This window comes from Sander lucioperca, chromosome 3 (genome assembly GCF_008315115.2).
Source record: "Sander lucioperca isolate FBNREF2018 chromosome 3, SLUC_FBN_1.2, whole genome shotgun sequence".
In the NCBI taxonomy this organism is placed as follows: Eukaryota; Metazoa; Chordata; class Actinopteri; order Perciformes; family Percidae; genus Sander; species Sander lucioperca.
In genome coordinates this window covers 16,898,473-16,969,583 of record NC_050175.1, presented here as the reverse complement: position 1 = coordinate 16,969,583, position 71,111 = coordinate 16,898,473, and the positions used below count along the sequence as shown (strand labels likewise).

Here is a 71,111-nt window from a genome sequence, read left to right as displayed (position 1 = left end):
TAGTGACAGTGGATAAACAGGAAAGGGGGAGAGAGATGGGGGATGACACGCAGCAAAGGTCCGCAGGTCGGATTCAAACCCGGGCCGCTGCAGGACTCAGCCAACATGGGGCACATACTCTTACTGGGTGAGCTAGAGGCCGCCCCTCAGTAGTACTAGTTAGCACTGACCGATGATCTCATGACTGCAGCAAAGTCTTATTCAGTTGTTGTTTATTATGGAATACAGTAATCCTTCCTCAGTGTAGAGGCCAGAAAAGAAGCCTTTTTCTGTTTGTGTCAGCAATAAAGACCTGAACATCAATGCAGGAAATAATGTTCTAAAATACGCTTTATCAAACAAACCTGATAATAAAAGTATCACAGGTTTTATGGAGTAATATTTGATTAAACATGGTATAAAAATGTCATTAATGTAATTAACCACTAAAGATGCAGTCTTTTGCACATGTGAAAATTGTATGTACGTATTAAAAGTTGAAGGGGGCCCACTGACAACAAATAGGGATGCACAGGACCAAAATTCTCTGCCGACACCTCTGTTTATATGTGACAGTATCCATGTATTCACACATTTAATATGTGATTTTTTTTTTTAAATATTTTTATCTTGAGACACTTGTCACATTGTGGGAAACTTGATGCTGAACATCTAGATTTGTCCTTCTGTTTCTGACTGACTGATGTGTTGTATTGGCTTTATTTAGGCTACTAAAGTTTAAAATTCTGATTTACTGTAAATGCCACTCGACCACAAAATAAAAAAAAACATAAACACAAAAGTCTTTTCTACAAGTAAATTGATTTGTTAAAACACATAGTACTTTTTATCCTTTTTCCTTCCTGCTGATATGCAGTTTCTGTCACTACAAAAGAGACAGCATCATAACACTGACTCACTGACTTTGCACCTCTTCTCCACTCTTGTCTTTTATTAGCATTTCAATTTGCAACTAGGACAAATCCCCACACACTGACTGGCGATTTTTTGGTCTAAATCTTATGGGGGAAACGGAGATTTCTCTCTCAGCCATTCTCCATTGTTTGAACAAACGAAGTGGCCACAGCAGCCTGAGTCACACAATGACAGACAGCTTATTCAGCTACTTCATCTGTCGCAGCTCCCCAGGGACCAGGCTCTGATCTTTTCCCAGAGCTCCATCTCTCTCTTTCACTTAGTATTTCTCCCCCTCTTTCTTCCTCTTTCCCTGATTGTCTCTCTCCTCTGACTGTTAATATCTGCACAACATGACTCTATTCAATTTCTTCTTCCTTTTCTAACATTAATGTAAATATATGCTTTATTTAAATCATAGTTTTGGGGGTTATAATTGGAAATCGAAGCACCTAAAACAGAACATGTTCCTCAGCTCTCTTTGAGTAAATGTTAGCTCATTGTTTTAGTTTTTATTTAGTTTATTGTCATTTCTCCCTAGGGGTTAAAGTGGTTGAACAGACAGAGTCATTCCTTCAGAGACACCAGCTCCCATCAGCACCTTCTGGTCATTACTGGTGCATCGTGGGAACAGCTTGGCGAGGACAATGATTGGCTAGAACAATGAAGCTGGGGGAGGGGGGGCAACACAAAGGACACACCCACTGCATGATGGGAAAGAGCAGCGGAGGAAGCAGATGTTGCCACATAGGACACACAGGAGGGGAGAGAGAGACAGCAGATATCTCTCTCTCTCTCTGCCACAAGGTTCCTGAAGTTGTCCTCAAAATTCCTCCTTAACCCTCTAAACGCTTCACTTCCCAATTAAACACCCTTCTCGACATGAGGAAAAACACGATTACTGCACCATGTGACAATATTACATAGAGACAGTTGCCAAATTAAAAGCAAAGTCTGAATAAATGAGTGGAGAAACATAACAATAAATGATGAGGATGCTTCCCTGCCAAACCAAACCAGCTGAACGCCTGTGGCAGATTCTGAAGCCGTGTGTTATCATCAAAACACCAAATGAGCTGACTCATGGAGGCCCATCATCTTACTAAGACACTTTATCTTGATTTTCAACTAATTTGCCATTCATCTGTTGCTATTCTGTTTCTTCATGTTCCAATACTTAATTGAAGCTATCGAGCTCCTCTCCTATGGAACCAGCTCCCAGTTTGGGTTCAAGAGGCAGACACTCTCTTCATTTTAGAGTAGGCCTAAAACTTTTCTCTTTGATAAAATGTATTAGTTAGGGCTGGCTCAGATTTGCCTTGGATCAGCACTTAGTTTATGCTGCTATAGGCTAAGCTTAGACTGCCGGGGGACTTACCATGATACACTGAGCTCCTCTCTCCCCCCCTTCCTCTCCACCTGTACACATTCATGTCAGATAAATGTGTGTTACTTTCCTAGCTACCGTTGCTCATGGGGGAATGTTGGGTCTTTAAAGCGTATGGTTATTGTCATGAGATAGCTTCTGTTGTGATGTGGGCTATATAAATAAAAACTGACTTGACTTGACTATATGGCCGAACCATCAAGTGGAAACCTGTAAATGTCTTGTGATTTAATACACATTTCCTTGCAGACTTACATATTTGGTATCTTTAAAAATGTTATTTCCAACATAAACTTGTTGATGAAGTTTGATTAACTTTTTCACACTGTGCAACTTTGACACATATAGTGTATTTATATTTTGCGAAGACTTAAGATCAAATAATAAGGTTCTCAGCTGGGAAACTATAAGAAACACTTCAACAGGTCAACAGGACGACTTGCTTGGTTCCACATCTCAGGTACAAAAACATAAATCTAACTGGTAGCTAAAGTAAAAATGTGATTTCTCCATTGATTTACCCAGAACGAGATTTAGTTGGGATGGCACTCCAACACCTCAGCCATGATAAAGAAAGCCAGTGAGACTTTAAATCAGGGATCTTCAACAGGGGCTCCTCAGAGTCAATGCAGAGGGACCTCCAAATTAGTCTTAATTTTTGAATTTTTTCAAAAATTAAAAAGTCTTAACATGAATCTAACATATTATTATTAGCAAATATAAATCCCCACTGATGATAGGTGTACTGGCCTATAGGTAAGGTAGTCTCTAAGGCCATCCACAGATACAGTTCATCCTAAGGATTAACTGTGCCACATATATGTTTCAACATTAAAACATGATTTATAAAAGCATGCCAACAATTATTAGGCTATTTTAATAGCTTAGTATTCTGTGCAAAAAAGGTACATATCAAGGTTTTGGGCTGCCCTATACGTTATTGTAGGCCCACTTAAATATGCAACTTAATTTTATACAATATATGTAGTAGGGGGACCCTGCTCCATCTCTCTTTCAGTTAAGGGGTCCTTGGCTTAAAAAACATTGAAGACCCCTGCTTTAAATAACTCTGCTGATAAACCACAGGAAACTCAATTGACATGCAGTCTTGATCTTCTCATTCCTTTTTCTGTGTTGCATCTGTTTTCAAATGTAACAATTATGACGTTCTTTATTTGAGGTGCCATCTCTGGCTCACAGTGTAATAGGGACCTGCACTGTCTTACTGTAGTGAGCTTCCTCTGTGTTCCTCTGTGTGAGCTGGTTGGACAGTAGAAATGTCTGCTAATAGTTTCTGCAGGAAGCACTGATGTTCGTTTGATATCACACAGGGAAAAGGCCACTTGACGTAAAAGTCATGAATCAGACTGAAACTCACAAGAGATGTTAACAGTGAAAATGACTTGAATCACTGTTTACACAACAAGTAAGGGAACTCATGCAGTCTTTTTCTAGAATGAAGCCATTTTTTGTATTGCATGTGTGCTTTTATTTCTTCTTGGTCAGGCTGCAGCAGCTCTGTCCCGTCCTGCTTCAAACTCAAATTCCCATCTTGAGCTCATTGTGCACAATGAGGATTGTCAAATGTATTATGAAATGTGCTCCCTGCTTTCATACCTTCCTCATATATTTGACTATTCTTGTTGTTACAACTTTCTGTAATGCACTACATCTACATTATGTTATTATATTCAGTACTTGTACTTGATAAAGAAAGCCAGTGAGACTTTAAATCATTCTGCTGATACCACTTGAATTGACATGCAGTATTGATGAATGAATCCTTCTTGTAATGCACTAAATCTACATTAACTTATTATATTAAATTCAGAGTCAGTACTTGTACTTCCAAATATGGAAGTAATTTTGTTTCTTCCCTGTCCGCAACAAGGTTTGCTAATTTGCCTTTACACACCACTCTCATTTACACAAGGTAGTCAGGTCATGGGAATACACTCTTCTCTTCAATGTGGCCATACATGATGGCTAGACAATATAATTAGACCACATATTCACACAATAATACCAGTACCAACAGTGCCAATTCATCCCATGAAGAGAACAGCTGATGGTAACAAATGCCCCTGTGTTCACTGACGGTGCCACAGGGGAACAGCCATCACTAACACTAAAAAGCAATTGAGACATCACTAGGTTGCCAGATTTGATAGACAAACATTTGGGATCTGATCCGCTGAGACGAGAGGTGTGGTCGAGACCTACTAAAGTGTGCTCTGGGATGTTTCTGTGATTAGGCGCTATGTCTGTGTGTGTATGGTCTTTGTTTTCATCTATGTGGTGTGTATGTGTGGGAATGGACCTTGGTCTGACTTGTTGATTAATGGCCAGTGTGTGTATGTGTGAAAACACTCCCGGTCCTGTTTCCATGCTAATGAGTAGCAGCAGATGGGAGAGAGGAGGGTGGACCAACAATGAACAAACACACCAGCAGCCGCACAACTTAAAAAAAAAAGAAAAAAAAAGACCCTCCTGTATGGTGTGTTTCTTCGACACAAACACTCTGATATCATGACTTTTCTTGTTGTTGGTTGGATCATGTAAACACTGAATACAGTCGACTCTATCCTGGATGTGATCATTGCACTTTGGGATATGTTGATAGCAGTGTTGTAATACTCAAGATCGGTCTTGGTCTCTCAAGACCGATCTCGAGAAAGTCTCTATCTCGTCTCAGAATCGACCGCATTCTGTCTCGGTCTCAGATAAAGAGGACTCGGGATTTTATTTCAAGACCGGTCAAGACCACAAATGCAGGGATTTCGCTAAGCTGCCTGTGCATTGTCTGATTTATGCCTATGTGTTAAAACTTGCAAATGCAACCAACAACTTGACTCATATCTAATTTGAAATTCGTTACCGTAAACCCCCCTCTCCCTGCCCCCTTAACACGCACTCCCAAAAAAGTGAATGCGGGAGACAGGAGAAGTAGCTCAGGATTTCTGGCAATGGTCTGGTCTTGGTCTTGACTCGGTCTCGCCTTGTCTTGATCTTGGTCTTGACTTGGTCTCAACCCCTCAAAGTCTTGGTCTTTTCTCGGTCTCAATACACTCTGGTCTTGGTGATGACTTCTTGGTTTAGGTGGTCTCGACTACAACACTGGTTGATAGCAAGCAGGACACTATAGCATATTATGGCTAATACACTTCACTATTAGCTTATGTGGAGTATACTGTAAATCAGAGAGCGAGGCAGATTGGGGAAACACACACAGGATGATTTCAATGTCTCTAAAAACATATTTACAGTCTTTTGGCATTTAATCAATGTCCTGTAGAAGTCTTGGCTTGTACAGTTTGTTTCACTTGATAAAAACAGGTTCATTTCCCTGTTTACATGCATGCAATTATTTTTCTAAGAGCAACACAAAAAACATATAGTGTGGCTTAGTCCTATATTCACAACATGTTTCTCCAAAGATATTTGGTGTTAATGTTAAGTGTTGTTTGGATTTATGGTTACCTAGCAAAATATTCAAGCTAAATTTGTCTTGTCACACTGCAATTGAATTGGTTATATTATATAACAACATGGGGGTAGTGTCTTCAAGAAGACTAGAATTAAGAATTTTCTCTTTATTGATCCCCAGTGGGGAAATTACAATTTACACTCTGTTTGTTAGAAATCACTACACACAGGCCTGAAATACATACACATGCTCAGGACCTATTCATGCACAAATGGAGAGATGTCAGAGTGAGTGGGCTGCCAGTGCTAGACCAGCACCCTGAGCGGTTGGGGGGGTACGGTGCCTTGCTCAAGAGCACCTGGCAGTGCCCAGGAGGTGAACTGGCATCTCTCCAGCTACCAATCCACACTCTGTACTTTGGTTCGTACTGGGACTTGAACCAGCGACCCTCCAGTTCCCAACCCAACTACGGACTGAGCTACTGCCACCCCCCCCTTAATGTCTGAATGGAACCCATTTAGGCTACCCATGAGCATTAATACATAGAGGCGGGAATAAGTACTTTAAACCAGCCTTTATTAATTATTATTGCAGAGATGGGATTTGGGGCTGGGTCCGTGGCGTTTCTGGGGGATGAGTCTGAGGGAAGAACAGGAGACAAGGGTAAGGAGAATGCAGAAGACAAAAGGTAGGTCCTGTTCCCCATCTCTGAAATAATGAAATTAGCACATACGTAATAAGATTATGCACCGTTTGCCCATGTTAACAAAAAATAAAAAAAAAACTTGTAATACATTTTTTGTTTGTCTTGATGTAAGTGATCAACTCAGTCATTTTCATGGTGATATCTAAAGGTTAAAATTGTTACCCTATTTATGTGAGAAAAAGAATGAATAGGCATATGAATAGGCTATATTTGGGTCTTTTCTAAACTTTCCCCTAATGGGATTCTTCTGGGCTTTTTTTTCCTTACTCAGGATATATTGAGGATACAAAATCAGTTGAGTTTGCTTCTGTTGCAATTTGTTCAAGGTCGACCCCCATTTTGGTTTAAAATGACTGGACTATATGACAGTGAGGGAGAACAATACTGTAGGAGACAGTTTCCTGTCTGTCCCTGTGCTTTAGCTGAGCTATAGATTCAAGCCTAAATATTTGTTTAGCTTTTTGTCCATCAAGGCCAATTAAATTAAAAAGCAGCTGTGGACATGTTTCTTTATCTATGCAACTCAGATGTGAGGTACCAAAATATAAATCGAGCACTCGTGTATGTGTGTGTGTGTGTGTGTGTGTGTGTGTGTGTGTGTGTGTGTGTGTGTGTGTGTTTGGTGCGTGTATGCATGCGTGCGTGCACGTACATGTTAATGGATGGTGGGTGGTTGAAAGAAAGGGGTAGGACAGGAAAGGGGAATACCTTGTGGAGAGGACCTGAGAAAGACATTGAGGACAAAAAATAGCAGCGAGATAAGGGAATGAGATGAAAAGATAAAGAGAAGAACAGTGTGAGGAAGACTGTGTGTTTTCATGACTGTGATTACTCTGTACATGCATTTACTGCATATTTTGAGTGTTTTTATAGAGTATGTCGCCATTTATGTGTATGTTATTGTGTGTGTGTGTGTGTGTGTGTGTGTGTGTGTCACTTCCAGAAGTGTATTGAGCTCCAAAACAAATATAAACACTTCCCTCCTGTAACACCAGATAATACTGCCACTGATTAGAAACAAGACCGTGTGTGTGTGTGTGTGTGTGTGATGGAGAGACTCCTGAGGAATGCTCTTAGTGCTGTTGTAATAGCTGCGAACAGGAAACGGATTCCCAGAGACAGGAAGTAACTTCGTGGAGAGAGGAAGCGTTTGCCAGCATCCGCCCTCTGTCTGCTGGATGAAGGAAGGAGAGAGGGGGATAGAAAAGGGTTGGGGGGGGGGGGGGGGGTGAAATAGAGAGTTGTTATAGGAAGAAGAGAAAGAGAGCAACATAGGGTGTTAGTAGGTGTGAGGAAGAGCCAGATGACGTCTGGACTGCCCTAAAAAAAAGTGCCAAAGCATTGCTTGTTGCTCTTGCTCTTTAAACTAGTTGACAAGGTTTTCTGTTACATGTTGTAATGAATCGGAAAATCTTAATTGAGGTAAATTTACCTCCTAAAGAAAATAATATAATGCACAATCATAACTATCAAAACCTACAAAGCAGAGGTCAACCACAAGAATAAGAGGGGAGCCTAATGATTGTGCTGTTGGAGTAGGACAATTCTCCACATTCTGCTCCGTTAGGTCTATATTATTGTGCTTCCAATTTTGTGGCAACAGTTTTGGGAATGCCCTTTGCTGTCAAGTCAATTTATATACTGTATATAGCCCAATATTACAAAATCTGTACATGTGACACCCTCTGTATTTACAGACCCTCGATATAGACTCGATATATAAATACAAGCCCCCGCCCAAAAAATAACTGAATGACATTATAGATTTCAAACATACAGTATGACAAAAAAGTAAGGTCCATAATTGAATGGTCCTCTTAGTTTGATTGAGAAGAACCTGACTGGTCTGCACAGAGCCCTGGCCTCAACCCTATTAAACACCTCTGGGATGAACTAGAACACAGACCGTGAGCCTGGCCAGATCAACCATCATCAGTGTTGGACCTCACTAATGCTCTTCAGAAGAGGAAAAGCAGCAGATTAATACTCATGGTTTGTGAATGATACATTCTACAGTCTGTTCAGGTTGTCTAAATACTTCTGGCCGTGTAGTGTAGTGAGTTAGACTACTGTGAACTATAATGCTGATGAAAAGTTGCTGCATGTATGAAGGTTTTAACGTGTGTCATCGCAGCGCTCCTCGCATTCTTAAAAACTCCCTAGAGAGAGATTGTTTGAGATGAAAGGTCAGCGGTCAGCAGTGTGTGTTCCTGTATGCATGCCTGCCTTGGTAAGTAGCTGAGGAACACACACACACACACACACACACACACACACACACACACACACACACACACAGTCCATCTCTGCCACATTGCCTATGTTTTGTCAGCATCAAAGTCTGACTCTGACAGGGTGGAGACCTGTGAAGCTAAAGCCAAACATTATACAAGACTGAAACTCAGAGCTTGTATTCTACTGTAAACAGCCAACTAACACTAACTGAGTCAGCCAATCACTCAGTATAAACTAATAAACTGGATTGTTTTTAACTAAGATTAAAAAAAAGAATAAGCAAAAAGACATGAGGGGAAATGAGCAGCTCTGTTGTTGTGAGCATGAAAGTTTATGTTGTTTATGTATGTGTGTGCGTGTGTGTGGAGATGGCACTCGATGGACAGATGGTCCTTTGTGACTCCTGACACCTGCCAGCTGCTGCTCTGCTCCTCTTTTTCCTTCTCCTCTCACCTCATCATCACTTTCCTTTTCTTCTCGTCTCCTTCCATGCTCTATTAGTCCTGCCTCTCGTTTTCTACTTTTAGCTGTTATTCACTGAAGACATTTAGAAGATCAAACAGTTGAACTAGGAGGAAGGGAGTGTGCTGTATTCGGGACATCTGAGGGTCAGTGAGGGTTGGATGTGGTACAGGGCAAAATCATATCTACAAATATTCTCCAGCTGGTATTGTTTATAAAGTGATTTGTTGCACTGACAATGTTTTTGAAACCTGCATCCTTTAAACATGTTTTTTCTGTGTTGTGAGGCTTATAAAGGTTTGCCTATATTCTAAACTTTGAATTAAAAAACTTCCTGTAGGGTTTCAAATTGAAGTTCAATAACATTTCATAGACATGCAGCATGCTAATTATAACCTTAATGTATTTAGCTGCAGAGTATTGTGCAATAAAATCAAGAGTGGGAGAAACTGTATGCTGTAGATATGTGGAGCAGCAGTTAGCTTGATTGCAACCACAAGGTTTCAGGTTCAGATTCCTCAACAGTCCTCTCTCAACATCTACCATTAAGATGCTGTTGAGCAAGCCATCATTTAACCACTTAGAAAGGCCACAGTGTCTGACAGCAAAGTCACTGTCTAGCATGTAATGTGAATACGGCACTTTCAGGCAGGTTGCACTCAGCCAATCCAAGACAGGCCATTTCCAGACTAATGTGGCTAAATCTGAAATGTTAAAAAATGTTAAGATGGTGTTTTCAACCACCAAAACAGATGTTTCTTTCTCTTCAAACAGTGGTCTGTGGCTACATTGTGGCAGTAACAAAATGGATGCTCATGTGATCACAGGCGTTTGACCTGTTTTTGAGAATTTGGACTCGCCAGCACATGGTTGGTCAGGTTTTTTTTTTTTAAATGTTGTTCTGTAAACAGCAAACAGTACCACCAAAACAGCAGAAAGCTTGACTGATTTGGCCTCCTGATCCGGATCTACAGTTGGAGGAAATGTTTGAAATGGAAAAAAAATGGTCTGCTGCTGCTGTGTTGGTTTCCCTGCTGGGGGACACGTGGGTTTAAAAAAGTCGGAGTGAATTCCACACTTACTTTCACAGCCTGAGAAAACAATCCTGTCTTCCCGCTTGACAGTCACTCTCACCTCCTCGGTCCTCTTTGACAGTCAGTCAGTGAGGACAGCTGGTTGGCTGAGTGTGGATGTATATCTACGTATATGTAGGTATCTGGGTTTATGTGTGTGTGTCGCTCTTTTGTGTGTGTGTGATCCTAGAGGTCAGAGGTCAAGCTGTGGTTCACAGAGAGCCACGTTGTTCCCCTCCCAACAGGAAGGGAGGGCACTGTCCATATGCTGTCTTCACTCACACTCACACACACAAATGCACACATACATAGATTCACACGCTCACGCACACCATATAGATTGGTACAGTAACAAATTCCAGCAGGTACACACATGAGCTCACACAAACACAATATACACACTCACACACTGACGTACGTAGGCTACAGATCTATTTATCCTCACACATGTAAATACTTTAACACAGTCATACACAAATGTAAACCACTTTACATCACTTGAATGTCTACACATGCACAAACCAGCATTTCTTTTAACCCTGCCTCCCAACTACTCGGTCTCAGGCTCATTCACATGAACTGAGGAAGAAAAATAACTCTGGATTTTACAACTTTTAGGACATAATGATTTATATAAGGGCTATTTAACAGGAAAGTTGGTGTACCTCAAAAGAAATTATCTGCTAATTTACCGACGGAAAAAGTATTTTTTGGCCCAATGGCATCACGTGACGGACCCAGAAGTTGTACAGTTTGACCTCCAGTATGTCATGGCTTCAAAACCCAGTGCCGTTCCTGGGGGCTTGGTTCACATGGATGCAAAGCTTTGCAAATGTTTTTTGAGGAAGGAAAAGCATTCAACACATGTATTAGACCGCAAAGATACAAACCATATGTTTTGGTGAGAAACAGTAAATGTTAACAAAACTTTTTTTTTGTTTTAGTTTGATGGAGAAAAAAAAAAAGGGATATTGGGAAAGAATAATGAAGTCCTCAATGTGTGTCAAACAAACCTAGTTTAAGTTGGCCAAAGTTTCATACTTCGATCACGTGGGGACCACTGAGCAAACTCAATTGGCTAAGAAACACAGTGAGAAGCACTTAAAATCTCTGAAAATAGGGCGTAGGTGGACCTTGAGTTAAGATTTTGTTGTCAGGCAAGTTTGTTTGACGCATACTGAGGCCTCCCGTCTGGTCATCGGTCATTTTAAATGTCATTATAGCCGATCACACAGCAACAAGTATTGTTTTTAACCTATATTCATGTTCATTTGTCAGGATGACTAAGAGCTGCAATCAGATCATTATTATAATCACTATTTATGCTCACTGAGATGTCTGACAACACAAACAGAAATCTTTATAAGAACAAACTGAAAGTACAAGTGCGGACACATGTGGTTTTCACATGTAAACAGCGACCACATCAAGTCTCAGTGCCAATGCTGTTTAGGACAGCAGTGTGAAAGTTTGAGACTCCGATGTAAAATGAAGACACTTTCCTCCTTAACCTCGTGTCTCTATTGTGTCTCCCCTCCCCTCAAACACAAACACTTTTCACTTTTTCAACACACTCACTGACACTTTTTTGGCTCTCTGTCTTACTGATAAGATGCTTTTTTCCCCTTCAGATTACTTTATTTTCTCTCTCCGCAAGCAGGATCCAGACATAGGCACAGAGTGTGTGCAGACAGCTGCTTCCTCATAGTATTTGACGACATGTTTTATAGGATTTAGAAGTTATTACACACACAAGGAAGGCAGCGTTTAAGATTTATTGTACCTTTGTAAACAAGCTGAGAAAAAACAGAGGACCGCTGTGTTCCCCCACACACTGTTCTGATCAGGAAATGACAAGATGCCAAGAGGTTTTTAAATCAAAGTGCCAAATATCCAAGATGAAGGCAAGAGAGTTATCTTCATGGTGTAATTCCTAAAAACATAATCCCAGACCAGAGGTTACAATCTCCTGTTGCTACTCTCCTGTCTGTCAGAGGACAAAAATTATGGTGTAATATCGTCCTTTTTGTCCTCATAACATCAATTTAAAAAGCAATCTACAAGGTCCCTCAGTTAAAGGGTCTCACTTTGGTTAAATCATAAGTAAACAGGCCGACCAAACAACCATCCAAACATTACAACACTGATCCAACTGGATACTCGTGAATGGTAGATATAAAGTTGTCAGTGATCAATTAAATATGTGCCCAGTGGAGAAAGTAAATACTGTATATCAACATAAAGTATATTGCCCAAACACTTCTTTATCAGGGATACAGTCAACTTTTTATATTTATGATACCTGCACACCTGCCAAACTGCGCCCTATGCACTCAAAATGTGTTGTGTTTGTTTCTTATGGTGTGGGGAATGGTTGCAGAGTTCTGGAGAGGGTTTCAGAAATACTATCAAACACCGTCCAAAGCAATTCCTTACTTGACAGAAGTCCTGTTGCTTAATGACAATAATAACTTGGAACTCTGTGTTAAGCGAAGACATCTCTGGCTAGTTAACCTTACAGCTGCCAAGCGACTAAAAGTGTGTAGGTGGAAGCTCCTCGTTCTGTCAATATACAAAGATGACTTCATAGATCCATTCAGACATTAAAGCATGACGTACGCAGACCATGTGGAAGCTGTCCATGTAAAACAACTCGATCATAGAAACCACTGACCAGTGCTTCTGCTATGGTTTTTTAAATAATATTACCAAGCCAAAGGAAAAATAAGAAATGTGATAGCTCTGCCTCAGTGTCCTTACACCGCTGAATATGGTGTTGTACATTTGGCTCATTTCAAACAGCATAGAGAAAACCCATTCTTTAAAACTGAACAAGACATTGGTTTGACAAGACTGTTAGGCAAATGGTTTGACAAGTGATCTTTGATTCCTTACTCTGCACAGATGTTTTTTGTCATTTTTATAGCAATAAACAAACAAAAATGCTCCAAGCTAAACGCAGTATTCTGCCACTAACAAACAGAAATAATGACTTGTTCTCACACCTCCCCATCTGGACTGATCATTTCTCAAGATTATCACAACAGGCACGCACGCACGCACGCACGCACGCACGCACGCACACACACACACACACACACACACACACACACACACACACACACACACACACACACACACACACACACACACACGGAATGTTAAAACAAATGTTTAGTGTTTACACTAGACCTCTTGTTGTTGTTTATGTACTTTCAGTTGCAATTGTTATTGTTGGGGCTGTAAATCTGACGTCAGCAATAACAATTACAGGTTCTGTCTCTAACTAGACTCTAAGTATTACACTTAAAAGGCTTCAAGTTATGGATCATTTTTAATCACAGGTATTCCATTATCACAGGGACAATGGATATCATGATTGCAGTTCTTTGCAGTATTTAAAATTATAGTTAAAAATATTAAAGATCTCTTTTCACTTGCCCATGTAAGTCTGTGGCTATAACAGCATCTTTCAACTCCACACCACCAAAACAAATGTTCTCTGGTTTAAATCCTGTTGACAGCTATATTAGTGAACCAGTCAAACTTTTTTATCAAAAAATCAGTGTTTCTCACACAGTGTTTCTGAAAATATGCTGTAGTTCCCCCTACCAATTAAAATAAGGTAGCAAGTAGATATTTAAGACACATTTTGAAACTGTGGTGAACTGGTGAGATGCATCATACTGCACAAGACAAGTAGATTATTACACTAGCGCCCCCAATGGTCTAATCCCTGTAGCTGTGAAGTACCAGAAACAGCTTTGCTTCCATCATTAGTGTAAAAGTGATGCTGTCCCCCACTGTTACAAAGCACAAAAGGTCAGTTTTTACATGGTACATTCATACATATTGAACTCAGTATGTTTAACAAAAAATAATAGTACTCAATTAAAGCAATATTAGTTAAAGTATAAAACTGATCACGTGCCATGTCTAAGAAATGGTACTGATAGAACAAGTCTCCAGTGAAGAAAAAAACAACTTATTAACTTATTCAATGGAATTAAGCCATTTCACTATTTACACGTGAAAATTTCACTGTACATTTTATAATCATTCTGACATTTCAGTTCATGACTCAGGTGACTATTGTTAAATTTGGGTTTAATATTAGTAGTCATAGGTGTCACGTATTAATGGTGTATTATTTTAGAGAAAAGGAATAAGAACTAGCTATTACACTGTTAAAAATGTGTACTCATTGCAAACCAAATTCCAACAATATTCTTAGCTGATGCATATCAAAAGTACCAATTATCAAAAGTATTGTTTGCTGTCTATTTCTATGCCCAATTATGCGGCATAAACCAATAGTTATAGCATTACTCCTAATTTCACATCAAACCCCAGTGATTTTGCACAATGTAAGGTTTAGTGTGTGAAGTAAACTAGTTAATTTTATTAGAATTAAAAAAAAATCAAAAGTATTAGACAGCATTTTTAAAGTAAAGGCTGAATAAAACAGTTTTGGATACTAATTTCTCCACTTTTCCACTATCTCCAACACAAACATACCTGGACAAACTGGCAACTAAGTGCCTGTTTCAGCCATATACTCTAATGGTTTGAGCTCACCTGAGTGCCTGTTTCAGCTCATTAAGACCACGTTCTCAACTGGCATTGACATCCATCCTGAGTGATCGGATCACAAGTGGACCGCTCTAAGTAGGCCTACAGGTGAAAACGCTCTCAGGACACATTGAGATCGGATCGCAAAAAACACATTTGGAGGTGGTTTGAGCCACATATGTCCAAATTCTAATAGCAATGAGAACGGGAATGTGTCCTGTGTCCACATTAAAGACCACCTACTCAATTGTAAATGGAACTATGCATGCTTACATATTCAAAGTAGTTCTCATGTCACAGAAACCACTGAGAGTGAATTTTGTGTTTTGGACGTTATTATCATATACTGTTAGGGAAGTGTCGGTGTTTCTGTTCCTGCATGCTGCCTGCTCTTATCTCCCAGACTGTCGCATGCTCTCTGCAGCGCTGTTACCTTGAAAATTACGTTATTTTTAGTTTCATAAAACGTTCCCGAATTTACCAATATGTAGGACATTACTTACTACAAAGCGTCCTGCTATTATGTCGTCTCATTCTTTTAATTATTAGTCTCGCATTACCAGAGCTACCTAGTGCTGTCTGGAGTTGACTGCGTAATTAGCAGTCAAAGCGGCGGCTGTGAAATGGTTTAATTTACTAGAAGATCTTCACAATAAAAGTCGTTATTTTGGTATTTGAATACTTTTATTATGAAGCAGCAAAATCAGGAGATGTTGGGTCTTCATCAGTAGCTAAGCGAACATGAAACGTAAAAAAAAGCAGTTATAATAGAAACTAAACTTCAAACAACAGAGATTCTGTTAGAAGCTACAAAAGCACTGAGACTTTTAAAGACCTCTTTTTTTCTCTTGCACAGGTCCTGCCGCCCGTCAGTAGATCACCTTATGTCAGCATCCCTTTTATATACAGTCTATGGTCGGCACACAGATAAACTGTGGGCAGCGCTTTTTCATTTTTCACTTGATTTATGTGAAAGTAACAACTGACATTATAAACACACACAACAAGCCTATATGCAAACAGAAATGATGTACGTTTTTATTTGTATATAGAGCAGGGAAGTGAGATCCGGTCACAAGTGGTCACTGAGGACGCATTTGGGGACAGATTCTACAGACAGGTGAAAACACACGTACCTAGAGCTGTCCACTTGTGATCAGGACAGATGTTAAAACCAGGTCAGAACAGGACCTGTGTCAATCACTTGAACAGCAAACCGGCTCACACTTCAAGAGTAGCTGGATTAAACAATAACAAGCAGAGAGTGCCCTCTGCTGGGCATCACTGCAGCTTAAAAATGTAACTCAAGAGGGTGGACACAATATCATAAACACCCCAACAATCCAATGCAATCCAGTTCAATGACAATCAAGCAAATACTACCACCCTCAAGTTACAAATAAAGTTGAGAAAATAGGAGGTGTAGGGAAATTGGAGTTGACATTTTGAGATATTGAAGATGAGGGTGACAGAAAACAACCTGGGTATTAGAAATACATCAGTTAAACTGACAGAGATCCATCAATCTGCTTTTTTATTTGCATTACATTGTGGAAAGGTAAAAGTAATGTTAGCTGTTGTTGCTGTTTTGTCTTTTCAAAGTGATTTGATGAACGCACATGCATGTTTTGGCCTCATTGTCTTTGTCTTCTTTTAACAGGGAGTGACCGTCTTCTTTATGACAAACCGCGACCAAAAATGACCAAGTTGACAAAACCACTTACTTGGCTAAAGGTCTCAACAAGAACCCTGTGCTTGAGGAAGAGTAATGTATGCTGTTTTACAACATTTGGAGCATTAATTCATTGGTGATTAATTATCTACAAACTACATAAACACTGGGCGAAATTGTTGAACTTCTTCTAAATGATCTCTATCGGATATAATTTTACAAATTTGAGTTCAGTTCAATGAGGCGCCTTGTTGCAGACCTCGCCGACGGCCTCCAGCAGCTTTTTAACGGACTCCATCGCCAGCCGGAAACTTTCATGAAAGCTGCCGTTACCTTCCTTTACCCAGGCAGCCTGGAGCTCTTGGACCCACTCCAGGATCTCATCCAGGTGCTTCTGCACCTCCCTCTGCTCCTCCAGCTCAGCTAGCAGGGCCTGTCTGGCACAGACTTCTGCTTCGTAGGCTCTCTGGAGGTCAACAATGGACGCCTCCAGCCTCAGCACCTCCTGGATGGAGCAGGACCACAGTCAAACCACAGACACATACATTAGTTCCCTGTTTTCAACAAGATATTCAGACATTATGATAAGTAGAAATAAACTGTACAATACTGATCAAACCCTCAAACAACTGGAGCAACAAACATGAATGGCTAACACATAAATTGTGTCATATTGTTAACAGACCATTGAATGTAATCAATAGGGGCACATTTGCTTTTTGAGGGCAACTACGAGGTTGACCTTGAGTTAAGATTATTTTGTCAAACGCCAAATGCATTTTTAGATTAATTCAAACATATCTTTGGGATTTCCTTCGTGTAACTTATCGTCTAAATACAAACTGATACAGTGCGACATATCTGTGACCTGGCCTGGCTCTATACAGTGTTTGACTGGGGTCTCGGTTTACTTGAGGCCATTTATACAGTCTATGAATCTGGCCCAAATATAGGAAGTGAACCAAAAACAGTGGATTTATTAGCCTGTAATTTTACACTTAAACACAATTTACGGAGTTAAATATGATTTGAAGGATGATACCTTTCAAATCCATTACCTATTATGATGACCATCCATCGCTCGTCGTCTGTGTGTGGGTGACAACACATAATATTTCCTTCATCAGGGCCCGCCCTCTCCTTCACTCGCTGTACCCCTGTCAGCTTTTTATATTGTTTGCCTTTTTCTAAAATATTAGAAACCAGAAATAATAGCCAGAACCAGCTCATAATAGTGAACTATATTTAAAAAACTAAAGTTACTTTCCCCACCTGTATGTCTTGGGGGTACTTCTTGTGTGACTCGTCCTCGGGGAGGAGGACATTAGGCGGCACGGAGAAGCAGCGGTTGACCAGCAGCGCTTCCATCCGCTCAGACTGCTGCTTGAACCGCTCTTCGAGGAACTGCTGCAACTTACGGCTACACTCCGTGGCCCGGGACCGGAGCAGCTCCTCGTCTGCCTCGCCTTTGCTTAGCTGCCTCACACACACCTTCTCCACGACGGGTAAAATGTCGTACAGGCAGTCCTGAAAGGCGCTGTAGACCCGCAACATACATGTCTGCGGAGTGAAACCAAAAAACTGTGTCTCGTACAGTTTTAAAGTCGACTGAGGGATACTGTCCGCCTCTTCATCGACTTCTCCGCGGGTATCTATCTCCATCTCTTCCCGGGTTTCCCGCGCCATGTTGAATGGTTGAACTATGTTTCTTCTTATTATTGTGATGTTTTTGGTGGCTGGCAAACAACGAGGTGGTGCTCTGCCGCCACTTACTGGTATGGAGTGGTACAGCGTACTATGGGAGCACTACAGCAGAGAATTTCTAATAAGGGGAGAAATCATGTATTATGAGAAATTCATGCAGTCCCGCCCTATACAGTCTATGGTCCCGCCCCTCCTCCGAGAGACCTTGGGTTCCGGAAGTAAATTTCCCATTCATTTCTCCTATTGACGTCTGGAAAAATCCGTACATGAAGAGTTTTAGACCATGCCTTAGGCTAACCAAACGTGACGTGACTCATAAGCATACAACATATCATTTCGAGTGAAAAAACGAAGAGAAAATCCCAAAAAAGTCAAAGGTACAACAAGACTGTGTACATATTTTCATTATCGAGCAAAGGAACTACTAATCCCATAAACCACTGCGCACAGTACATAAGTACTGTTCATTCAACTTTCGACCTATAATCCATGTTGAATTTGCAAAAACTACAATCAAATCTGAGATTTCTCAACGACAAGAGACAAATTTAGCCATCTAGCTCCATAAAGTCCCGGTGTCATTCTATGGTGTCACTACCCGATGTGAGTCGAGTGCAGATGTGAGTTGCGCATGCATCACTTTGCGAGTGTAGCCTACAAGAACCTGCTAATATAATGAGAGATTTCTGTAATGTCAATACAATAATAGACCTACATAACGAAGTTCGTTCACTGCTGGCTACAAGTAAGCAATCAAACACAACAAAGGCTGTCACTTGAATGGCGTTTTGAGCTAACGTTAGCAATCAAACAATCATAGATAGCTAAAACGTTTTTGAAATGATTTCCATCTTCTGTTATTGTTTGTAATGAGAAAAGTTTATTATTTTATGGATTTCACAAATTTCAGTATGACACGTTATGCCGTAAACCGTTCAAATCTGAGCATGCGCAACTCACATCTGCACTCCACTCACATCGGGTAGTGACACCATTCATTTTGCACTCACCTGCGATCACCCTCAGTGGAACTCTGGTGGAACTGCAACCAAATTCGGTACAATGGGGCTGAATAGAGAGTGAACAGGCTCTCCGTAGACGGGCTCTGACTACAGCTTTTGCATAATGAATTAGTATTTCAAAATAATGACTTAGTTTAGAGACGGTTTAGAGGATATTTGGTATATATATATATATATATATATATATAGCTAGGTCTTTAGCTTAGTTTCTTATTATTTTGAGATGTAGGTCATTATTTTGATATAGTCATTATTTTAAAGTTCCCATATTATGAAAAAAAACACTTTTTCTGGGATTTGGGGTGTTATTTTGTGTCTCTGGTGCTTCCACATGCATACAAACTTGGAAAAAAAAATAAACATCCATGCTGTTTTGAGTGAGATACGGTTTCTGAATGTATCCTGCCTTCAGTCTCCGGGTGAGCTGTTCAAAATCGACACGGCCATCTACCACATTCGCCGAAACATTTGAATATTCCCACCCACCACCCCCTCCCATCAGATCATACATACAATGTGTCTATGTTTCCACCCACCAGGTACAAGCACCGGTTTAGGAGACACCATGTCGAAGCACCAGGGAAAGTGTTCTGTTGTTGGCTGTAAAGATGACCACAAAACACTCCATCGTGTCCCAGCCGCAGACGACAGAAGAGCGGCATGGGTTGAATTCATTTTTGAAGGCAATGTCCCTGCTACAGTTGGCAAATGCTCGCTAATGCTAATGCTAATGCTGGCCTAGCTGCTAGCGTGGCGACCTCAACACACAGGGTGAAAAGAGGAGCTGCAGCAATGTGTAGTACAACAAAAATATGGTGCTTTTTGAAAATTAAACCATGTAAACCTATTCTGGTACAACCTCTAAATACAATTATGAACCTGAAAATGAGCATAATATGGGCACTTTAAGATAGTAACTCATATCGAGAAACGTTGTCATTATAATGACTTATTGTATGCACATTTTTTCAAACTCCTCTTAGGGGGTTTATCGGATTCGTCTCATTTTTGGTTGGTATAATCATCCTACAAAGCCTGGATGTCAACCAACCTACTCAAACTGAACAGCAATAAAACAGAGCTCTTGGTTGCGGCCCCCAAGGCACTGCTCCAGAAGGTTGGAGATCTCATCCTGGATGTTGATGGGTGCGCTATCTGCCCATCCTCTGAGGTCCACAACCTTATAGTGTAATACTGGACTCCACCCTCTCTTTCCATACTAACATAAAATCCATCACCAAATCAGTCTTTTTTCATCTCAAATACATCTCCAGACTCCGGCCATCACTCTCTGAATCCGTGGCAGAAACCCTTATTCATGATTTTTTATAACCTCCCATTTGGACTACTGCAATGGAGTCCTGTCTGGGGTCCCCAGCAAAACCTTAGACAGGTTCCAGTATGTCCAAAAATCTGCCGCCAGGATCCTCACACCAAGACCTGGCAGCACATTACCCCAACCCTCATCCACCTTCACTGGCTCCCAATTAAGTCCTGCATCACATATAAAATCCTCCTTCTCACCCACAAATCCCTCCATGCCCTGGCCCCACAGTACCTCTCCGACCTCCTACATACACCCCACCCCGAAACCTGCGGTCCTCAGACACTGGCCTGCTCTCCATTTCCCACCCCAGACTACCTTCACAGACAGAGCCTTTATTGCAGCCCCATCCCTCTGGAACACCCTCCCTGCAGATATCCGAAATGCTACATCTCTGGATATATTTAAAAAAAACTCCTGAAACACCACCTGTTTACCACAGCCTACAACCTCTAATTCTGTAAAGTGTTCTTGAAAGGCGCTATAAATAAAACTTATTATTATTATTATTATTATTATTATTATTATTATTATTACTGATGTGACCTTAAAATGTGAAGGAATTTTGGATAGCTTGAACGTTGATGTCATTGGTCATGTGACAACACGCCATTTCAGGTCCTTTACAGGTATGGAACTTTTTGAAACTCCTAGAGGATTCAACGGATCTTTCTCAAATTGGGTCAGCAGCATGTCAAGACTTTCACGATGCCAAATTGCAAAGCTTTTGTATTTTCGTAGAACGGCGTTGGCGTGGCGTGGATGGCCATTTTGTGCATTTCGCCATAACACAGGAAGCTGTTGTAATTTCACTTATACATTGTCCAATCTGCCTGAAACTTCACATGCATCATAAGAGTCCAGACCTGGAGATATTTACATGCCCATATTGAGTCATGGTCATAGCGCCACCAGCTGTTGACAGCAAGTCATCCTTATGTGACAAACATCATCTGATTTACTTGAAATGTTTATGGTGTGGTCTACACATGATTTGCATCAATATATATTAGTGTATGTTCTCTAGCGCCACATAGTGGATAGAGAAGGTGTTACAGGCAACCAGCACTCCCGACGTGCTGGGAGGGGCGAGGGCCCGTTCACCGCTGCAGCTTTAATTTGGCTTCTTTTTGAACCCACAAACCAAACCTCAAAGGCAAAGCATGTAACATTTGAGAGTAAGAATCAGTGCAACAAACTAGAAATATTCTAAATATTTGAATGTACAGTAGTACTTTATAACATCCCTGAAACAGAACGTAACACGAACATTAATCCCACAGTTTGAGATTTTATTTCAGTGCTTTAAGTGTGAAACACAAGAGGAACCTAAGGGCGTTTTCACACATACCTCATTTGGTTCGGACTTTCGGACTTTTCAGTTTGATCCGAACCAAAATTAGAGGTGTGAAACCTCCCCTGGACCACGGTCCGGATCAAAAGACCAAATTTTGGTCCGACCAAAAGAGATGGTCTGGTCCGGACCAAACTGAACCATGGTCCGGTTCGTTTACAGTGTGAAAGCATTTTTTGGATGGTTCGGACTTTCGGACCAAATAGAAGAAGCTCTGGCAGGCTCTCCTTGTGTTACAAGACCGGGGAATAGCTCCTTTAAGGAATAGCTCGGTGCTTAGTGTGTAGGCTACATGAGAGAGTGAGAGTGACGGTGAATGCGCTCAGAGCAGACAGCTGTCGGCTATCAGAGCAGAGAATACATCAGCAGTTTATTTGTTGTGGTAGTAAATGTACAGTGTAGGTTTCCGTTTGTCTCTGAATAAATTCTCCAGAAAGTTCCAGTGTCTTGCTTCTCAACATCACAACAAAACAAAAAGAGCCGCGGCAGTAAGGGAGAGCAGCAGTCAGCTGAAAAAACTCTGACACAGAGAGAGGAGACGAGAGGACGGGGAAGCCTGTCTACAAACCAATCAATTATAAGTATCTGGAGACGCAGCTCACGTATGTGATGACGGCAGGACGTAGTTTTGTCACGTATAGATCTTTAGTGCGCTTGCATAACTGCAGTGTGAAACCAAAACTTACCGGATCAAATGTATACAATGTAACAAAAACATGAACCTTGGTCCGGACTTTAATGTGTGAAAACGCCCTAACTGTTCATTGATTAAAAAAAGTGACATCATGACGTATGACGTACGTTTTGGGCACGCCCCCTTGTTCGAACGAAAGGGACATGCGCGCGCGCTCACTTCCTTCACAGCTCCTGCTTCTTTCTGCGGTCTGTCTGTCTGTGTTGATAGCATAGAGGTTGATAGCGGCTTTTGCTTCTACACGTGCAGTCTTTTCTATGTGAAGCTCTCTTTCTCTCTTGGAACCCGTGTACAAGCTCATCACCCCGCTCAGTCAGAATAGGTAAATTTACCGTCTGCGTTGATTGTTGATCTATCTATAACTGCGCAGCTGCTTGCATGGCGGGGGCAGAGGTTATGGCTGGAAGTTTAGCCGGGTTTGCTCCTTTTAGCATGGTGATGTTAGCTAGCTGATGCGTCTACTTTTTGTTGTGGTGTTGCTAACGTTAGCTAGCTAGCAACTACTAGCCAATCTGGTTAACGCAGTTGAAGTGTGACAAATGCAGAGGGTTTTACGTGTGTCTCTTTATGTGAAGCTAAAGTGTGATGTTTGTTTCCTCCGTATCGTCTTCTCTCCAGGTGTAAAGCCATAGAAACCGACAACCATGGGGGCTTATCTGTCGCAACCTAACACGACCAAGACCTCGTCCGATGGCGGCAACAGCAACATGAGCTACGGTTTCTCTGCCATGCAGGGCTGGCGCGTCTCCATGGAGGTGAGGCGGAAAATAAATGATCGGATCAAAGACAACCATGTTGCCGCTTCGTGAACACAACGAAGAGAAAAACGTATCTTGAGTTGTAAATGGCGGGACAAAGGGATGTGAGGCTTTTCTCGCTATAGGTTTGTTTGTGTGGGGCGGGTTGGTATCTTTCCACAGTACAAAGAGTTCGTCACACTCCTAAACTAGCTTTACCTGAGCATCAGCTGCAGTGGTGGATTTAATCCATAATTCATCCTCAGGGTGTTTTTGGTATGCTGGGTTACATTGTAATCACTCTCCCACAACATTCAAGATCATGCAATTGACGCTGTTGGACGGAATTGTCTGTTTGTCTAAGAAAGTACTTCACTGTAGCTGGCAGCATTTGGAGATCCGGTGTCTTTGACTCATTTTCTTCTGATGAGAAAACCAGCTAATTAGCAATACTATACCAGCTCTCAACAGAATAGCAGCCGGTAAATTATATGACAATCAATTAAGATAATGTGTAGAGGTCTCCCTTTTTTTGTCATCTTATCCCTTCTGACTCGCTTGTCCCAAAAGTACAGGTTGCTTTCTTTTACAAGAAGAGGAATTCTGATTGCTATGATTTGTACCAATTTGTAAAATATCACGTTGTCTGGATTGTAATGTGCATTTTTGTGTTTGTTGTGCCACAGGATGCTCACAATTGTATCCCAGAGTTTGATGAGGAGACAGCTATGTTTTCTGTGTATGATGGACATGGAGGTAACACACGTACACATGCTGTCTTCTATTTATATTGTTTTGCAGAATGCATTGTGGAGTTCACAGCATTTGAACACTAACTACTAGCTAACAGTATTTTCCTAATCCTAATATTGGCAGTGCACAACACACTACCCCCAAATATTTTTCTAAAAACAACAGTTTCTCTCAAACTTATGTGTAGCATCACACCCAGCAGTCAGAGACACAAATGATAATTCCCCTTTTGCTGTTTGGATCACAACACACCCATTTTTGTGACGTGTTTCCGAGGTTTTCCCCTTTTTATTGTTTGTTTTACATACCTCCTGTGAGTGCTATGGATACAACATGAATACTTTTCCATTTAGGTGAAGAGGTGGCGCTGTACTGTTCAAAGTACCTTCCTGACATCATCAAGGAGCAGAAGACCTACAAAGATGGCAAACTGCAAAAGGTGAGAAGCCGTAGAAGCCACGGCGTGACCTGTCTTAAATAAGTTTGACAGAGTAGACATCTTCATGGCCAGAGGCCGGCTGCTCGACTGTAGCATAGTTACAAATTAGGTGGGATTAGAGGCAATGTATTATACTTGTGGTCACCATTTTTCCTCGGTACAGTATTGACACATTTAAAACACTCTGAACAGACCCGCAACATGAATCTCATCAATCTTGAACCCAATATTACACTGTGTCGCTTGACTTTTACTGACAGACCCTTTTGCCTGATTTTTCCAGGCTCTGGAGGATGCCTTCTTGGCCATCGACCGTAGAATGATCAAAGAGGATGTCATTAAGGAGCTGATCCAGATTGCTGGACGGCCCACCGAGGAGCCGCCCGCTGAAAAGGTGGCAGAGGAGGACGATTGTGAGTACAGCCCTAACTATGAAAGTTATGTAGTCATTTTTGGTGTGGATGGTAGTTGTAAGGAACGCATAACAAAGCTCCTTCGTGTTGAATGGTAACGGAGGATTGAGAGAATTATGACCATAATTATTAAAGAAAAGTACCACAATCAAGGGCATGGATGATAAAACAGACCATGAGAATACGACAAATACAAGACATTAGGGATACAAATTTAGGTTGGTTTTTTTTCTGACCAAGAAGAAGACCCTCATTAACCGATCATTAACCATTAACCTACAAGCAGCCAACTGTGTCCCGGTTCACCCGGGAGAATTAGCAGCCACGATTTTGCGTACATTGTCACTTTCCCAGTCCCCAAGGCTCCATCGCATCAATTAGTTTAGCTGCGGGGTTGTCAGCTGTGTGTCTGCCTGCCATACTCCATGTTCGTAGGACAGCTGATTTACCCCACCAGTACTCCTCATGGCATGTCATTGTCACATAGCTCTCCGTTGTGAAAGCCACAAATTTAGCAGAAAAGAAGAGCTTCAAATGCAACTTAGCACAAGCAAGATGTTCCCACACAGTACTGTTTTTTGCTTGCTTCATTTTGCTCTGGCTCAGCGAAACATAGCCTTGTAGCGATGCACGGTCAGAGTTTTTTAATACCTGCACCAACCCGACCTGTAATGAGAAGGTGGAAGGTAAACAATTGCATGCAATTTTCTGTAAATTATGGTTTACTTACTCGGAACGCTGCTTTGTCACCTTTTGACCCACCCGACCGAACCCTTAATATTTTCTACTAGTAAACTTACCCGCATCGGGCCGACGGGCAGCATCACTAACGTAATGACAACATCTAAGTGGTTCAATGTTTTTGCCCTCCTTTCAGTGGACACAGAGGAGGCAAGTTTGCTCCATGAGGAAGCCACAATGACCATAGAGGAGCTACTGGTACGCTATGGTCAGAACCTTAATGCTGTCAAGCATGCAGCTGCCCTCAGGTAGGCTAACACACTTTTTATTTTGACTTTTCATACAAGGACTAACACTTATGTGGCAATGAAGAAGTATTTTGTGCTTTAAAGAGCCTGTGAAATGGGGACTTGAACTTCCTGGAGATGTTACTTCATGGAAAATGATGCAGGGGTGTCCTCATGCAAGTCCACCCATGCAGTAATCCCAGATTTTGTAACAGTCCTGTCTTTCTGGCGAGCCATAACTGATAGCCCATTTGCCGACACATAAAACTGATCACCTTGCTGTATGATGTCTCAACAATCTGTTTGAATAGGAATAATATCACATTATGGAAGTAATGATAGCATTACATGGCAACTTTGTTTTTATATTTTAAACTTTGTACAGGTTTGTATGTACTTTGGTTGTACTTTTGTATTACACATTTGTAGAACGTAATAAAAATCATTGAAGACTTCTTATGGGGACAGAGTCATCTATATTCAGTCAACCAGAAACCTCTATCTTGGTTTTAGTGACTCAGTGAGTCCAGGTTTCTTTAATTGTTGTGTAAAACAGCAGTTTAAGACTCATGTGGTTGGCTCCTCTTTTATTTCCTATTTGTCTTTTGTTATTAGTGCGGCTGCTAAGAAGGCGTCCTGCTCGCACCCTGAGGCTTCGGGAGACAAAGGGGAAGATGGGGAAGGACAGAAGGAGGGGGTAAATGGAGAGGCGGAGGAGGCGAGCAATGGGAAGGTGAAAGAAGGCGAAGGAGCAGCATGCGGGTCGAAGCTGCGAGCCTGTCGGAGAACAGGAGGAGGTGAAGGCAGTGGTGCAGGTATGGAGCTGGGAGTCAGGAGTCTTAACAAGATGACATGAAAAAACTTGGTAATGTTCTAATTATTATTAAATAATTTAGATTATTGGAATTAGTATAATTTTATGGGAAAGGGTCTGCCTGCTCAAACACTGTAAATGTATCTTTAGATTTGTACTGTTGCGTTCATAACCTTAAAGAAATGGCTTCATGAGTAGCCTACATGAAATTAGTAATCTGGGCACAACGTCCTCTCCTTTACTCTCCACTTATTTTCGCTCTCTATTCCTCTTGTCCAACACCTCATGTTTCCCTCGTTTCTCCTCTACAGCAGCCGACTGCGGAGAGTCAGGAAGCTCCAATGGAGAAGAAAAGGCTGGTAAAGCAGAAGGAGACGCAGGTCCCTCCTGCTCCTCTTTGTCCTCCAATGCTGCTGGAGATTCCAAGTCTAGGTTTTTTGACGACAGTGAGGAGTCTGAGGAGGGAGAAGAGGAAGAGGGTAGTGATGAAGAGGTGAGACCAGAATAAACCATCCTATTTGGCTTAACTTGAAAAGAAAGAAAGCATTGTAATTGTGGCATTGTAACCATTGTTTATTTTTTTTTTAATTAGGATGGCAGCGAAGAGGAAGAGGGTGACAGTAGTGAGATGGAGGAAGAGGAGGATACAGAGGAGGGAGAGGAAGACTCTGAAGATGAAGAAGAGGAGGAAATGTGCCTACCTGGAATGGATGGCAAGGAGGAGGTGTGTACAAAGAAGATTGAAACGAATCTAATGCAAGTGACAAATCAACAATACAAGTTCCTACATGCAGTACAGACAACATATCATGCTGAATGTCAGGGATATGAGCTGCCTTGACTTTTCTTCTCTTACTGAATTTTCGTTTTAGCTGTTAAGTGAAAGATGAATTGCAGTGCAGGGCTCGACATTAAGGCTTGCCCTTTTGTCCGGGACAAATGGATTTTTTTGTAGGGCAAGTGGAAGAGAAATTTACTTGCCCCAGTGGACAAGTTAAAACTCAAACTAAATAAAATGCCATGTTACTTTACGTTATGTGCCACTCATTACGTCTATTTTACCGACACGGGACACGTTTGTTTCTACTGTTTCAACTGAATTTTATTAATATTGATAGTGTTTGGATGCCTTCAACAGTTTGTTTGAATTCTGCATTAGCAAAACACAACGAAAAATAATAATTATAAAATGATAAATCTTTACCCGGACAAGTGACTTTTGTGCATGGACAAGTGAAACGTAAATGTACTTGTCCAAAGGACAAGTGCCTCGAAAAGTTAATGTCGAGCCCTGCAGTGTAAAATGTATTGAGGGTGGAGCTGAAAAAAATACATAATTATCATTTGAACTGTTTTGGCTTCCAGGTTAATTTAACTTCATTCAGTGTGATTTAGGTTTTAGGTAAAGTGTCTGCTATGGTGCATCTGACCGATCACAGATTTTTTTTTGTTTGTTTTGACTTCTTGTGTAAATAGAAGACGCTTTGGTGGCTGCCTGGAATTCTTTTCTCTGCAGAACAATGTCTGGTAGCTTTTAAGTAGTTCATTTCAGTTATGGGGTGAATTTTTACAAAGGATTCCGATTTATTTTATGGACAAAGGGAGTTGGTCTCTTAATGTTGGTGTAAAATATTATGAAGATTTTAACGGTGCGTCACGTCTCCCATGCAGAGGTGTCAAGTAACGAAGTACAAATACTTTGTTACCTTAAGTAGAAATTTTGGGTATCTATACTTTACTGGAGTAATTATTTTACAGCAGACTTTTTACTTCTACTCCTTACATTTTCACGCAATTATCTGTACTTTCTACTCCTTACATTTTAAAAATAGCCTTGTTACTCCTATTTCAGTTCGGCTTGTTTTCATTCCGGCTGGTCATCGTTCAAAAAAACACACAAAAGAAAACCTATCCAGATAAATCGCGCCATCCGGATAGAGTGAATTTGATTGTGGTTGGATGAGAAGTATAAACATATACCATTCCGACATCCTATTGGTTTGTACGCGATCCATCGCACCTGCACAGACCTGGTGCTAATACGGCACCGGTGCCAACGACCGTTATCTACCGGACCGAATAGCAACGCAGATTTCGGTGCCTTATCAGGTGCCACTTACATGCCTGCGCTTCTCTCTGATGCTCCGAAAACGGATGTAAGATGGAACTGAAACATCGCCGCACGGGACGCTAGTTAACACTACAGTTGGCAACAGGTAACCATAGCCTACCGCTAGCTAGTAGCTGGATTAAACACGGGTAAAATGCTGACAGCTAAACGGTGTAACAGTGTCTATATTTCACTGTAGAGGATTGTAACACCAGACTGTAGCTGCCGTTGTCTGAAAAACACAAACTCAGCCTGAAATAAGTTATTGTTATAAGTTATTGTTATTACATTTTTAATAAATCATTTAATTTTGACCCTGTGGCCTTAGCAATACACAAGCCATTCTTTGATGTCGCCTTGTGCTCCCTTTTTTTAAGATCAACTTTTTATTGTTTTATATTTTTGAACATACAGAACAGACAAATACAATTGAACAAGGTGATTCCTTTTTTTGTTGTGGAGGTGGGGTAGTGCGCTATAGGCCTCTGTGGGGGCTAAGCTTTTGTCATTAATGGCATTTTCCCCCCTTACATTACTTTTACTTTTATACTTCAAGTAGTTTTGAAACCAGTACTTTTACACTTTTACTTGAGTAAAAAGCTTGAGTTGATACTTCAACTTCTACAGAAGTCTTTTCAAACCCTAGTATCTATACTTCTACTTGAGTAATGAATGTGAATACTTTTGACACCTCTGCTCCCATGTTTATGTATTCGCAGCCTGGCTCGGACAGCGGCACCACAGCTGTCGTTGCTCTGATCCGAGGAAAACAGCTGATTGTGGCCAATGCTGGAGACTCTCGCTGTGTGGTGTCTGAGCGCGGTAGGTCCAAACCATTTGGTGCCTATGTACCTTGATAGAAGTGTACCATACCAAAAGAGTATATAGATTATATTGTTGTTGAAACAGCACTGCTGTTTCCGTTAACAAGCAATTACGGTAATATGCTGGTACATAAAGCTTATATACTGACTTTATTAAACAAGCTGGATATAAAATGACTTAATGCCATGAAAAAGACGCAGCATGTTACAGTATTGCACCTGAACCACCTGGGAGTACTGCTGTGAATTAATATAAGCACACCTAAGCATTTGATGAATGTAAGTAGTTTTTAGGTGCTAACTCCAATGACAGGAATGTTGTTTTTCATGTCACTTTTAAAGAGGTTTTTATTATGACTGTCAAAGTGTTTATTACAACAACAAAAAAAATCCACAATTTAGGTGATATAGTCGTTTTACTGGGCAACAGTCAGTCAAGGTGTTTTGCTCTTGCATGGTTGCCACTGAAATGTAAGTGGCAGATCCAAGAGGCTTTGCAGTAATGTATTAAATGTAAGGGCTCTCTTGCTGTGATGCTGTAGGCAAAGCTGTCGACATGTCGTACGACCACAAACCAGAGGACGAGCTGGAACTAGCTCGCATTAAAAACGCAGGAGGGAAAGTGACCATGGATGGACGGGTCAACGGTGGACTGAACCTCTCTAGAGCTATTGGTATGGCCGACTTTGTGTGCAACTTTTACAATTGTCTTGTGAGCACTTATATTTGTTGCATCAAAATTTACCCCAGTAGCAGCTCAGGTCAATAATAGTTATTTTTTTGTTTGGGGTTTAAATTGGCAATTTCTGAAATTTGCATATTTTGATGACCACCTCCTGTAAGCAGATTACATTTCTCTTAACAAGCTTCTAACTTGGACTCTGACTCTCAGGTGACCACTTCTATAAGAGGAACAAGGCTCTGCCTCCAGAGGAGCAGATGATTTCTGCCATGCCAGACGTCAAAGTTCTGACGCTTAACGGGGACCACGACTTCATGGTCATTGCTTGCGACGGCATCTGGTGAGTTTGAGTGGTCATTGGCAGATTAGCCCCGTAATTGAATATTGATCAGGATGCATGATTAACGGTAGATTTCACTATGCCAGTTACCATGTTAATGCATGTGTTCTTCTTCTTCTTCTTATTCCTTTGTAAATTACAGTGGTCAAGACCTACTCTATCTGTAAAGTGTCTTGAGATAACTCTTATGATTTGATACTATAAATTAAATTGAATTGAATATGTGTTGTGTGCAGGAATGTGTTGAGCAGCCAGGAGGTGGTGGACTTCATCAGCGAGAGGATCAACAAACCAGACGAGAATGGCAAAGTCAGAGTCCTTTCATGCATAGTTGAAGAGGTGAGAGACACACTTAATATTTGTACATACATCAGTTGGTCAGAGTTTCTGTAACCACATCGAGGAATCAGTTACATGTCAGACATTAAAACATTAAAATCTGCAGTTTCAGAAAAATGAATATATTTGTTTTCCAATTAAACTGTAATTAAGTATGAAAGCTGTTGATTGAATAATTAAAGAGCAGAGAGACCGTGGTAGAGTGAAGTAAAGAGTGTGTGTGTGTGTGTGTGTGTGTGTGTGTGTGTGTGTGTGTTAAATTCCAGTTGAAGTTGACTCCCAAACATGGTACCTCACGCTTCTCATGATTAAATATGTTCATGCATCTTTTAATTTCAAATCCCATATGTCCTCCTCACAGCTGTTGGACCACTGTTTGGCCCCCGACACATCTGGAGACGGGACAGGATGTGACAACATGACCTGCATCATCGTCACCCTCCGGCCACACCCGTCCCATCAGCCAGACGACACGAAGAAGAGGAAGCACCCAGAGGAGGCAGAAGGAGCCAAGCCGGAGGAGAACGGAAACGACAGCAAAAAGGCTAAAAGCGACTAAAGGCAAAGAGAAACTGTCCCAGAGGGAGCAGCTGGTCCCAGGCTACCCTAGATACACCAGAGACACATTCTGTTCAAAATGTAATCCTTACCTCACAAACATCAATACACCCGTAAACAGAAATTACAATTCCTATACATACGCTGAAAGACCGGCTGAACTAAGATCATCAGTGTAGTTTCCCCCCCCTCTGTTTTAGGCCTTAGAAAGTTGTTTCTTTTCATTCGGTCTCGCTGGAAAGAAGCTGGACACACTTTTACTTCTTAAATTCAGAAGAGGCAGATTCACAGGCATGTTGAATAGCACATCATTTTCTAAGTTTTCGTAACTAGAAGGCAGATGCAGCGCGAACCGGTCTACTGGACATGCACTGCACTCTGTCATTGTTAAAATCTTTTTCCACGTGACAGTTTCATAATTATGTTTTTAGTGGAAGTTTGAGGACAGCTCTCATGTTGACCTGTGTCTGATTGCTGTTCACATTTTACAGCGCGACACGTGCATTTTCATTGCAGTTTTGCAATATATAATGTGCATGTTACGTTTCCAATATGAAATCGCACAATGCTTTCTGTGTGTTGTGTCCAAATAACAAGGCATTCATTGTATCTCAAAGTGCCATTAAAAAAACAATTTCTTTCATAGGCACCATTTCACATTTCCTTGAATTGACTAGACCCAGAGAAGGGAACCGAAATGGCTGCCGATAGATTTGCATTGCGCAAAAGTAACCGTAGAAAAAGTGATTGAATGAGAGGATATTATTGTCTTTTGTAGCCCAAATTGAAAATTCAAGAAGCAGTAGGGTGCGCGTGCTAGTCCAGTGTGGCACTGAATGAGTTGCTTACCTGTGTCAGGTTCCTCTCCCATATTCCACCCTGAGTTTGATCGGGGCAGTTTGTGTGAGTCACAGTTAGACTCCAGTAAGAGGGACCCAAGGGGTTTGGGGTACTAGTCCAATTGCTCTTGTTTGCCATTTTTTTATATATATATATATATATATATATATATATATATATATATATATATATATATATATATATATATATATATATATATATATATATATATATATATATATATAATCTCCTTTTCCCCATTAGCACCCATTCACAAGTGAGGATACGTTTTTTTCAGTCTTGCTGGTCACATAACAGCCCAATCACAATCATCCTTCTTTTTCATCCCTGCTTGGTGTCTAGTCTTGATCAAAATCTGTACATTTCCTGACGGAGAAGAGATGCCAGGGTTTTGGGAGCTAGTGTACTTTTCATCTGTAAGATCTGATAGCAGGGAATCTCCGAGAGACGAGACATAAAACACTCGCTGCCTTTTATGTCTCTGTCCATCCAGAGAGAGGTGATGATCAAAGCTCTGGACCTCCACACACAGCTCGTCTCCACCCTATTTACTTTTCCTGTCTGTCCCCCTTTTACAATGTAACATCTTTTTAAGATCATCTCTAGGACATGTGTTTTAAGTAAAATAAGTATTTCCACTCAAGTGTTTACTTTTCATTTTTGATGTATTAGTTGTTGGCAGTTATTAAAAGAAAAAACAGCGATAAGTCATTCTGTGAGCACGCTCTGAAAACGCCCTGATGCTGGGCAGTGGAGAGGATGCACAAGGTTACTATTTGAGTGGAAATACAATTTGAAGTTCAGAGCACCAAGGCAGTGTATGATTTGTTTGTTTTTTTTATTTTTTTTTTTTTTTGTCTCTTTTTGCGGAAGCATCATTTAAACCATATTGTGACCGTAAGTTTGTTTCTAGTGTACTATCTTGTCACCATGCCCTTATTTCTGTACATAGTTTTTTCAATACTTATAATTGAAGAAAAGAAAATGCTTTTTCTTTGTAATTGTGAGTCATGTGACATTTTTGGTGCATACTCTTTTGACACCAGTATGTAAGTACATGCAAATACATTTTTTTAAATAATGAGACAACCGTAATCCTGTTTCTTTAAAAACAACCATAGTGGCATCAGCTTTTTAATCAGGTTTTAGAGAAGTTTTTTTTATTGTGAAATACTTCATCGTAGATTTGATGTCTGTTTTATAAAAGTTGCATCAACCAAAACATTTATCAGGCATACTTTTCCACCACCAGTCAGACTATATTGGGGTCAATCATGTTACAGTATCCTGTTTTAATATAGGTATCAGTTTGTCATCAATATTTTTGATGGTTACTGAACTTCTAACATTGGTCTCAAAATACATGATAACATGTTTTAACACTTGATATTGATTTGGGGACAATGACATGGCTGGATAGCTACAGTCATGTGAAAAAATTAGGACACCCATGCTAAAGTTGACTAAAAAGAGGAATAAAAAAATCATCTTTTGGAAATTGGAAATCTTAATGCCTTAATTAAAAAAATGAGGAAAAATTCAATTCAATTTTATTTTAATATTTATTTATTAAAAATCCAACCTTTAAGGACACCAATTTTGTTTGTGAATGAATAATGTATCGTAAATAAATAAATGTTCTTCCTTAAAATACAGGGGGCATAAGTGAGTACACCCCTATGTTAAATTCCCATAGAGGCAGGCAGATTTTTATTTTTAAAGGCCAGTTATTTCATGGATCCAGGATACTATGCATCCTGATAAAGTTCCCTTGGCCTTTGGAATTAAAATAGCCCCACATCATCACATACCCTTCACCATACCTAGAGATTGGCATGGTTTTATTTCGGTTAGCCTAAAAGCTGGTTTGATTTGCATTGAGAGATGATTTTTTGGAAAGTACCCCATGCCAATCTCTAGGTATGGTGAAGGGTATGTGATGATGTGGGGCTATTTTAATTCCAAAGGCCAAGGGAACCTTATCAGGGTTTTTTTTTCTCCATTTTTTTAATTAAGGCATTAAGATCAATTTGCAAAAGATGATTTTTTTTATTCTTCTTTTTAGTCAACTTTAGCATGGGTGTCCTAATTTTTTCACATGACTGTAGCTTGACATACTGTCAAATTATATTTAGGCCTACTGTTTGTCGACCATAAACAATGTTATTCACTTTGGATCTTGTTAGCTTCCTAGATCGTAGCTGAGCCAAAGTTTTCTATGATCTGAGCGGACTAGAAATATCTCCCGTTGCCAGGTCGTATCTAAGGTCCATCCTATACTATTGAATAGAGTAGTGAACATTTCCATTGCATAAAAACCTTATGGGATGGAAATGATTGTTCCAGGTATTGGTCAAACCTTCAGGTGTTACCAAGAAAATAAGTTATTGAAAAAACTAGATTTTGATTGCAAAACGCATGAAAATATAAATTAAAGGTCTTAAAAAATTGTCTTTGGCAATTGACTATGCTATAAGTGGGTTAATGCCCTCTGAGGTGTCCATTATCAGATAATAAATGGACTATGGCAACCCTCCATCCTTATGCTGCTGCAACTCCTGCATTCCCCCTCTTGAGATCAATAAAGGCTTATTTTAAATTTCAAATTTTGACCTGATGCCAATAGTTTAGTTTGAAATGAGCAGTGTGCTGCCAACAGAGCTGCATGGACAACTTCATGTTTCGTGTAGGACAGCTTATGCACAGACAGTCCTGCAGATGCCAGCAAAGACATTTGTACCAGTTATGCTGATGATTAAAGGAGGGAGAGGTAACCATGTGCCATGAATGGTGTCTGGCGTCATGAGGGGTTCATCCCAAACAGAGAGCACAGCTACTGATTTCACTGACTCACACACACACACCTTCAATCAACATGGACATACTGAACAGTAACCTCATTTCCATCCAATGAAGACTGTTTGCCTTACATGGCACATGGTCACTTCTCATGAAGACGCAGTGGGCATGTTATATTTTAAATCTCCGTAGATACAGGAAAGCAAAAGAGGACAGACTTTAGTTCCTATCAGCCTTGAGGCCACTCTGTCCTGCCCTGCCCTGCCATGGGCTACTGCTCTACCGTCCTGGTGGTTGCTCTGCTCCCCGAGGATCACTGTTGTTGCAGGAACAATAGAGAGCAAGAGAGGAAACACACCCTGTCCTTGGAATCTAAAAATGTCATCACACACACACACACACACACACACACACACCAGAATACCCATGTTTTCTCCATGTCTTTGACAGGAAGGATGTTTTTTTTTCTTGTCTGTAGATTAGCAGCTTCAGGGGTGTGTGTGGATACAGTGAGTGTGTGCAAAGTTTGTGGGTCATTCTCGTGTTAATAGAGACAGAAAAACAGGCCAAAACACACTTGGGTTTGTGTCTGTGTGAACGTGACTATTTTGTCTTTGGATTTATAATGAACATGATTAAAAGTACTCTGCACTTGGCTACTATGCCCAAAATAGTCGTTACCTACAGTATAATATTTTGATTTCTATAACGGTTTTCTTGGAAGACATGTTTGGCTCAAAAGGCCATTGTAGGTAGCTGCTCCAGGCTGACTTTTCAGTTCAGTAACCATAAAAAAAAATGTTTTCTAAAAGGCTACTACTATGGTGCTCAATGGCAGCCTTGTCCAGCTGTGTGTGTTGGGGGGAGTAGCTTCAGTCTCCAGACTCTTAAACTTGACTGATGGCTGTGGAGCCACAGGAGTCTGACTAGACCTGCAATTGTACATGTATAGCTGTGTGTGTGTGTGTGTGTGTGTGTGTGTGTGTGTGTGTGTGTGTGTGTGTGTGTGTGTGTGTGTGTGAACAGGTCTTATATAGAAAGTTAGACCACAATAGCAGGTTGTACTTAGACACTGCAAGTATTCATCAAGATCTTTTTCGATCTCCTACTTGCGCTCCTAAAACTGCATTGGCCTCATTGCACTCACATTGCAGAGTTCACCACTGTCCCCACGCACACACACACACATTCCAGAGGTCACCATAGTGCAGTTTAAATGCTCTGTGGCCATTGTTAGTTGTAATTTTTTGCTCAGTCATACACCTTGAACCTCCATTCCTGTTACTAATTTTAACATTTGCAGTGATAGTAGTTATGATTTAGGATTAATATATGTTAAAATGTGTGATCTGAGGTTTAGATAGTTGTTGTAACAATTAGCATTTTCACTGAAATGGATGTTGCCAAAGAGGAAATATTTAATGATTCATATTTTCCTTCTTCATTATGATAATCACTTATGTTTTTTTAACCCCCAAATCCACTTAACATACAACCACACACATCTGTATTTCTTTACTTGTGAGGACCCTCATTGATATGCAATAAACAAAACCCTAACCCTAAAGCTGCACTAAACAATATTTTTACACAAACAATGGATTAACTGATTGTGTCATGTGAAAGGCTCGGAGTTATGAACTTACAGAGATTTATCACCCAAATCTGTCAGCTCTGTTCAGTGTTGAAGCATCCGTAGGCTCATAGACCAAAAACAGAGCTCAGAGAGTAAATGTTGGACCTAATTTCATCATCTAGACACAAACATGACTCCAAAGGGATGCTAATGTTGCTTCATGTCAGCTGGGTGTGTAATAACTATATGGCTAAAATGTTAGCTGTATAAAGTTGTAATATGTTATTGCTGTGTTTACAGATTATTAACACACATCGCAAAACGCTTCTAGCATGACCCCATATTGCTGCCAGATGCACACGCACACATGCACACACACACGCACGCACGCACGCACGCACGCACACACACACACACACACACACACACACACACACACACACACACACACACACACACACACACACACACACACACACACACACACACACACACACACACACACAGAGTTGGTATAGGAAGATGTCACAGTCAGCTGTTCTATTGCTGGCAGGATGTACCAGCATGTCAGTTCCAGACACATCCTCTGTGTGTTTGTGTGTGTGTGTGTGTGTGTGTGTGTGTGTGTGTGTGTGTGTGTGTGTGTGTGTGTGTGTGTGTGTGTGTGTGTGTGTGTGTGTGTGTGTGTGTGTGTGTGTGTGTGTTCATGTGTAATTCATCAGCACCAAGTTAAGCATGTTGGATAGAAAAACAGGAAAACTCCCCGCATCCTTTTTTCCCCCCTCTCTTCCCTTTCACCTCTCTTGTTGCCCCTCCTCTCATTTTTCTTCTCCACCTACTGTCACTTCCTGTCACCTCTTCACTTCACTTCCTCTCTTCTTCCCTCCCTTCTTTTACTATATGATTCCTGATATTTTCTTGCTTTCCTTTTTATTATCATCCTTTCTGATCAATTCTCAATCAATTCAAGTCCTGTCTCGCTATCGCTCTGCCTTTCCTTTTATTCAATCCTTCAACATTATTTTATGTCATATTATTATCATATTTGTTGCAGTTGCATTCATCATAACAGCTAAATGCTGCTTTAACATGTTTAGTTTGGACTCTTAAATGACTGAGTGAGTGATATAAGTTGATGTTCATTCAGACTGGCGAAAAGTTTGTCTCAAAACACAGCTGATCATCCACAAACACACCTGCAGAAACCGAATCACACATATAAGGACATCAGTACAGTATGTACAGTAGGCACACACACACACACACACACACACACACACCCACACACATACACACACACACACACACATACACCAGGGTGCGGTCAGAGATAAGAGAGAAGTGAAAATCAGCAGACATACTGCAGTTTTTACCTCCCCGGACATTTCTTCACAATCTCATTCTTTCACTCTTTCTCAGAAACATGTTCACCTCTTTTCTGACTCCCCTGATACATTGCTGTGTTTATTCAGCATATTTGCCCTTTCTCTATCTTGTTTGCTCTGCTTTTTTCCTCATTCAAGCACTTGTTGTAATTTTAACAGTAAAGCCAGTATGCAATACCTTACCAGCAGACTACTGTACGGTGTGCACAGAGAAACAGGATATGTTTTACAGTAATAGTAACCAAAACAAATCTGAATCAGAAATCAATAGCAGATGTAAATGCTGTTGCTATTTTGGGGCTGTCATGAGTTTTTGTTTTTTAGATATATTTAGATAGTTATGAACTTCATTCCGCACAGTGCATTGGGTCTTAAAGTGATACTTCACCTAAAATCTATCTTTTGAGTTTCAAACACTATCAAAAGTTTGTGGCCCCTAACAGAAAACAGGTGTCTGTGGTGCACTTGGATTCATGTGGATTAGAATAGTGACAACTTTACATGCAAGAAAAAGGATCAAAATATCCAAAGAAATCTTTCAAAAAGCAGAAAGTGCAAGTGCTCTAAGGTGTGTAAACCAACACACAATTATATGCAAGGATTGAGATGACAGCAGTATGTTTAGCAAGAATATGATTGCTGGGAAAACATAGCAATGATCAGTGGATAAATGGACAATGATTCAGAAGAGATCTGAGACGTCTCTGCACTAAAAGCCAGTCACTATTGGAATCCAGTTTAAACAAGGTACTTTGTGAAGCCAACAGCCACCTTTAAGGTTTTTTAGTGAATACTGGAATACTACATTTAGGGTGAAGTATCACTTAAAGGCTAGATTTGACTCCTTGCATTAACAATTCTCTCTTTTTAGAGGAAAGAAAATTTGAGGAAATACATTTTTATGCTTCTTTTCTTTCCCCTCTAACTCTTCATGGTATTTCTCTTTCTCTCTGACTATCTTATCTTTTGACACATGGTCCTGTCATGGCGTTTATTTCACCTCCATGTTCCTTCTCTCCTTTATCGCAGCGGAGTGATATGCTTGCAGCACCTGAGAAGCCCCGAGTAGAGAGTAGCAATGCTTCGCCTTTCTGAGAATATAGTTCCCAGTTTATATACGGTTAGAAGATGGCTGTGTCTCATGTGACCTTGTTATTTGTACACGCTGTGACTATACAAATCACAACATGTAAATAGGAACATGTTGCCGTTATTTTGTCACTTATTGAGAGCAGTAGGCTAGTTGGAGCCGGTTACCTCCAGGATCTGTGCTAAGCTAGGCTAGCGGTGGGGGCGTCAGACAGAGTTACAACACGCACGGAGATGAGAAGGGTATGTATGGACTTGTCTAACTCTGGGGGTTATGGTGAATAAGCTAAAGTCCCAATAAGTTGGCGTGTTCATTTAAAAACATTAGTGGTAGTTAAACATGTTGTGATCACTGGAAGATAACATGTCTTTAAAGGCTCTGACACACCAACCCGACGGCTGACCGTCGGCAGAAAAGGCAGTCGGACTGATCAGTCGGCTCCCGTCTCCCCGAGTTGGTCAAAAAAGTGCCTCGGAACACATCGAAGCGACGCCGACTTGAGCGTACGTTCTGCGCGTGCGTGATACGTAATACGTCTCCATAACAGCAGGCGGCACTAATCTGTATTGTCGCCCAAAAAATGAAAACCGGAAATGACGGAACATCTCTCTAGACCTAGTAAACACAGAGCACGCTGTCGTCAGTCATTGTTTTCATCAGAGAGTGTTGATAGTAGTCAAGAAGGATCGAAAATACGATGGCTAGTAATAAGAAGATACTGCCGTTGTCAGCTCTCGGGCTTCTTCTTGTGGAAGAAGCACTGAATCTAGACCTAGACCTAGACCTAGACCTACTCTATCTGTAAAGTGTCTCGAGATAACTCTTGTTATGATTTGATACTATAAATAAAATTGAATCGCTAGTCAAGGGCTAGCACTCCACCAATCAGATTGGTCATTGAGTCCGACTGCCCACTGGCCGATTCAACAAGTCAAATCGTCCAAAATGAATGCCGACGGCTCCTCTGACTGACGACAGCACAGAACACACCGAACAGACTCGGGTCACCGACCTCACCAGACTATCCGACGACGTCTGACGGCCGATAATCGGGTTGGTGTGTCAGCGCCTTAAAGGGAAATAATGTGCAATAATGCTGCTAAAGTAAATATCCCTAATGTACGTGCACAATAACAAAAACACCACAACATTGTACACATTAGTGTATTTATTATAAGACATTGGTGTGTATGCAGGTGGGCTGGTTAAAGCTTTAGTATTACATGACCTAATTACCCTGGAGTCACTGTGTGAGCTTCCACAATCAGGACATTTTTACTAGTTTCATTACTGAGTCTGGCCTGTGAGTGTTCAGAGATAACGCTCCTGAATGCTCCCTGTTACCTACATGTCTGCTTTCTGTCAGTGAAAGAGCTGTTGTTCAGCTGTCACATGCATTAAGGCAGAAAAAGACCGTTCTTCCTGCTATAGTCAAGGGTTGTATCATATGTTAAACAAGAGTTTTGTCCACTGAAACAAGAATACATAACAGATGAAGTTTAAAAAGAAAAGAAAATAAGAAATAGATATTGTTGCACATCTTGGGATTGAATAAATTTAGCTTCTCCCCACAGCTGAATCATCTTGTGACCAAGTTGAAAACCACAGTCTTAGTAAAAGTAACAAAAGCTCTGTGGTCTATATGTAGCACAGCTCTGGATCATATGAACAGGCGTCTAATATCTCATGATTTAACCCACTGTTGATTAGCCTAGCAATCTAGACGCACCCTAGCGGCAGCAAATGTAATTTGCAGCCAGGGTCAGTCTAGCAACTCTCCGTTGGCTTGCGAGCTGGAAAAACCAAATTCTGGTCAGGCCAATCACATCATGTATAGAGTCGGTGGGCGGGCTTAACATAAGGACGGCAGAGTTGCGACGGTTCTGCGTGAATTCCCTGCTATTTGAAAACAAAGAAGATGCCTGCTGCTGCTGGCGAACAGCGGTCTTTCGAATCGGCTTTAGCCGCGACTCTGGAAGACTTGGAGTTAAGCACTGAAGTCATTCTTAAAAAAGGAAGATGTGTTCGGAGTTTTGCCGACCAGATACAGCAAAAGTTTAATCTATCAACTAGCATTGCTCTGGTTGGCTATGAGTGCAGAGGGAATTTGAAAGATAAAGATATTTGCAGAAATTATAATTCTGAAAATGGTATATTCCATAAAAAATAAAAACTTGTAAAGACCATTTAGTACTTTGTACTCATCATACTATAATGTTGGATCATCAATGTTGGATCTAAAACAAGAAGAGTCCACAGCTAACCAGTGGCTACTTTGGCACAGCAGTGCTTGAGCTAAATGCTAATCTCAGCATACTCACAGTGACAATGATAACATGCTGAGATTTAGAAGATTTACCATCTTAGTTTAGTATGTTTAGCATGCTAACATTTGCTAATTACCATGTGCACAAAGTACAGCTGAGGCTGATGGGAATGTCATTTCAGGTATTTAGTCATAAACCGAAGTATTGGACAAAGTGCACTAGCTAAAAAGTCAGCGGAAGTGAACACAATTCTGAGTTGCCAAGATTTTTTAAACTCAAAACCACATGAATGTCTGTACAAAACTGAATGGCAATCCACCCAGTTGTTGACCGACCAACATTATCATCCATAGAGCTATGCCACTGACTAAAACTCACTGGAAAACCAACCAGAATATCCAACACATTACTGAATCAGTGCCTTGTTACAGGGCACTTAAACTGCACCTCGTTTATGCCTTTAACCCCTTTTACAAATGGTCCAGGGTTTCAAACTGGCAACTTTTAGCCACAAGGTCAGTTCATCTAGAATATTGAGGCAGTGCATCTCTTGCTGATTATGTTTCAACTGACAACAACGTTTAAAAGCAAGTCACTGGCTATGGCTCTAACAGCACTCAGGGTTTGTATACCGACTATCTATTTTTGAGTAAATACAGAAAAGGCTTCTTACATTTATAGATAAAATGTTCAACAAACCACGGGTGTTATTGCTACAATAATCAAGACTCAGCATATTTTCTACAGAAACACAAAAACTGTGGAGAGTCATCCTCCCTCTGGTCTCAGGATCAGCCTCCCATGACTCATAGTCTTATCTGATGAACCTGACTCCCTGAAGTTAACTACTTCAACATCACACAGCACACCCTTTCTTTCCCCTACTGTCTGTTTTGGCCTAAACTAACAACTAACGCTTCACACATCCACTCATATTTCTTTCTTTCTCATATTTTCTTTCTTAAAACACACAAACACACAAATACTTACCCATCATCCGAGGCTTTTATTTTTGACGAGTAGTTTATGTGCAATGTTCAATGTCCATTTTTTCTAAAATGTAGGTAATGATTCAAATGTTTCATTCAACCATCAAACTTGTAATGTAATAAAAGTGTAACTGTTAAAATATCTTCATGGAGCTGTTTTCTTTTACCACATTGGCTACAGAGATGTATTGAAGCAATTCCTTTAAAACTCAGCACAGCTGAAAGTGTCTCTCTCTCTCTCTCTCTCTCTCTCTCTCTCTCTCTCTCTCTCTCTCTCTCTCTCTCTCTCTCTCTCTCTCTTTCTACATTATATGTCAGCTCACACAGTTGAGAAAAGGACAAAAGTTCTGGCCACAAGCCTGGTCACTGGGAACTGTGTGTGTGTGTGTGTGTGTGTGTGTGTGTGTGTGTGTGTTTGCGCCAGCTGGTTACATCTGGTTTAAGAGGCCACAGAGGGAGGCTGCTTTCTACCACCTCTCAGTATCAGTTACTAATCCCTGTTTCCCACAAGTGTGCCTGTGCGTGTGTGCGTGCGTGCAAGAAAGAGAGAGTCTTAGGGATGGATCATGAGGGCTCTGCCGTCCAAATCATTTTCACATTTACATAATAAATGTGATGTTCCTACTCACCATCCAGAGCATTTAAACCAATATGCAGTTAAAGTTCACATACTTCGTCTCTCATTACTCACCTTGGTCATTACTGGTCAAAATACCTTTCTCACTGTAGACGTCACGTCATGGTAGGAAAAACACAGGTGCAGAGCAATTAATTACTTTAATGATGGCTGTATTTCATGTAGGTAAGCCCATGTTCCTGCTAGAGAGTGCATACAGATCACTGTCATGGCTCACTAAGTTACACCTGTATTTTCCCTGCGATGCCTGCCGTGAGAAAGGTCTGTAGGTGTATCCTGGGGCCGGTTTCACAAAGATCGACTTTGTCTGTGGCTGAGATCACTCACTTCAGATAGATGTCGAACGTCATCTGTTGCACAGAGCCGTCTAGTTCTTGACTATATCATAAAAAGGACTAATTTGCCATGAATTCTGGGTAAATGAATTCAAATAATTGAATGAAGTGAAATAAAATGGCAATTCTGTCTGATTATCAGGCTGCTGCACAATAAATAGACGTACTGTTACAGCAGGTGTGCAAATCCAACTTAAATACAAGAAAGTCAGGCTGGGGTTTCACATGGATGTGATTGAAAGAAGTTTATCAAATTAAGCTTGGCTTGTGATTCACGAGAAAAGACAGCTTATTATTTCAATTACGTTCATCAACTGTTTTATTGTAAATTTGATCAACTCAAATGTAATGTAAAGGCCCTGCACACCTATGGTAAACCCACACAGGTGATTTCACTTATTCTGGCTGATTACACCTCCTCTCAGGACTGTGTTGGTGTGTATAGATAGACTGACATCCATAGACAGTAAAAGAATGGACACAGCGACGCCATATACTTCGACAGAGACCAGTGAAGTCACTTTTCCGGTGATGGCTGAGCGTTACTGCGCAGCCTCGAACTGAGCTTGACGACGTAGATGTGACATGAGCAACCTGTCTGAAAGTTGTAAGTCTTCTGGTAGCTGTGCCAAGAGAAATCTCAATTCATTCTGAATCTTGCAGAGACGGAGAGCGTAGGTATATGTAAGGAGACAACATAGGCACAGGCTAATTATTGCTAACTAAAATGATAGTTAACATTAGTAATTAAACTTAAACAGCTAATGTAAGTCGAAACTGCCTGCGAGCTTCTCCTGACTATACGGTAATTTCTCTACTATGTGACAGAAAGTCGCGTGGTTATGACACAATCGTTAGCCTATTTTTACAAAAACGTCTACTACGGAGCCATAACGTGAGATACTAGGTAATGGAGCCTATTTTTCAGAAATAAACAATGGACAAGACAGAGTCTTTAAACACTTTAGATGTAAAGTTATTCACTGTCAAAGTTAATAGTTAATGGAATGCTAGCGGGAGGTGATGGCTTGTTAGCCTACAATCTCCCCATAGGAGGTACGGTTTCCGGATGCTCGCTTACCCCCTTGCTGACATCTCTCTCACTCTCCTGTTATCTTTGTTGTACCCGTTTGGGTGGGACAGATCTAGGGTTGGGTATCGGTTGGGTTTCATCCAATACCGGTGCCTACTCGGTATTTTTTAAACAGTTCCGGTGCTTAAACGGTTCCCAAACCGGTACTTAAAAAAAACGAAATGAATGGCAACAGTGTTTGCTAGCCTACTTGATATGCAAGATTTGCGGTTGGCATTAAATTACTAGATTTACCCGAAGAGGAATGGCTGCTGTCATCATCATCATCTGTGATGTCCACCACCACACTGGTATGGCTGGGACTCGCTTCAATTTGTCCATCGAGGCCGACACTGGCTGCTGCTGTGCTTGGCCTTACATCAACGTAAGTTATCAAACACGGTGCATTGTTCGGCTTTTAAGTAAACTTCATGTGTCGCCAGATGTTTCATCAAATTCAACGTGTTACCTCCCTTGCATGACATTGGTTTAAGGCATCTGTTGCATGTCGCAGAGTCTGCATCCTTAGACGTGAAATGCAGCCAAATCTTGGAGCATTTTGCCTTCGGCATCTTCATTGATCCTCTCACTATCAGTTCTGATCAACAAGTGTGCTGAGTAGCGGCATTGACGTCACGCAAGTTGACGCCGGAACACCAGGGGGCGGTAAAAAAAAGTCAGGCACCGAAATGAGGCACCGGAATTTTCGTTCTTATTCGGTCTTGTTACTACCGTTTACGTCGGAACCGGTGCCCTATTGGCACCGCGTTTCGGTACGCAACCCTAGACAGATCACACCTTTATTTTTATACATGAAGTCCAGTGAGCTCTTGTAATTCCCATCATAGCTCTGCTCACCTTTAAACAGTGCAGGAGGGCTAATCAGCCAAGTGTAAACACCTGTGGGTTTGCAGATCTAACTAATTTAAGCAAAACCATAATATAGTGTACTGTATATTATGTATGTAATATGTACTTGTTCAGAAATCTGTGATGTTGTGACCACTGGCATTCTTTTTTTTTTGGGGGGGGGGGGCATTTTTAGTTCTTTATTAGACAGGACAGCGGAGAGAGAGGGAGAACAACATGCAGCAAAGGGCCGCAGGTCAGAATCAAACCTGCGGCCGCTGCGGTAAGGACTGAGCCTTTTGGGGCACACGCTCAATCAGGTGAGTTACCCAGGTTCCCATGACCACTGGTACTCTTGAAAAAAAATATTTTTAAAATAGTGATTGAAACTAGTAGAGGCCTCAAACTGATTTGGGTAAGATTGTTTTGACATATTTTCCATGTTGTATTATTTTAGTCATTCTAAGAAACCCAAATTTAGCTGCTGTGAGGTTCTCAGACATTATCTGAGGAATGTTATAAATACCGTACCTTACTCTGCTTAGCACATTGACATTTGACATATCGTGTTTTTTCATTAGTACAGGGACGTGATCAGGAGATGAAAATGTAGTGCATGTTACTCTAGACCGTGATGTAGGTGGTGTTATCTGCAGTAATGTGCTTATGTAAACGCAGTGGTCAGCTGTGGTCAGACGTATGTGGAGAGGAGGAGAGTGGGAGGGAGCTGTGGGGGGTGTAAACTGTTTGTGCCACACTGTTTCTCAACTGTGTAAATTCCACATGACACACTGTGAACTTTGAACACTGTATGCAAACATACACATCATCACCAGGTTATGCAAATAAATAACCTGTAGAGATGGAGAGCAAGAGGTGAGATGGTCGGGGACAGAAGATGAAGGACAGAGAGAGAGACCAAGAGAGGGAAGGAGAGAATTGTTTTGACTGGAATATACAAAAAAATAACAAAGAGTGATAAAGAAAGGAAGGAAAAGAAGGAAAAAGTGGGTTTGTATGAGAGTTGAGACCGAGATAAAGCACTTTAAGCAGAGATTACAGGAGTATGTGTCAGTCTGTTGGAATCTGTTTAGTTAGCTGTGTCTGTACGTGAACTTGTTTTAACCGCATTGTGGGGGAGAAAATCAGTTCACACATTTACTGTACTGTCCATAAACGCCCAAATCAGCTTCCCACATTAATGCAGCAGGAGTTTTAAATGATGTGATCATCTGTGAAGTTTTGTTTCTATCACTCTGTCACTTTCTAAATCATTTATCTGTTCTCTCCATCTCTCACCCCCTTTAATGCTCTTTTCTTCACTTTCTCTTAACCGCTGTCTCCATTTTGAACACACACACACACACACACACACACACACACACACACACACACACACAGCAGCTGTCTACACACATTGATTGGGTTTATAGCTTGTTAGGAAAGTGGAGATTGTATTTCAGCTCTGCTCGTTAAGAGTCAGCACTGATGTCACTCTGGCCCCTCTTTATATTATGTAACACACACACACACACACACACACACACACACACACACACACTGAGACAGAGAGAAAGAGAGAGAGAGGCCATAAAAATATAAAATGGGCTGGAACTGAGCCTCAGACCATCGTCTTCTTGAGTACTGGCAGCTCCGTGTGTATGCTTGCACATGTGACATTTCGCAATAAGAAGCCAAACTTACTGTTTGTTACAAACAAGGTTATGTCTCTCTGTATCTCTGTCTTTCCTTCCTTGTGTTAATACCACCATAAAAATAAAACACCTGTCTAACTGAGTAAATGTGTTTTATAAAACTGCAACATATAAATTACTGGATAATGCATATATTATTTCACAATTATAAGTCCAGAAATGACTAAAAAGCAAGTGATAGACAACACAGGATGTGGCCACAGATGTCTTTCTAAACGAGCACAAGACTTGAACACCATGATATAATAACATGGTGAAAACACATTAGAAAAGCTTTGCAAACCATTTTAAACTAATACGGTAAAGATTTGTTGGCCTGATTTCATACAATGATGTAGGCAGCGGCTACATTTGAACTTTCAGGTCGGAGCTATGTGTGTTTACAGTTGTTGAAGGGTTTCAGCAGTGGTGCAGTTTGTTGTATCAACATCTGCTCAGTTTGTGAGGTGTTATTACACGGTTCATTAATAATAGGCCTGATAAGATTTACAACCCTTTTGGGGGGACATTTTATTACATTCTGCCTAAAGATTGAATTTTTTTCTGTTTTTACATAATCATTTGTTACAAGCCTTGTGAGGTTTGAGCATCAAATCAAATGTGACAATCTGCTGACTGTAGACAAAACATTTTGCACACTATTTACAGTCCTTCTAGTGTTGTTTTTTCCAGCAGATATTAGATTTTAATTCTAATAATTTATTAATTATATTTTGGAAAATAAGCTATGATTTGTATCAGTCAGTGCTCAGCCCACTCATAGAGGAGAATAACAGCTGGATAATATCAGTAAATGGGACCTGGCACTGCTTGAGTCACAGAGCAGCTGATCCATCCAGAACCAAGTTGGCCTTCTAATTATGTACTAACTCTGTGTTGTCAGGTAGAGCAAAGCCCTCCAAGAACAGAGACATGACACTTACCAAATGTCACATGACAGCCTTCAAAATAAAGCTCTTGTATATCTATGCAGGCCTGGAAGCAGTGAGTCTGTTTACAATGATCCAGTCTGAAGTTGGATGAATTTCTCTGGGCATCTGTGTGTGTGTGTGTGTGTGTGTGTGTGTGTGTGTGTGTGTGTGTGTGTGTGTGTGTGTGTGTGTGTGTGTGTGTGTGTGTGTGTGTGTGTGTGTGTGTGTGTGTGTTTTGTGTGTGTGTATTAGTAAGTGTGTGTGTGTCTTCAAGCTCCCCAACATCCCTCACATTTTATCTGTGCATCAGCTGAGCTCAGCATGGTGGTTGCACAAAGGTTTGGTTATCACAAAGTGCACAGTAAAATCCAAAACTTCATTACTTCAGCCACAACAACATAAAAAAAGAAAAACCACATTCAATTTGGAGCCCAAATATATATACCAACAAAAAGCATTTGTTGTCTTAAAAAAGCAATTGTGGGGCGGGGCCTGCTTTTTGTGCGTTTACCTGCTACTGGCCATCCTGAATGTTATTTGAATTCGCTTTCCAGTAAAAAATTGTGAAATTGACAGAAATAAACACATATGATATCGACAAACTCCATCTACAGGTGTTTATCTGTGGGCTCTCACAATGACTTATATTTAAACACACACATTCCCAGTCCCACCACTGAGAAACAAGCCTCAAAATCAACAAAACACAGCATGTATTATGTCAAATAATTTTTATTTCTCAGGGTATAAAACTTTTGTACAAACACTTCTTTCTCGACTGATGTCCTCAGTTAAACAGAGAATTCAGTGTGAGCAGATTGCAGCAGCGTGATCTCTGTTACAATGTTTTTACATGCAGGAAAAATGATTCAAACAGGCTGAGTGGTTTCCTCAGAGAAGCTCTCAGCTGGTGTCCCATGTGAATGAGCTCAGGTGTGCTTTAGGGGGTATCAACCTCAATAAAACAATGAAATCTCAAGAATTCTGTCTGTTTCCCCAGGCTGTCCGCTTTTGTTTAAACTCACTGGACTCTATGGGATACTCTTGTGCAATTCACAATTAGGAATGTGTGGGAATTTAGTTTCAAGTAAAGTCTACAAAAACTGATTTGCTTACAGTAATCCAAGGCCATTCACATACAGAAACAGTTTGTATTTGGTTAGTAAATTCCAACACCAAATGAATCACAATAACTGAAGTCATCCATTGAATATTGTCCAACCCATATCCAGACTTTGCACCTGTCCCAAACACAGAGCATTGACATTTCTGTCTGTCTTGTCTGTCTGACTGTCCTAGTGGACAATCACCATCATGTCTCTTCTCTGACTCTCTTTAAACACAATAGCTCACTTTCAGAGACCCATCTGTTCAACATTACGAAGCCGTTCATCTGTCGTACAGGACATACACTGCTGCGGGTCAACCAGCCTATTCTGGCTGAAAAAGCAGTTTAAACACTAAAGCGACACTGTGTCACTTTTGAAAGAAGAAATAACACAATTTCAATCTTACATATAAAAAAAGTTGAATTTATAAGCAAAGAAATGCACAATTTTTCAGTCAATATACTTAGGGTACGATCAGTAGCTTTTGCTAACTTCAGTTAGAAATGCATGAGTCTTCTCTACGTGCGTTACGATACTATTAAACAACGTTTTGGTGCATAACATTATATCACTTGTGGCGAGTGGACGGCATGGGCTCGCTTTAAAAGATTATAGCATAAGCTTAATTTACCAGGAGTTACAGGCTGGATACAGAGATGAGAACCAAAACAAAGTCATCCTCAAATCCTTGTGAGAAACATGCATTATATTGTTTCCTTCGTTCACAGGAATAATCTAAAACAGGTTTATATTTTTTTTCTGAAGAGAAACTTACTGTGCTCTCCATAATTATACATGTAAGTGGGTAAAACTGATGAGACCTGACAGAGGAAATGCCAGCTATCATAAGGGTCTGTGTGACCTTTACCCTACTTAAATCTACCATCAGCCAAGACTGCACACAAACAGCAAGACAAGCAACTTATTATGGCTTTTTCCACAAGCAAGAAACAATGCATTTGCTATCATGAGTAAAACGTCAAGACAGTGAACCCATTCACTCGCAGTTGTAACATCTTCAGCGGAAAACCAAAACCAAATAACTCCAGTCTTCAAATCTGGAGTCTCAGTTTTACACTCAGGCCTAAAATCAACATTTGGAGTTGAGATACATTTTAGATTAAGTTATGTGTGTACATGTATTACTGTAATACACAACTTGTGGCCACATTGTAGAAAAATCAGCAGGTCATTTTGGGTTAGTAGTGCTTAATAGAAATATTAAAAAGCCAGTAGTTAACTGGGTTAAAAAATATCCACAGAAGTCTAGGGAATCAAACAAATTATCTACTATGATTCTGCATGTTCTGGCAGTCTACATAAACTATTTTTAGTTTACAAGTTACATTCAAAAGGAAGTATTCTTTATTGAATTTCAAGGCACACCACAGCTCACTCCATTTCACACCAGTAGAGAAGTAACATTGAACCACACTCTGAATATCCAAAATGAACAGGATTTTGAGCCTACGCTTAGCTCAGGATAGACTAAAAACCCTCCAGAGCAGCGTTATGGTTGAGTTTTTCAGGATTATCCTCAGTAACACAGTATTATGATATCTGGTATACATATAACAAAAGCAGCAGAATATTAGTTTTTGTGTTCATGTCTGATTGATATCAATTATTATGTAATCATGTTGCACACTAAATAATCCATTACATACTGAAACCTGGTTGCACCCTTTTTCCTTTCTGCTGCAGTGACTTTAATACAAAGAGCCATTCAGATGAAGGCACTGTAGATAAATAGTTGTAAATTATTGGGTTTTATTCTTGTTTTAGTAACTGAAATGTACAAAGGAAGGTGTGGCATCTGAGTGTTTGACATCCACACATTTTGTGTTTTAGTTTGCCTTTTTATTTCTGCTTTACAACATAAAGTAATCTATTTGAGAGAGAAGAGGCTGAAGAACTAACAGAGCATACAGTAGACAAAGGATGTCTCTGTAGTATCAAAGCATTATTGATGCAGCATGATAGAAACGATCAATGGTAACTGTAATAAAGCATATTTTGGGTGAAGGGAACAAACATGACAAATCAAACTGTAGTTCATAACCACGAAGAAAGTATTTCACAGAATATGTACATAAATCAAACTTCACAGTCTTAGATTAAAAATTGCATTGAAAAGCTAAGAAATAAAACCCATATTTGTTTTTGTTTTCAGTTTGTTCTAAATTATTTTCTCACTGCAAACCTACAGAAACTAACAGCTGAGCCCATTCTGTAAATGTAAACACATGCAAAGAGCACTTTGTTGATCTAATTCTGTTAAGTGCTCACACTTACAGTGAGGCTGTTTAGGTGTCTGGAAAGATAAATCAAACACACACAGAGCAGTACGTATATCTGAAACCCATATAGGCTAGTATTTGCCTGCCTTGCAACATACTGGTTGACAGAAGTCACTTGGCTACAGTATACTGAGCAAAGTTGTGGCTTGTGGAACTATGTGAACATGAAGAAGAAGAGAACAACACTGAAATTATAAAATGTCCTCATGCCTGATTAAGGTCAAGTGCTAGCCAGTCTACAGTCCACCACCACAGTACATAGATCATGAACGATCACAGCTACCAATGGAAACCTGACGCAGGATGTGGAGAAAACCACACTTAAAAACCAAGCCAGACATAATGCTATAAATAGTTCAGATCGAGACTAAAATAAAAGGTGAACCATGGTCCAGGTTTCAGATTAGGTTTATAGGCTGCACCACAGTTAACTGTGCATGTGACCAGTAGGGCTGCCACCTCTTAGTCGATTAGTCGACTAATTGGTCGTTTTGGTCTTAGTCGACTAAGATTTCTTTAGTTGATGAGTAATTTTGCTTAATTACTCATTTCCAAGAAACTTATGAGCACATTTCTGGTAAGCACAAGATTTAAAGTGGTGCTTTTGCAGGATTAATTGTGGAGAAACTCAGTTTTACAGATGGTTCATTAACTACATTTATATTGCGCTTTTCTAGTCTTAACTACATCTCAAAGAGCACAGCTCTGTCGATTACATCAACTAATTAATCGACAAAATCATACAAATGTTAGTCGACTAAGAATTTCTTTAGTCGATGACAGCCCTAGTGACCAGGATAAAATGATTAGCTGCTTAATAAAGTCTTTCATTAGAGTAACTTAGAGTTAGCTTTTTGGACTGTTTTCTTTGTTACCAAGTTCTGACTTAAATCATGCCTGGTGATCATATCAGAAAATCCAAAATTACTTCTTTTCATATGTAAATAAGGACGAGGTTTCGTCTCAGAGATGCTCTATTTCAGTCAGCAGTTCTTTCTAATCATGAGTGTTGGAAACATGTTAGACATTGGAAGTTTAGATGCAGTTTCAGTGAGTCAAGCTCCCTTCCCGCCTACATGACAAGCATACATAAATCCGTGCAAGGTTGAGAACGTTATTACGAGAACACCAGACTAAACACTTCCTTTTAATGTGTTAAACACAGACAAGACTGTTCTTATTCAAATCTGGTCCGGTTTGATAAAAAGCCACATCGTCAAATCAACTATGGCATTTAGAGGGTCTTCTGCTAGTCCCTGTTTGTATCAGTTTTATTCCAGAAGAGACAGTACCACTGCAGTACTACTGTATTTTCAGAGCAGGTTTTGTTAGAACCAAGCTGGGCTCAGTAGCAAATCTCATCCATGATAAGACTAAAACTATTGAATAAAAACAAAAAGTAAAACATTTTAGATCCATGACAGTCTTACTTTGGTTCCCAGCTATAGTCCAGTTGAGGTCCTGCTCAACATCAGGCAGTCCAGGCAGAACCTAAACCCGGCTAAATCCAGACCAGGATAAAGTCAACAGAAGATCAGAAGAGTCTTTGACCCAAACTCCTCACAGGTCGGCTCTAGGCCACACAGCAGTACCTCTTCCACCATGACTTAGACAGACTCTTCATCTTGTCCGGTGTCTGCCTTTGCTTTTTTCGTCGTTTCTGTTTCCCTCTCGTGTGCTTATGGGAGCTGTAGTTCTGTAGGCTGGCCAGTATGGCCGTGTCAAACACTTCTTTTAAATTTTTTTGGGTCAGGGAAGAGCACTCCATGTAAGCCACAGCTCCGATCTCCACTGCACAGTCCCGGGCATCTGCTGCGTCCACAGGTCGCTCCCTGTACTTAGCCAGGTCAATGAGAACCTAAAGAGAAGAGGAAACACTCTGTTAATATACTTTTGCATCTGCTAATTTATTAGTCGAGGAGACAGGAAAGATACACATGCAGTGTTTCCTTCCATAAATGATAATTGTATCAGTTTTGAGCATTTGGTAAGCACCCTACATAGGTTTTGTATCTTCAGATTTGCTGCTAATTCTCTTCTAAATAGTTGAAATTCCTGCTATATCAAGCAAAATCAATCCTCAGAGTCAAAGTTGGCATTGACATATATATATTATATATAATAAAACAAATAATGTGTTAAAAGTGCTATATGATTGAACTGTCACATTGTCATGGCATAAAGGGACACTTGACTACAACAGTTATCGTTAACGTTATCAGTAATTTTCCTGTTTTGACAAGTTAAAATGTTTGCTGTGAAAGAGGCCTGTTAAAGTAACGTGATGCATTGGTAAAATTGTCATTTAGATCATAAAGACGTGTAGCCTCTATTTAATGCCAGTGGTTTTGTTTCACGTTTGTCAGAATTAAGGCGTTATGGCAAGTACTTGTACTCCACGTCAATAAATGTACTCCACCTTGACATCTTCTCGGAGGTCACACTGCGTCCCAACGAGAACGAGTGGAGCGAAGGGTGCGTGTCTCCGGATCTCTGGAACCCACTTCTCAGGAACATTCTGGAAGGAGGCGGGACTGACGACGCTGAAGCACAGCAGGAACACATCTGCACTGGTGTAACACAGAGGCCGCAGCTTGTCAAACTCATCCTGGAGAGGTCGGGAGAGATCAAGAGAAAGAGAGAAAAGTGTTGAAGATGAAGAGATTTCACAAAAAGAAATGCAATAATTTACCAACCAGCACAGCAATGCTTTTAAAGAGTATTTGGACATGAATACAGAGGTATTGCTGATGCAGCACATCCTGCCAAGCATGTTTATCTAAACACAATTACTGGTGCTACTGAGTGATCTGTTTTTAATGACAGATGATAAACTATGAGGATATGTCTAGTTTCTCCTCTCTGACTTTCTATCTCTGACTCTACCCTTGCTCTGCCTGTGATCCTCGCATTCATTCTGCCATCACATCTGAAAACACACTGATACAGACAAACAGCTGCTCCTCCTCCAAAGAACAGTGTGGGTAAAGTTTTGTTTATCTGTTTTAACAGCTTACTTTTGTGTTTCAATGTGAACATAAACTCAAAGTATAACCCCAGTTGAAGCTCATTTTAAGAAGAACGTTTTTTCTCTTGTATTTATTTCAGATAACAGCTGGGGCAAACAGAGATGTAAAATACATCACTTCCTGTGTGCCTGAGTTTTTTTTCCTAGGAAAGACCTACCAGACAGTTTCCTGGACAGAGACTGAGCCCACCAAAACTAACACGGAATCTAACTGAGCTATCCATTGTAAAACATGTTTAGTTTAGGACTAGTCTTAATCTATGTGCCGATTATCTTAATGCACACCATGTTGGTCAAACTAGATTGTCACTCTTCTGTTATATAAAATAGACGTGGATAGAGCAGCAAAACTTAAATATACTGTATGTGCACTCTAGCAACATTTTTGAGTTGCCGTGACAAAAAACTAGATGTTGTTGTTGTTAAGTTTAGAGAAAGACTATTTTAGTTTCCAATTAAAAAAGCTTTGTGGGGTAGCCTAATGGTTGGGGGGGATACCACGCAACCACAGCGGTTTGATTCCAACTGAAGAACTTTGTTGCATGTCATACCACCTCTTTCTCTTCCCATGATTCCTGTCAAGCTGTACAGTGTAAATTATCAAATAAAGGCAAAAATGCCACACACAAAAATAATTTGTGTTATAGTACACTACTTGAGACCTTAAAAAGAAAGAAAGAAAGCAAGAAAGAAAGAAAGAAAGAAAGAGTATTGTTGTCTCTTCATCACTTCCTCTGGTCAGAGGCATTGTTTCAAACACAAATAAAACAACAACAGGAAATGCTGCTGCTCTCTCCCCCTGTCTGTGTGTGTGTGTGTGTGTGTGTGTGTGTGTGTGTGTGTGTGTGTGTATGTGTATGTGTATGTGTGTGTGTGTGTTGAGATCACTGACCTGTCCGGCTGTGTCACAGAGTTGTAGTTTGACTGGCTGCCCGTCCACTGATACCACCGCTACACACACACACACACACACACACACACACACACACACGTACAATGTGACATAGTGTAGATATTCAATGGAAAAACACATATGGCCAACTGTGTCTTACACAATCACATAATCCAATGACACCAGCTGGTAACTATTTAACTACTTTAAAGTGAATACAGTAAAGGAAAGATTAGCCAATGAACTGAATGGTCAATCCACATAATATTAATCTATTATATTTGATAACTGGGCATTTGTTTAAGTCATTAAAAAAAGTCAAAACTATTTCTGTAGTCACAACTTTAAAGTGGTTACAAATAGACTAAACTATTAACTCACATGATGTGACATGTAAACTAAATTTGACATTTTAAAGAGTGAAAGATGAATCTATTACTCAAACGTATTGATAGCCGGTCCATAATGTCATACATTTTACTATGAAGCAGGGTGACGTTAGCTAGCTAGTTCTTTCCAGTCAGATGGTCAAACGTGTTTATGCAGCTGTATTGAATTAATGACATAACTCATCCTTTACCTGAGAAGTTGTCAAACGCGGTCGGGACGTACTCGGTGGGATACCCGTTGGTGGTGTAGCTGACCACCAGGCTGGTTTTCCCCACAGCTCCGTCTCCCACCAGCACACACTTTACCCGCCTCTCCGCTACTCCGGCTCCCGCTGACCCCGTCCCTGCTCCGGACCGCCGAGTCCTGCCGGAGCCCCTGACCCTCCTCGGTGGGACAGGCGGAGCAGGCGACGCCGGTGCCGGCTTGTAGCCCCCGTCGCCCCGCGAAGGCATCTGGCACGGAGAGGAGGGTGACATGTAGCCTGAGGAGACCCGGGCAGGAGGTTCAGTGCCGGTTCGGGCCAGTTTTCACATCGTCCATTCTTCGGTTATTATCTGCCGGGTTACAGAGCGGGTTGTCAACTGACTTTTTGCTGTCGCTGCTGTCCGCTTGCTTTTAGTTTCCATGGTTAAATTACAAAAACGTCTGAACTTCTGTTCACCACACACCGCCCCAAAAGTGACACTGTGTCCATTTTAAGCATCATGGTGGATTTAAATGTGAATTAAAGTCCGATTAAAAGAGCGAGGATAAAACTGACGTTAACCGTTTGTTACAGTCTGTGTCCGTCCAGTCGTCCAATGGACAGAGACAGACCCGTCCCAAACTCCCCTTCAAATGACATCATCAACACATCGGTGTGTGCGTGTGTGTGTGTGTGTGTGTGTGTGTGTGTGTGTATGTATGTGTGTGTGTGTGTGAGAGAGAGAGAGAGAGAGAGTGAGTGAGTGAGAAAAAGGGAGAGAGAGAGAGAGAGAGAGAAAATATTTTTTTCAGATTTTCCATCATATCCTAAATCAGCAGAATTAAACCTAAAGTTAAGTTTTCCTCTATTTCCCCCCTGCTTTTCTTCTGTTTAAGTCTACTTGCCCAGTTTTATCAAATACGGCCTGTTCTTTCTATCTAGAGTGATAGTAATAATTAACAGAGTAAAAAGTAGCCTCCAATATGTCCTTCTGCTGTTCTGCATGAAGTGCAGTAGAAAGTATCATACAATTTAAATATTCAATCAAAACACAAATAACTCAACATTTTAATGAAGTACAGTACTTGAATACATGTATTTACTTATTTTCCTGAGCTCTTCTAACCTCAAACAAAGTGCTAAATACCCCAAGATTTAATTAGCCTTAGAAACTTTTTAACATGCTACTGACCGCCATCTTGTGGACAGACTGAAAAAAAGAAATGACACAATAATAAAACCTCATTAAAACCTTAAAAAAAAAACAATAACCTTGGTATCAGTGTGCCAGGTAAGCTACTAAATACCATGTTCCCCCACACACCATACAAATATATATGAATCTTTATAGTGTATAATCATATTTCTACAACGAGAGCCTCGAGGATTGTGGAACGAAACACCAGCTGGTCAGTGTTTCCTCACGGACGTTTTTCTGAACTGCACCTGCGTTTCATGTGTTGTGTTCTCTTAATACCATACACCCACCCATGGTTGTGTTGTGGGATGTTGGAAGAACTCTTCGTTTCTTCTGGACATTTGTTAACATAACTGTTTACTTGACAGACAGATAACCTCCTTTCTAAAATGTCCGGTGATAGCAACCTGTCCTCGGCGGAGGTAGTTCTGGGTTTCCTGGAGGAGGCGGAGCCCTGGCGGCTTCTGTCCCCGCAGTTCCCCAGTAAAGTCGGGGGGAAACCGGCGTGGCTCAGCCAGACAGGCCTGCCCTCACCGGCCGCGCTGGAGTGTGAGATATGCCGCCTGCCTATGGCCTTCCTGCTGCAGGTTAGTGTCTCGGAGAAAGGAGGGAGACAGCGGGTTCAGCTGGACTCTGGACAGTGATAATGTCACGCAGAGAGAAACCCTGGAGCTGCTTCATAGATGACGAATAAAGGAAAATTGCTGAAAAAAATATGTGGATATTTTCCTGTTCAGAGCTGAAATGTCTACATTGATGAATGTATATGCATTAATCTCGAACTGAAATTCGTTGAGCGCTTGGGGACAGTTTGATTGTCAGTTCAAAATGTATCAGCTGCTTACTTTGATTTATTTAATCTTATTTTAAGTTTTAAACAGTACCTTACAACCAAGACAGGGAACAACATAATAAAATATTTGAATCTAACAATATACCCAGATAGAAAAACACAGGCCCACACACACAATTCAAGAGTAAATTTGCCATGAAAAACTTAGAAATTCATGTCAAAGCAGAGACATAATATGATATAAGGCACATTTCCTCTTAAAATAATACCTAACCACAAACTGGCAATTCTACTCACTTTTATGTCCGCCAAGTAGTTAACTTCTTTATACTCATCTCAGCCCTATTCCATATAAAACCAGATAAAGTACTAAGTTACCTCCTCCATCTTCCTTGCAGGTTTACGCACCAATTTCTGGTCAGGACAGAAGTTTCCACAGAACGCTCTTCCTGTTCTGCTGCAAAACTCATGAGTGCTACATGTGCAACGACAGCCGCTGTTTGAAAGGTACCTGCAACATTATTGTTCCTTTAATGTTTGTTGATAACAGGACTGACTAACTCTTTAGTTTTTTATCTGCTTTGATTTATTCGCTCCCTTCCCCACATTCTCTCCTCGTCACTCATTGAGGTTCAGGTTTTATCTGTTGTCTGTGGCTTTTTTCAAGAGTAAATATAGTTTTGTCAATTTTTCTTTCCTTTCAGTTCTCCGATGCCAGCTACCGAGGAGGAATGAGTTCTACCCCTACGACCCTCCACCAGGTTGGTGTATTTGGTCAGGATGTCAGTAAAAGTTTAATTCTTTGTCAGCAATGGGAATTAAAGCCATTTTAAAGGATTGAGAAAATAGTACTTTGGGTAAATGTGATTGCTCCTAAAATCTCTCACCAAAATTGTTTAAATATGGTACCTATTTATACATTACAACTGTTTTCTTATATTGCTTTTTTTATTTTTATTGTGCTCTCTCATCTGTAGTGTGTGGCTGTTATATTTGTTTGTTGTATTGTTTGTATTTATTGTTGTATTGATGTAATACGCTGCCCTCTTTGCCAAAGCTGAAAGCCTAAGCAGGTGTCTTGGTTTAGACTAGTTAGTGAACACATACGAGAGAAAGCTCAGAAAGCCTTTTTTTGTGTACAAACACCAAATAAGAATGAAACAATTATACACTGTACCGTTTGAGAGAAACAGGTAAAAGAGCAAAGATACCAATATGTCCAGGTAAGATGTCTGAGGTTACTTACACAGCTATAAAAACAAATGTGAAAACCACTATATCTTTACTATACTACTGCGTTCTTACTGTTTTTCAGAAAGTAATGGAGGTGAAAGCAATGGAAACACCACATTCATTTGTATTTAGAGATGATGCAGACATCCAATGTGATGAAGAAAACTTGCCACATGATGCTGGAGAGAGGCAGGATTAGTCACACTATTCTTTGTTACTGTTATGCACCTTTAGGTTTTTTCCAGTAATTCCATAAATTACTAGAGACAAAATACTATATTGAAACAAATTGCTGATTTTCATTCCTTCTTGTTTACCTTACGTAAAATTGGTATATTATAAAATCTATATCTTTTCTTTTAAAGAAACTATTGAGTAGTGTGAAGTCACTCAAACTGTAAAGATGAAAAGTTAGTATTTTCTGTATTGGTGTTTGCTGCTAGTGTTTTTACTCTCAGTGTGTTGTGAGTGACGGTGTGTGTTATCCATAGATATTGTTCTATATCTATGGTGTTATCTAGGTGAGGATGGTTCATAGTGTTTGGCTGCACTGAGCCTGTTTTGAGACGTGTGTGAAGAGTTGTGTTGCTTGGAATGAGTTGTGCAGGAGATGTGAACTGTTTAGTTCAGGTGACTGTTGGTAGTGCAGACCGTGGTTTGAGTTTTGCACATGTGGCAATTGAAAAAAACTGTAATACAACACGGTAGGAAAGAATTTTCAGGGGGATTTTATGTATTTTAAGAGTGACTTGGCTTCAATATGACGTATTCATTCCCACCCCCCACCCCAGAGGATGAACCCCCCAGCGATCCTGAACCGGACCAGAGTGTGTTGTCCGTCTCTGGAGTTAAACTATGCTGGGTGTGCGGTTGCCCCGGCAACAAAGCCTGCTCCCGCTGTCACACCGTAACGTACTGCGGAAAACACCACCAGACCCTCCACTGGAAACACACACACAAGAGGGAGTGTTGCAACCAAGGTGTGTGTATTGGACTAGAAATGACACGTATATTTCCCCTCAATACACTCAGATGTCATGTACATATTCCAGCTTGAGTTTAGAGTTGCAGAGTTTTTTGTCAATTCCAGCCACAAGGAAGACTTAATGTCTCTGCTGTGTCTTTGTCTGTCTGTATAGAAGCGTCCATTGTTACAACCTCGACCTTCCTCTTCCCTGAGTCTGAGCTGGTCACTGAACCTGAGGAAGAAGAAGACAAGAAGGAGGGAGACACAAAGGAGGCTGAAGAAGAAGAAGAGGAAGCGAGTGTTGATTGTCCCTCCTTAGCAGAAAGTAAGCTTTTAATTATGTCTGATAACTATAACAGTACTGGTCACGTTATTGAAGTAATTCACTGACATTATTTTTCCTTTCACTCTTGACTTTCTGTTGCTTCTTTCAGCCCTGGCAGAGACAGACCTGGAGGAGATGGCTATGCATGAGACCGAAGACAACAAAGTGTTCCAGCGGTTTAAAAAGAGGATCGCACCAGAACCACACCAGGTAGAAAAAAAACATGGAAAAGACTTGAATGAACACAATCAAGTCGAGTCCCTCCTCACACTGACAATGTGAAGTTAAAAGGATCTACAGTTGTGTCCATCTCACAGTGTTTTGTTACGTTATGTTCAGGTGGTGCGTTACAGTCGAGAGGGCTGCCCCTTGTGGGTCTCTTCTCAGCACATCCCTTCAGATCAAGATATCCCAGCATGCACCTGTGGTGCCAAGAGGACTTTTGAGTTTCAGGTAGTCCTTTCTTCTCCTTCCACCTTCTCACTCACCACAGTCTTGAATGCCAACATGCTTTTATTGTGGGCCAAGTATATAAAGTTGTGTGTGTGCATGTTGGTGATGGGAAACCAGCCAAGTTAAGGTGTATTTTGTTATTCGGAGTGACTAAGTGGACCATCACCTGTTTTTGAGTTGTGGAAATGTTCAGAAATGTCCAACATTTGGTGCAGGAACTGTCAATAGCAATGGTTGATTTAGTCAAAGTTTACGTGTAAGTGCAGTTACTATCCCTCTGGGGACCGCTTTATGTCTTGTATCTGAAACTGTGTCCAGAGGTTTCTTTCCACAGTTCATTGTGGGCAAGAAGAAAATAGCATGAGCACTAAGATTATGAATAATGCTTTGGTGCTTATGATTTCAGTAAAATGAACTGAATGATTGAATTGCAGAGAATTTGACCAATCAAACGATATACAGCATGTCCATATTGACAAAAGTTTTGAACTTTTGTGTTTAAATACTTATTATGTAACATGTCAGAACTCACGTAAGTTACGTAATGGATGTTAAGTTCCTCAGCTTGTTTGAAAAACGGAGAGTGCTGGATTATGTATGTGTCAGTTTGTGTCAGTGACTCTCCACACAGGTGACAGTCCAGTTGTTGCACAGTGTGTATATCATATACATGTAATAATCCTGTGTGTGTCTTTAGGTGATGCCACAGCTGTTAAACAGTCTGTGTGTGGACTCGATAGGAGCCAGCATCGACTGGGGGACGCTGGCTGTCTACACGTGCTCTGCCAGCTGTAACCATGACGACCAGTATTGCCCCGAGTTCATTTGGAAACAGGACTTCAGCTCAGATCGACACACAGATTAAATCTACATAATATATGTCACGCTGATGCACATGAAAGCTCAGACTCAGCAGTGAGGAAACTGGTTTTCACTCTGACCTGAGTAATCACAGCTGCATTGGTGTCACTCCTTATTTAGTGCTCTTGTAACTGATTATACACACAGATCTATTTAAAAATCAGCTGACAGAGAGATCACACTTATCTTTCCTACACTATCAAGGACAATGAAGATGTTTTTGGAGGGTGGATATTCATGGCCTGGATTAATTAAATTCAGATAGTCAAACGGGAATTCTGGTTCTGGTTTCTTGCCACATCCAAACCTTTTCTATGTATGCAATGCATCAGTGGTATTTCTGGCCTATTTGGTTAGTGGGTTATTCCCATTATCAGTGCTACAAAATACAGTAGATACTGTATATTAAAGCTTATAGTCAGCAAAACAAATAAAATATGACCTTCTGCCTTATCACACAATAAGGTTTTTTAACAAAGTTATCTGAACAAAAATTCATCTGATTTTCTGCAATTCTTTTGTGAGTCCAAGACAGATAACGTACAGTTAAAATATGACCTGTCAATTATGTCCCCCACTTACATTATGCAATGTCATCTTAACTGGCTGGTATAAATTAAATCAAGGGTTATATACATCTCAGAAAGATCATATTTGTGCTACATGAAACTAATTTAGCAAAGAAAGTTTAAAGAGACTATGTAACTTTTGAATAGCAAAACAAGTTGTGGCAATTACAAGATAATGATAAATGCTAAAACACAATGTATGAGTAGCGCAAGTAAAGAAGAGCTATTAATTCAGCAAACTGGCCGAATAACGTTACACAGCAATATCTCTCTTAAGTTTGCTAACATTAGCTGCCATAAGATACCGGTCATTGCAGACCAGTGAGGCTGTAGGAGCAAAACTCCACGTCTATTTAATTGAACAAAGGTGCATTTTATTGCTTAGGAATTAAAGTTGTAAATTGATGCTTGTTTTGTCACAGTTACACAGCCTCACTTGAAATAAAGGCTATGTTTTGACTAGATATGCCGATTCATCAGCCAAACATCAGTTATTGGCCGATATTCGCCTTGTTGACAGCAATGATTGCATCTTATTTTTCACCTAATATGTCAAATAAGGTGTAATTTACCGATTGCAGTGGCTAGTGTTTTAATATTTTGTTGCATAAATTTTTCGCTGACTAAATGTTATTTTGAAAGATGAAAAAGGCTTTTAAAGCAGTTATTTTCAAAAAAAAATCTTTTTCATGTGAGATAGATATATTAAAGGTAGTTTGTTTTTTATAATTATTTTTCTGTTTCCCTGGCACAAAAGGAGTAGACACCAAAATAAAATATCGGTATTGGCAATTGGCCAAATTGGTATTTTAAACATCAATATCAGCCCAGAATATTACAATCAATTAAATCTGATCGAGCCTGGTAAATGGTTTCAATAACTAAAGACACTGGGTTGAAACCTACACAGATGTGGCTCCGAGTTACTTTAATAAGCTGAAAATTATATTATACTCAGCTTTGATGTACAGCAAGTGGTAAATAAGTAACCAAATTATTATATCACCATCTCTGGCCTTTCTTAAATCTATACAATGTGCAGCGTGACTTTGTTGTCTCCACACACGTTCAATAAAACTCAAGCCACCACGATATCAGCATATTTACTCAGTGATACGACTAAAAAAAACTATACATACACATATCTACATTGTGACCAAGATGACCGTATTTGTGCCTTTCCCGCTAACTCTCTGCTCTTTCAGTAGACTTAGGACAGCAAACTTATCACACTGTGTTCACTGGAAAACGAAAAATGCTGTTTCCATATAAAACAGCACAAAAACATTACTGTAGAAAAAGAAGCAGCGTATAACAAGATAGCCAGTTTGTACACATTTATTAATGCACAGTGCAGCACATTAACAATTTCAGAAGCAGAATTGCATTGAGATGGGACAGGGCTTCCTGGTCTCCTGCTTGTCCACTGCTAAACTCAGAATCACAGAGCAAAGTATTAAATATACTAGATGTAGTTTAGTATTAATTCCTTAACTCTTTCGCCATTCTGCTGCCCATACAGACGTCAGGTGGCAGACACGCATGGTGAAACTGACGGTCACCGGAACCAGTGCACCAAGAAGTGCCAAACATTTTAACAACCAACAGATTCACATTTTCCTATAATAATTCTTTAAAAGAAAACTTAATATATTTTTGAATGGTCAAAAAAAAAATATATATATATGGCAACACAATGCATAGTTTATTTGCCATATTTTAGTGCTCGTGAATGCAAGCGAGGAGTAAAAGAAGAGGCTGACCAACAGCGTCTTTTCTTCATGTTTTGATTCTGGTTGATTCATAAGTACAAATGTTTTAGGAACCTAGACCAAGTGACAAACATCTCAAAGAACTCTACCAACAACTTCAGCAGCAGGAATTGGATCAATTTAGTTTAACTTATTTAAAATTTAAGAGTATCCACCTTCAGTTACTGCTTAACAGACTGGACTTCATGTCAAAATGTTTGAATTTAGAAGGAATCTACTTATAGCACTTATGAAATTAGGACCAAGATCCAATTGTTTTGAATGTAAAAGACACTAATTTGGTTTGAGATTAACAGTCACTCCACTAAAATCTTAACAAATACTGTTAATAGGAATGTGGCTCTGACAGACCCCAACATGTCTTGATACAATTTGGAGACTGAGCGAACGATTTATAAAAATGTGAAGTACAAAACTATTTAAAATGGCTTAAAATAAAAACAAAAAGCAGTCCTCAGACTGCTTCTTTTCTAACAAGCGCTTTTTACATTTCTTTACAGTCTTATGTACAATCAGGGATGGGTTCAGGACAACAGAAAAAGCTGAAAATAACTGAGGAAAAACAGAGAAAGGGTTTGAAATGAATGGTCTGTGTGTAAAATATGCCATCACTTGTGATCAAAGCACGGCAAAAAAAATCTGAAAACACTGGAGGGATAAAACCCAGAAAAACAATGATGACTCGCATCCCTGTACAACAGCCCTTACACAGCAGTCCACTTTTAGAAGTCAACATATAGTTGACACTTCTCAGTAAAGTAAAAAACAGTAAAAAAAAAAAAAAAAAGTCAGGGTTTGGGAGATAAGGTAAAAGAAGGAGCTGCAGGTTCTACGTTGTCTTGCGGAAGCCTTTCAGGATGGGATAAATATTTTCAAACGCTTCGTAGATCTCTGCTCTCACCTTGGCACCTTAAAAACCAAAACACATATTATTCATTACAATGAGTTACACTGGCAATGCCTATAACGCTGACAGAAACCAACATTATACCCATTGACGTCATGTTCTGGAATATCTTTTCCATTTCTACCTCGTTCTATTGGAGGTTATAGTAGATTGTGGGAAGAGCTTGACCGATACGTCAGCATGGTCAATAAGTTGCAAGTTTACAACTATTTATCTATAGTAATTCTCAAAATTATAAATTATTTTTTTAACCCTAAAATATTAATCAGTATCCGCTAGGGGTGTGACGAGACACGAGATTGGGTTCACGAGATCGAGACGAGACTTTAACACTATTTTACAGAAAACTACAATGAGGAAATAAGATCGAAAAGTCCCAAAATGAAAACCGAGCACTGAAAGATTTTGCCACAAACTCAGATAACTGGCTTCTCTCCTGTATAACTAACAGTTACACTGTTACTTATTCCATATGATATGTATGGTGGAGAGAGTCTCTTCACTCAGAGAACCAAGATTACAACATAACCAAGCATTTTCTGGCAGTAGTTGAGACCAAATGTTTTGTACTTGAATTTGTCATTGTACAGTAGACAGAGAGAAATAAAGCTTATTTTACTATTGTTTCACATTGATTACGTTCTAAAGCACAAATAAATTGCCATCAAACACGCCACTGATGATTTTTGTGAAGACAGATGCTCTTTTCTCCTCCACTGCATTTTATGAATTGCAGCAATAAACAAGGAAGTAGGCTACTCTAGTACTGATTTATGACCATTATAGGACAAAGGGAGAACATTTCTTTGTTTATTATCATTAAAAGTAAGAGAGAGAGAGAGAGCTCTGACGTTCTAACGCTGGGTTTTACAGGCAGCTTTTTTTCTTCCGCTATCGCTCTGCAAAAGTAAACTCGGAGTCAACTTTGGAGAACGTTCTATGCTAATTTCAAGGCTGCTCCTCCTCACTTGTGTACCGATATCGCAAGAAACCTCGTCACGCTTAATCTCGTCACACCTCTAGTATCCGCCTCAAAAAACCTGAACCAGTACAGCTCTATTAGTGTGATCTGAAGAGTGGGAATTACTGACAGTGTCTCCCAAGGACTAAAGAATAACTGCAGATTAAAAGAGTCAGTCAAACGATCAGTTTTTAATATCCTGTGACCCGAGAAAGAGCAGCACAAGGCTGGTTACAACAACAAATAAGAAGGGCAAGGCGTTAACTTCAGATCAGAACTAATAATGAGTGAAGTGAAGCCATTAGCAGAGAGGAGCAGGTCTTACCTGTGAGTACAACTTTCCCAGAAACAAAGATGAGCAGGACGATTCTGGGTTTGATCATTCTGTAAATCAGTCCTGGAAACAACTCCGGTTCATAGCTGAAACAGACAAATTGTGTTATTTAAATCATTATAAGTATTGGCTTATTTTAAAAATGCATAAATTTCAAGTTGCACACAATTCCACATAAATGCTTTCAGATGATACTCATGTCAACAAGAATAAACCCCATCTACACTCTCAGGAAATGCTCATAACGCAGTGGTCATATGCTGGTCATAAAGCAGAAATGTGGAACCATGGCTTTTACCTACACAAGACATAAAACAAACAAAAATGACCTGCTAAACTGCTGATGTGTGAGGACTAATCCTTCCAGCCGAATGGGGAACTTTACATCGCAGCTTCCCACCATGTTCTGAATCTTGAAGTCCAGGAACTTTGCAGGAAAACCGAGCTTCTGCACCACACGAGCGTATTTTCTGGCAGCTAACCTCGACTGCTCCTCACTAGAGAGTTGAGTGGATGCGAGGCGGATTATGGGAAAAAAAAGAAAGTTTGACAAGTATTAAGGAGAGGAAAGGAGACGAGATACAAGGCAAGAAGGTAGAGAACATTTTATTGAAAGACGGGGCAAGGCTTGCATCCCTACTAGAGAGAGATCGCTACTGTGAAAATATGGCTTTTTATTATGAACTTCAGCACATGAAAGATCAGCAAATAACTCGTATTCTGACCTCTTGGCTCCAGTGCAGACCATCTTCCCAGAGCTGAAGATGAGAGCAGTGGTCCTGGGTTCTCGTATTCTCATAATGACCGCAGCAAAACGCTACAGGAAATATAAGGAGCAGGATTATTATTTCAGCTAGCAGTGCTTCCACATTAATATAGTTGTGTGGGGGGATTAGCATAAATATATAATATAGTTTGGCAACATTTCAACTATTCAGTTTTAAGAAATTTTGGCATCACGGTACTAAAATAAAAAAGATCATGGAATCATTAGTCATTCCTTGCAACCTTGTGGATTTCCCACAAATGTAGCTATAGTGGCGCTATGGGTAATGCTAACTTTGTACTCGCCACCTACCAAGACAGGTCAGTGAGCCAGCATGCACAATGGACCTTTATCACAGCAAACAGACATGTTGACATGTTGTTGCAGGAAGAGCACAGGTGTTAACATTATATATGACTGCATTCCATTTAGGTGAGCTAGCTCCAGGGTCCTGGTATTGTGCTTGATGGCTCACTGTCAAGGCTTACTAGGAGACTTAATGGAATGGAGCCTTCGTTAACAAAATTAGTATCACCTGTTCTTTTCCTGCTATGACAAGTCAAAATGTCTGCCATGAAAAATGTCTGTAAACACTGGTATCTGGTTATACATTTTGTTGGACACAAACAAAACGACATGCAAGTTGACCGGGATGTAGATAATCCCTATGCGGTTAGCCTTTCTGGCAATTCTATGCGATTGGTTGCCCTGATATTTGTTGTTATAGACAAATCCACATTTCCCTGCCACTCTACAACATAGGTGGTGAGTGCAAAGTTAGCATGACCCAAAGAGCCACAATAGAAACATTTATGGGAAATACGGCAGGTTGGAATAAGCGGTAATTTTCCTTTAAGCCCCATCGCATAAAAAGTCCCATTGTTGAGAAACATAGAGCTGATCACTGTAATGCGTGGCAGTCTCACCTTTGGGTTGTACTCTGCATTCCTGGCTCTCAGGGCGATGGTCTTCAAGTCCAGTTTACAGCCCAGATTTACAGTAGATACTATGTTTCTAAAGTAGGGAAAATAAGAAAAGCACAGAGAAAGAAATAAGTAAGATACATAGAAAGAAGAAAGAATTGTTCGAGCTTAACTTGAACAGTTACCACTGACTAAGGTAACATAACAAAGGGAAAGTGTGTGTGTGTATAGCTAGACAATTTCCAAGTGTGATTGATACAAGTGGCATAAACTGATACTTTGACGACTTTTCCATTTGATATGATACATACTGTAGCTGTGGTACTATTCCAGAGCTCTCCGAGGCTGGTGTGGCCGGTGTGATAGGGGTCATGGGTGTCAGCGGGGTGTTATAGAGCGGGGTGTTCCCTGGTAGCGCTGTGGTGGTCGTGCCTGCAACTGTCTGGGAGTGGTAAAGCTGAGGGGTCTGCCCCGACGTTCCAGGAAGGCCTGGAGAATAAAGAACGTATTATTTCCTCTTTCATGTGAACCGGTTAGAATTAAACTACAGTTCAGACGTGGATGATCATTTATTTCCTCAGAATAATAAATATAAATGGGGAGGACTCCAATTCTAGGGCTATTATGATCTCACCTCATAACGCTGGGAAAGGATGGAATATGACTATAGTGTGTGTTGTACCTGCGTTTGCCTGCTGTGCCTGTTGCTGCTGCTGCTGTTGTTGTTGTTGCCTCTGCTGTTCCTCCAGTATAGACAAACTGTTGGTGTTCTGGACGGGCTGGGGTGTCAGACCTGAGCCATATGGCATCATAGGACTGAAGATTGGCATGCCTGGGGTCATGGCACCCTGCGCAAGGACACAAAACAAAACAAAAACAGAGTTGGGAATTGAGCAGAAAAGCCACATTAGGTGCAAAATATACTCCATCCATCTTCGTGGATCAGGGAAAGTGTTCGGTATCGGGTCGCGGGGGTAGCAGCTCCAGCAGCAAAATATACTGACAAATGATAATGCAAAAATTCACCACTGTCACAATGTTTTTCACTGTGCATCACTTTACATAAATGAATGAATATCTAAATAACACTGGTATATGGGTTGAGGTGTAGGTTCAAAACGTTGGTGTATTATATTATATATCTATATTACCTGTGAAAGTAACAAGTAACTGAAATAAGAGCAGACTTAACACGTTTCAAATAGTCACATGTTAAGCTTGTTTGGCTAGCTATTTTCAAGTATTTTAACGTGGATGTGCTGGGCAGCTACAGCAAGCTAGGAGCTTGCGTTGGTGAGAAGGAACATTTATTTTAAAATGTCTTAACCACAAAATACTTGAAACTAGTGTTGTTACCTGAGGAGAGGCCAGCCCCTGGAAGGGTGGTATACTGTTGTTCTGGTCCATCTCTTTAGCTCCTCACGTTAATTCACTGCCACCCAACAGCAGGAAGTAACTTCACACAGCAGGTGCCTCAAAGTTGTGCGTGTAGAGATTATATTACAGTAGAAAAACAACCACAGTGGACTGGACTCTGCAGAAACACCCTCTGCTTGTTTCTTCTCTTTGGCAGTCCCTTATGTCGTGACTGAAAAGATGGACAGAACCAAGGTTTACTCAGACAAGCTGTATTACTGGTAGTTATTTAGCACAGCGGATCGTCAAAGTTAGCGAAGAACTTACAAATGACTTAAAGCTGAACTTGTGCTGCTGCAGCGGTGGCGCGAACACATTCACTGCTTAAGCTTTAACATTATTTAACGTGAGCTCGTTCATTCATTTTGGCCCCAGTGCATTATGTGCACTTTAAGTAGTTTAGTGTGCAAAAACGGGGGACACATGTGTCTATAACGTTATCCAAGTGGTCTTCTAGCAGGGTGTTTTGACAACCTCCAAAATGAAACATCAACACACTGGCTAGCTGAAATTAGCCGCAGAGCTAATATTAGCAACACTAGCTAGCATCAAGTCAAACGCGTTGTCGCTACAGTTAAAGCAGTGACTTTGTGTGCTAAAAAAAGTTGCAAATAACTTTGACATTTGCCAGTGCACCACAGTGCAATGCCCGTCAACTTACACTCACACTCTCGCAGTTCAAACCACCACACGAACCAAATAATTTCAGCCTCAGGTTTGCTTCATCCTCAGTCTTGTGCCTCGGCGCTCATGAGAGATCTCGTCGGCTTCTTCCGGAAGTAGATTTTCTTTTTTTTTTTTTTTTTTTTTACACCTTTATTACATTTAAAAAAAAAAAATATATATATATATATATATATATATATATATATATATATATATATATATATATATATAACATTTCAGAAAAATACTCGATATAACGATACAGAGAAACAAGAATATGACTTTAAGAAATAAATAAAAATAGTGTTAAAAAAACGTAAAATGGGGATACATAAACTTCAATAATACAAAGTTATAATAAGAGACGAAAAACATACATTATTCTTCTACAGATAGAACATATACAACAGGGAAATTGTGGTAACTTTTGTTGCATTTACTAAAGTAAAATTTACCAAATAAAACCAATACGTTTACAATGAATTAAATGTTATATTTATCATGTGTTAAAATATAAAATCATATTATTACACCCAATGTTGATATTATGATTAGTTTTACACAATATATAATGTGTCATTCAAGTCCAAAAGTAATTGAATGTATACAATTGTAAAATAAATGTGTTACAGATTCTGGTTTGATGCAAAAATTACATTTGTTTTCAATATCTAAGAATTTGGAGAAATATAGATTTGTAGGACAAATATTGTGTAAACATTTGATGTGTGCTTAATCGTATTGGTAATATAGCCATGCCCTCTAATGTTATCCCAAAACTCTTTTCCCTGATTTAGACTTGATATTGAATATTCTTGCACTTGAACTAGAAGAATAAACAATTTGTCATTTGTTTTATTGCTGTATGTATACATACCAGAATATTTTGGGTTAATGTTTAACATTTTATAAAAAGGGAAAATAAATTCAATTTCAAGATAAAGACATTCTTATATGTTTTAAAGATAATGAGATGGAAAAAAAAAAAAACAGTACATCTATAACTGCATCAATGTAACACAACTAGAGACCTTAAAAATAACAATGCAATTTAGACTAATTTGGTGTTTGAAAA

At 40.2% G+C, this 71,111-nt stretch overlaps 5 protein-coding genes across 8 annotated transcripts; 2 read left to right on the top strand and 3 right to left on the bottom strand.

Moving 5' to 3' along the window:
• Window positions 1-15,770: 15,770 nt before the first annotated feature.
• mis12 (MIS12 kinetochore complex component) lies at window positions 15,771-18,234 on the bottom strand. The gene is made up of 2 exons (XM_031314423.2): window positions 17,701-18,234; window positions 15,771-16,933 (listed from the first exon to the last, which is right to left on the bottom strand). The coding sequence occupies exons 1-2, from the start codon at window positions 18,112-18,114 to the stop codon at window positions 16,664-16,666; spliced, it is 684 nt and encodes a 227-aa protein (XP_031170283.1). The 5' UTR covers window positions 18,115-18,234; the 3' UTR covers window positions 15,771-16,663.
• A 4,379-nt stretch (window positions 18,235-22,613) lies between these two features.
• Window positions 22,614-32,299, top strand: ppm1g (protein phosphatase, Mg2+/Mn2+ dependent, 1G). 2 transcript variants are annotated; one of them, XM_031314308.2, is made up of 14 exons: window positions 22,614-22,848; window positions 23,145-23,281; window positions 23,950-24,019; window positions 24,370-24,455; window positions 24,739-24,868; window positions 25,746-25,857; window positions 26,452-26,651; window positions 26,962-27,143; window positions 27,243-27,374; window positions 29,480-29,582; window positions 30,127-30,258; window positions 30,477-30,606; window positions 30,843-30,945; window positions 31,307-32,299. In XM_031314308.2, exons 2-14 carry the CDS (start codon window positions 23,171-23,173, stop codon window positions 31,502-31,504), a joined length of 1,689 nt encoding a protein of 562 aa, XP_031170168.1. In that variant the 5' UTR covers window positions 22,614-22,848; window positions 23,145-23,170; the 3' UTR covers window positions 31,505-32,299. The 2 variants fall into 2 exon arrangements, with proteins under 2 accessions (XP_031170168.1, XP_035855285.1); XM_035999392.1 differs by lacking the exon at window positions 22,614-22,848 and adding an exon at window positions 22,943-22,961.
• A 3,124-nt stretch (window positions 32,300-35,423) lies between these two features.
• Window positions 35,424-56,574, bottom strand: rhoua (ras homolog family member Ua). Of its 2 annotated transcripts, XR_004107549.2 has the most exons (5): window positions 55,899-56,574; window positions 55,319-55,377; window positions 53,818-54,006; window positions 52,538-53,256; window positions 35,424-35,434 (listed from the first exon to the last, which is right to left on the bottom strand). XR_004107549.2 is itself a non-coding variant. In XM_031314314.2 (4 exons), the coding sequence occupies exons 1-4, from the start codon at window positions 56,182-56,184 to the stop codon at window positions 52,972-52,974; spliced, it is 819 nt and encodes a 272-aa protein (XP_031170174.1). In that variant the 5' UTR covers window positions 56,185-56,574; the 3' UTR covers window positions 52,274-52,971. The 2 variants fall into 2 exon arrangements, 1 of the variants encoding a protein (XP_031170174.1); XM_031314314.2 differs by lacking the exon at window positions 35,424-35,434 and having other exon boundaries at window positions 52,274-53,256.
• Window positions 56,575-57,288: 714 nt separating this feature from the next.
• pdcd2 (programmed cell death 2) lies at window positions 57,289-61,998 on the top strand. The gene is made up of 8 exons (XM_031314311.2): window positions 57,289-57,677; window positions 58,282-58,390; window positions 58,588-58,644; window positions 59,908-60,096; window positions 60,256-60,408; window positions 60,518-60,618; window positions 60,748-60,861; window positions 61,559-61,998. Exons 1-8 carry the CDS (start codon window positions 57,480-57,482, stop codon window positions 61,724-61,726), a joined length of 1,089 nt encoding a protein of 362 aa, XP_031170171.1. The 5' UTR covers window positions 57,289-57,479; the 3' UTR covers window positions 61,727-61,998.
• Window positions 61,999-63,613: 1,615 nt separating this feature from the next.
• LOC116060634 (TATA box binding protein) lies at window positions 63,614-70,166 on the bottom strand. 2 transcript variants are annotated; one of them, XM_031314312.2, is made up of 9 exons: window positions 70,032-70,166; window positions 69,311-69,542; window positions 68,637-68,802; window positions 68,266-68,443; window positions 67,958-68,045; window positions 66,991-67,082; window positions 66,595-66,762; window positions 66,257-66,351; window positions 63,614-64,972 (listed from the first exon to the last, which is right to left on the bottom strand). In XM_031314312.2, the coding sequence occupies exons 2-9, from the start codon at window positions 69,359-69,361 to the stop codon at window positions 64,893-64,895; spliced, it is 918 nt and encodes a 305-aa protein (XP_031170172.1). In that variant the 5' UTR covers window positions 69,362-69,542; window positions 70,032-70,166; the 3' UTR covers window positions 63,614-64,892. The 2 variants fall into 2 exon arrangements, with proteins under 2 accessions (XP_031170172.1, XP_031170173.1); XM_031314313.2 differs by having other exon boundaries at window positions 70,038-70,160.
• Between the last annotated feature and the right edge of the window lie 945 nt (window positions 70,167-71,111).

Bases quoted from the DNA above. Each gene is read 5' to 3' on its own strand.
- mis12 (XM_031314423.2), bottom strand. From the start codon at position 18,114: ATGGCGCGGGAAACCCGGGAAGAGATGGAGATAGATACCCGCGGAGAA. The intron at 16,934-17,700 runs GTGGGGAAAGTA...TGCTCCATCCAG, and splicing joins AGTACCCCCAAGACATACAG to GAGGTGCTGAGGCTGGAGGC.
- ppm1g (XM_031314308.2), top strand. From the start codon at position 23,171: ATGGGGGCTTATCTGTCGCAACCTAACACGACCAAGACCTCGTCCGAT. The intron at 24,869-25,745 runs GTGAGTACAGCC...CCCTCCTTTCAG, and splicing joins GGTGGCAGAGGAGGACGATT to TGGACACAGAGGAGGCAAGT. The intron at 25,858-26,451 runs GTAGGCTAACAC...TTTTGTTATTAG, and splicing joins AAGCATGCAGCTGCCCTCAG to TGCGGCTGCTAAGAAGGCGT.
- rhoua (XM_031314314.2), bottom strand. From the start codon at position 56,184: ATGTCACCCTCCTCTCCGTGCCAGATGCCTTCGCGGGGCGACGGGGGC. The intron at 55,378-55,898 runs GTAAAGGATGAG...GTGTGTGTGTAG, and splicing joins CGCGTTTGACAACTTCTCAG to CGGTGGTATCAGTGGACGGG. The intron at 54,007-55,318 runs GTCAGTGATCTC...CGACCTCTCCAG, and splicing joins TCTGTGACACAGCCGGACAG to GATGAGTTTGACAAGCTGCG.
- pdcd2 (XM_031314311.2), top strand. From the start codon at position 57,480: ATGTCCGGTGATAGCAACCTGTCCTCGGCGGAGGTAGTTCTGGGTTTC. The intron at 58,391-58,587 runs GTACCTGCAACA...CTTTCCTTTCAG, and splicing joins CGACAGCCGCTGTTTGAAAG to TTCTCCGATGCCAGCTACCG. The intron at 60,409-60,517 runs GTAAGCTTTTAA...TGCTTCTTTCAG, and splicing joins TTGTCCCTCCTTAGCAGAAA to CCCTGGCAGAGACAGACCTG.
- LOC116060634 (XM_031314312.2), bottom strand. From the start codon at position 69,361: ATGGACCAGAACAACAGTATACCACCCTTCCAGGGGCTGGCCTCTCCT. The intron at 67,083-67,957 runs GTGAGACTGCCA...TATTTCCTGTAG, and splicing joins ATGCAGAGTACAACCCAAAG to CGTTTTGCTGCGGTCATTAT. The intron at 64,973-66,256 runs GTAAGACCTGCT...TTGGTTTTTAAG, and splicing joins TGGGAAAGTTGTACTCACAG to GTGCCAAGGTGAGAGCAGAG.